The 72,089-nt window shown below is 40.4% G+C and overlaps 1 protein-coding gene across 1 annotated transcript; it reads right to left on the reverse strand.

Annotated features, from left to right (window-relative positions):
• Window positions 1-1,234: 1,234 nt before the first annotated feature.
• Window positions 1,235-26,150, reverse strand: OPRK1 (opioid receptor kappa 1). The gene is made up of 4 exons (XM_009455386.5): window positions 25,967-26,150; window positions 25,300-25,604; window positions 9,267-9,619; window positions 1,235-4,331 (listed from the first exon to the last, which is right to left on the reverse strand). The coding sequence occupies exons 2-4, from the start codon at window positions 25,554-25,556 to the stop codon at window positions 3,799-3,801; spliced, it is 1,143 nt and encodes a 380-aa protein (XP_009453661.3). The 5' UTR covers window positions 25,557-25,604; window positions 25,967-26,150; the 3' UTR covers window positions 1,235-3,798.
• Between the last annotated feature and the right edge of the window lie 45,939 nt (window positions 26,151-72,089).

Genomic DNA, 72,089 nt, shown 5'->3' on the forward strand with positions numbered 1-72,089 from the left:
TTAAAGACCACAGTTTAGATCCCCACAATTCACAGGTCTGGGAACTAAAGATCACAGTTTAGATCCCCACATATTTTGTTTTTATCCACTAATCACCCACAACATTGTCATGGATGGAAAGTTAGAGTAACCCTTATAGTTTTGAGAAACAGTTTCCATTGTTCTTGCTGAAGTGCAGCATCACTGAAGTAATTATAGAATAAATAATTTACCACAATAATTGACTGTTGTGATTTTTAGCAGGTACAGTTTTGATTTTATTGCAAGGCACACAATCGTATATACAATGCATAATTATCATCTTTTAAAGTATAAGATAAAAATAATATACATTATAGTAAAGAACATATGAGTATATTCTTGTTTCAGCAAAGAAAATTGCCTCAAGGAAGCTGGGTTATACCGTTTTTGGATGTGATTTTCGTATTTATACTGAATCATCCAAATAGCTCTTGGTTAGAAAATAAATCTCATTGATAGGACACACAACCTTTCACAGCTTTCACTTTACAATGTTCCAATTTAAAGTCAGCCAGTGTGCTCCCTGAATTTACGTGAGTCATCTTATTTCATCCCAGGACTAGATGAAACACCTATAAATTGTCTGACAATAGTTATACACATTTAAGAACTGTATTTCTTAGTAATATATCACAGAATAGAACCATTTTCTTAAGATTTTATGTGACTCTTTATTGATTTTTTTTCTCCAAGCTGTTTTTCCAAATGATGTATTATTTTTGGTATTAAGCCTAGAGTTTTGACTTAAACTCGAGGGATGCTCTTAGATTGGTAACTACTCTGAGACACTAAGAGCGTTTCCACTCTCCTCCCAGTTAGAGTGGGGGGTTTCCTCCTCAGTGCTGCCCCTGCATGGCTGGTTCATTTCTCTGTGCCTTCTCTGACCCCTCGTTAGGACCTGTCTTCCAGACCTTCTTACCAGGGTGGAAAGAATAGGGTTCATGTAGAGACTGGATCTGAAGGTTAAACACATGCAGTTCTGGTCTCAAAGAGACACAACAGACAGTGTCCTCCTTGTTGAGGTCAGAGAATAGGAACATCAAGAAATGAGAGATATCAGAGAGCCAGAGGGGTTTGGACAAATGCACTGCCTGGAACAATGAATAAATGGCAATGTGGTCCCTGCTTCACAGCAGGACATCAGGACATACAGAAAGCGTGTACACACTTTGACAAAGAAATACATTTGTGCAAGTGGTATTTTCCCTGCCACGTTGTTTACTTTATCATTCCTTTAAAGCAGTACCCTAAAATGATATTCCCTTCTTCACTCCTTTTTCAATGTTGGGGAGTCAATATTAACAAGAATCAAGAAGCTTGGACACCCCTTGTGGGCACATACAGCTACTATTCTCTCCTTGGGCTGCAGACTTACATATGAGGAGATGCAGGAAAATCAGGCAAACCAATAATGGCAATTAACGCTGTAAGAGCACGTGAAGTGCTAACTTAAAGGAAACAGGCCAGGCGTGGCCATTCACACCTGTAATCCCAGCACTTTGGGAGGCCGAGGCGGGTGAATATTCTGAGGTCAGGAGTTTGAGACCAGCCTGCATAACATGGTGAAACCCCGTCTCTACTAAAAATACAAAAATTAGCCAGGCTTGGCAGTGCACGCCTGTAATCCCAGCTACTTAGGAGGCAGAGGCAGGAGAATCGCTTGAACCCAGGAGGTGGAGGTTGCAGTGAGCCAAGACTGTGCTACTGCACTCCAGCCTGGGCAACAGAGCGAGACTCCGTCTCAAAAAAAAAAAAAAAGACGACAGAAAAAATTAAAAGGAACACACTACTGTGATTTCATCTCATAATCCTATCTCTGTTATACTTTGCACTGGAAAGGAATCTGACGAGAAAGTCTCTTGGGTTTTCCTGTTCCATAAAGAAGTTTTTATATTTCCTATTTCACCAGGGCTTGTTTCTGGAACTATCCTCTATATAGATATCCTTTCTGTACCATAGCCAAGATTTTTAACTATGGGATTAGTGTAAACCAGTATTTAAGCCATTCCTATTTACATTCAGTTATAAAAATACAAGGGCATATAGGAATCTCAATAAAACAAGAAATACTCAAAAGAGCACTTCATTTTCATTAGGAGAAATCACTTCCATTCTGCCATATGTCATCTGTGTTAGGTGCCATGATAATCTGGAGTAGAGGCAAACATGGTCAGAGTAACATTCTGAAGCCGTGTGTAAAACCTTCAATGCAAGGTTTTGTTTCCAAAAGGTGAGAGTACATACACCACTGAGAACTTGCATGGTGAACAGAACTTAACAGTTGTAATGATGTCTGTAGTTACATAGGGCTATATATTCAATTTTTCTATTAAATTCCAGAGGATGCAGCCCTAATAATATATAGGCTTGGAGTGTTATTTCTAAATTATCCCTTTTTTCTTCTCAGGCAAATTACAGAAAAAGCCATTACCTCTGAAATGGTAAGTTTCAGGGGGGAAAAGAGGGAATTTATATGTCATCTGGAAGTTTTAGCAAAATTACCCTAAATTTGCTGCTCCTGGCATTATCCTCAGCAGGTATGCCCTTCACAGAATGCCATGCAGGATGTGTCCTGGCACCAGGAGGGACATCATGTCCTCATTCAGCACACATTTAGGAACAATTCTACTTCCTGCTGAGAGCCACAAAATAGTACCTTGAGATCTACAGAAGCAAAACACCTTCCTCTCCGTGAATAGAGAGATCTGCGAATCGCTATATGTTCATAAAGAGATGTGGCAAATAAACTAGATCCTGCGAAGGCTACAACCTGGGAGCTAGTTAAAGCCTTTGTGATTCATTAACACATGAGTTGTGAGCACTGTTACAGGACTAAATGGTATTCAGGGAGTCTGAAAGAGATCATGCCATGACTAATTCCCAGCAAAATGTCTCAGCATCAACTTAGCAACTCAGGGGATATCATTAGTGTGCCCTCAGGAAATTGCCTGGCTGGGAGGCAAGCCTATTCCTTATTCACACAGGTACTATTATTTACAGAAGATACTATATATATATTTTCAGTGGTATTCACACCACTTTATGTTTCTTGACAATGGGACATGCTTTATTATAAGACTGTCTACCTGAATAGCATGCTAAGAAAAAAAACTGTAGTTTTTGAGAAATTAAACCATGTTAAAAAACAATCTTTTGAATGTTTAAATAATTTCATAAATAGCAAGATAATGTTCTGATATAAGTGAACATCAGATTCCTCAGATGTGGGTCCAAGCCATATGTAAGCTGTAATTCTTACCACACAGCCACATGAAATGCATGTCCACACAGCATACAGTGAGCTGGGCATGAACCCTGGAAATAGTTCCCATTCCGTTGGAGGTTGTTGCTGTCATTGTGAAACATCTGGATTGGATGCCCATTGAGCTCTGAAAGCCATGTTTTTTCTTTTCCTTTTTTCTTAAACCGAGCTTTTGAAACTACATTTCATAGGAAGGCCACAGCAGATGGGTGCTGAACCTTACCTAGCAAACCAGAAGGAAAAGACCTGTTCCCTTGTTCATCAGAGGAACTGAGGCTCTGCCTCGCTTCTGTGCCCTAGAGAAGAGGTGCATGTGTTGCGTGGACCTTTTGTCCTTGATGTTTCCACTGATCACGAATGTGGTCTGCATCTGATGACTTCAGACCATGAGATCTCTAAAAGTTTATTTTAAATTCTATCTTTTCATGTCAGACTGCAGTAGTGATCTGAGTTAAACCTAGATCATTGAACTCCTCTCTTCCTGAAGAACTGTACGAAGACATCTCCACGACTAGTCATACTGGTTTATTCATCCCATCGACGTCCCTCAGGTAAGCAGGATCCTGAACTGTATTTCGGACTCTGCTAGTGCTCTGCCGCTCCATCCTCATCTTCAGTGGAAAGCAGAAGTCCCGGAAACACCGCTTGAAGTTTTCATCAAGAAAGGCGTAGAGAATGGGATTCAGGCTACTGTTGGTATAGCCTAAGGCGATGCAGAAGTAATAGCTGGAGAGAGCAGCTGTGCTATGGGAGGTGCTCCCCAGAGCCTCCACCAGGATGAATATGTGAATGGGAGTCCAGCAGACGACGAAGACCGCCACCACCACCAGGACCAGTCTGGTGATCCTACGCAGGTTGCGATCTTTCTCTCGGGAGCCAGAAAGGAGCCGGACGCTCTGGAGACGCAGGATCATCAGGGTGTAGCAGACGATGATGATAAGGACAGGGATCACGAAGGCAAAGATGAAGACGCAGATCTTCATGAAGAGGTCCCACCAGGAGTAGTCATCATCTGGGAACTGCAAGGAGCACTCAATGACATCGACGTCTGGCGGAGGGCAATAAAAACCACAACACAGAAACCTGTTATTGTTATTACCGTGGCTGCAAAGTGTTTTAAATATGAATTTTAATACCTTTTATTGCAATGGTCCAATTATGGTAAGATGACATTACCTGAAGTAGATCACCAAATTACTAATGAATACTGTATTTTGTTAACCATCCTAATCTTTGTGCATGGAACAATGATGATAATCACTGTTTACTGGTAACATACACAATACTGTAGAATTAAGATTAGCTGACAATCTTGCTCATCTAGTTGCAGAAGTTGGTTTGACACTGATGGCTTGCAGAAGAGGTAAAGAGTTAATGTATACCATGAGTACTTATTTCTATTTCCATTCATTAACACTTCTCCCAGACCTAAGGCTCTGGCAATAAAAAAGCTAATGTCTATTTGTAATAAATGACTAAATATTTCAAATCTAGCCACTGAATTTAACAAAAGCCAACTTGTTTGAAAAACATTAACTGGTTTACAGGAAATCATTATGTGGGTCAACAAAAATTGATATGGAATTTGTTTAAATATGACTCAAGTATTGTCATTTAATGGAACCAATGACACTCATTGTGATTAAAGGCATTACTGAAACACAAGTAAAACCTTTGGAGGAGGTGGGGGAGAATCATCATCATCATCAAGGGAATTCTGAGTAAATCAGGCACATTTATTTTCATTTTTACCAACATTATTATGTAGCTCAGATAAAACAAATATTTGTATGTGATTACTTAGAAAATTGCTATATTTGCTCCGCTTCTCTTTGCTGGGTAGTATTCTCTTTGGAGTAGCCTTAATATTAGGAAGACCAGGGACTCAGGATGGACACCTTCTAAACTATTTTTGTGGGTGTCCCATGGGCTCACCTTTCCCCAAACACCAGCTAGCCCACATTTCCAACCCCTGCCCCTGAGAAGTCAGCAAGCACACAGCAGAGCTCTCTTTGCCCTGGTCCTTCCTCACAGACAAGGTAGTCATGAGCAACACCATGAGCATGATTACAGTAATGAAAATATTTTCTTCTGACATTGGAAAAATCTGCCTCAAAAATAGCACATGAATATTTTTTAAATAGCAAAACAGCTCTATTAATGTTTTCTAAAACATTTTAATGCAATCTTAATAGAATATCCAATCTTACTAGAATTTTAATTACATATACTTTAAAATAAAAAGGATATAATCATTTTTGACAATTAATAAAGACTATCTTAGAGAGCTTCATGTATCAGTGAAATACCAGATCAAACCTTGGAGTAGTAAATGAACACTTCCAGAGAAATTTGTCATTTTTGATTTTTTAAAAAAGTCATTGTCCAAAGTAATATTACTATGAAGACTATTAACTTTTGCTTTAGTGTTTATGGTAAATGATTTTTAAATCATTACTATTATAATAGAATATAAGATATCCATTAAGCAACTTTTGATGGGTGACACATGAAAAAAAAATCTGAGTTCAATATAAATATTCTGTTCTGGGTTTTGACTTGTTTGTTGAATCTGGTAGAAGAGTTTCCTTGGAGGTAGGGACCATGGTTTGGTTTGTTTTTTTCTGCTTAGCTTTTATTTTCAGCATTAGTTGTTTCCTGTGGCTGACCTCAGCTTATATGTCACTTCAGAGACGTTTAGATGGAGGTCTGTCTCTTAAATGGTCCTCTCCTCGGTAACTTACACTTTGTCTACATGTTATATTCACCCAATTTCCCAGACAGAAGCCTGTCTGATCTGTAATTGTGTGTTACCTTCCTAACATGTTTCTCTCCATCCAGAATGTGAACTGCCTTAGTGGAGAAACCCAGCCTGCCTTAATCAACACTGAATCCCTGGCAACTAGGGTAGTACCTGGAACATGTGGTGCCTAAACAGAACAAATTGTTAAATAAATGAACAAACAAATACATACCACATGAATAACAAACCCTCGAAAGTGTGTCCTAATTACAGTAGTTATTATGGAAAAGTCACCGGCTAAGCTAAGCTAAGCAGAAGCCGCACAGGGCTGCTGTTTAATTCGGATAGACCTTTAACTCCGAGGCTCAGCTTCCTCCCAAACAAACTGCCCTGCATGTAGTGGGAGATGGTAAGTATTAAACTGGGTAAAATAATTAACAACAGCTACTTTACAAGACTTTGGGAAACAAACGTCCCACTACAGAGTTGGAAATATCCTCCAGAAATGTCAATGAAGCTGAATTTGTAGCGTAAAGAGAGTGCTGAGGCAATCATCAAGAATCCCAGTGCACTTCACATTATGCTAAGGGGATCAAGCCAGGCACAGAAAGACAAATATCACATGTCCTCAAGCACCATATTTGGGAGGTTAAAAAAAAAACCTGAACTTACAGAGATAGAGAGTAGAACCTCTAGTGGTGACCAGAGGCTGGGAAGGGTTGTGGGGAGGGGGATATACAGGGGTTGGTTAATGCATACGAAATACACTTAGAAGAAAAAGGATCATGTTCAGTAGCACAAGAAGGTGACTACAGTTAACAATAATTTATTATATATTTCAAAATAACTAAAAGAGTGAAATTGGAATGTTCCTAACACAAACAAATGATAAATACTTGAGGTGATGAATATCCCAATTACCCTAATTTGATCATCACACATTGTATGCTTGTATCAAAATAGCACTGGTACCCCCTAAATATGTACACCTATTATGAATTCATAAAAACTAAGCATTTTTGAAAAAGAAATTCCTGTCCAAGCATGCCATTTTTATTAAATGTTCTGTTTCAGGAAGAAGGGGGCATTTTCAGGTTGAAGTATCCATACAACTGCCTCAGTTTAACAGGCAGATTTTGGTTTCTTTATATATTAATATCAGAGGGCTGTGGCTTCTGCTGGCTCCTGTTCCAGCATCTCATGGTTGTCATAATTATAGAGTTAGTTCTAATAGCTAAACTAAAGCTTTTCTTGTGTGTATTCATTTTGTTAAGAATAATTGTTTCTGCTTATAGCGATTATAATAATTCTTAGCTACTATAAAAAAGTAAGAGCAGACTATGAATCCTCACATAATACGCACACATATACTACAGTATGGAAAATATTAGAGTCAACATTTTACGTTCACAAAGTGAAAGTTTTGCCTCAGAAAAGTTTCTTGCACTTTATTTCTATTTGCTGTAGGCATGAAGAAACAAAATCCTATGTGTGATTAATCATATTTTGAAATGCAAATATGATAAAGTTGGGCATTTCTTAAAATTTACCTAGTAGTATAGCTTGACACCTGCTATGGCTATGCTAGAAATTCATTTTGTAGTTTCAGAGGGAAAAGATCAGCTTCATTAAAAAACAATGAATAAAGTCATTATACATTTGTTCAAATCCACAGGACACATAACCCGGAGAGTGAGCCCTCCTGTAAACTCCAGGCTCTGAGTGATAACGACGTGTCAGTGTGGGTTCAGCAGCTGTAATAAATGGACCACTCTGTAGGGGAGGATGTGCCTGTGTGGGGTAAATGGAGGTAAATGAGGTAAATGGAAGCGCCTCTCTGTGCTTTCTGGTCAGTTTTGCTGTGAACCTAAAACTGTAAACTGAAACCTAACTAGATTAAGTCTAAAAACAAACAAACCATGTATCATGCAAGACAAGCTATGATTTTAGTGCCTTGCCCTTTCACTATGACCTGGAAAATCCTCACTATATACACTCAGTTATCTGCTCTCACAGGTATTATGAACCCCCTAGTAAACTGGAGCATTTATATACCTGCTGGAGCATTAAACAGCATGAGTAGGCCCAGAGTGACTATTCTGCTCACCTCCCCATCATTAATTTCTAAGAGGAACAAAGATGCTTTCTATAGCTTTATATTTTGCTAGTAAAGCAAAACTCCTAGAACAGTACCTCTCACCTTGGCTGCAGGTCAGAGTCACCTGGAGAGAGCTCAAAAATCTTGACACCCAGGCTGTACCCCAGGTCAATTACACCAGACCCTTAAGGGGTGGGATGCAGGCAGCAGTGTTTTCTAAAGTACCCAGGTGATTCCAGTGTGCAGCCCAGAGTGAGAACTACTGTCCTAGAAATACAGGAAAAACATCAACAGGGGGCCGGGCGCAGTGGCTCACGCCTGTAATCCCAGCACTTTGGGAGGCCGAGGCGGGCAGATCACGAGGTCAAGAGATTGAGACCACCCTGGCCAACACGGTGAAACCCTGTCTCTACTAAAAATACAAAAATTAGCTGGGCATGGTGGTGTGTGCCTGTAGTCCCAGCTACTCGAGAGGCTGAGGTTGAACCCGGGAGGCAGAGGTTGCAGTGAGCCGATATCGCGCCACTGCACTCTAGCCTGGCAACAGAGCAAGACTCTCTCTCAAAAAAAAAAAAAAAAAAAAAAAAAATCAGTTGGCTGGTTTGCATGGGGTAAAACCTGATATGTCCAAAATCAAGTGGTTCTGCTCATCTGTAACTACCATCCGTTAACTTGATTTTGAATGGCCTACAGCCAAAGCTGTTAAAATAGTGATTTGGAGGTTATCCTTTAGGAATAAAAGAGGAAAGAACCAGCATATGTCACCAATAATTTATATCCCTTGTTAAAGAGAAAAAAAGGAATGAGAAGGTGTGTCCTGGACATGCCAGGTTGTACTTTAAAATTCCACATGCCTGTGGTTTCTTACCTCATCCTCACCCCCCCACTTTCTAGTAAACATTGCCAGAATGGGAGACAGGTCGGGCATCTCTCTTCTGGCAATGTCATTATTGCATTCTGTGTTTAGAGGTGGAAAGGGACACAAAATTGTTCTACTTCTCATCTTCCATGGATTTAGGCACTACATTTCCGTCGTCTTTTGGCATCGATTTCCACTAAATATGTGGCCTACTCACGCTCAAATTAAGTCTATGTAATTTGAAGCTACATTTTTATGAACAGAATGAAATGACTGCTCTTACCTTCCCTGACTTTGGTGCCTCCAAGGACTATTGCAGAGATGCCAACAGATGACGACAGCAGCCAGATGCAGATATTGATGATCTTTGCCTTCAAGGGTGTGCGGAAGTCCAAAGCCTTCACGGGGTGGCACACGGCAATGTAGCGGTCCACGCTCATCATGGTCAAGGTGAAGATGCTGGTGAACATGTTGTAGTAATCAATGGAAATTACTATCTTGCACAGCACATCCCCAAAAGGCCAGGAATTCATCAAGTAGACCGTACTCTGAAAGGGCATGGTTGTAGTAACTAAAGCATCTGCCAAAGCCAGGTTAAATATGTAAATGTTGGTTGCTGTCTTCATCTTTGTGTATCTAAAAGAAAAGAAACAATAGCATTTCCCTCCATTTTCAAGTCAAACCCATAAGGTGAATGTGTTTGTGATAGCCTTTGGATTACTGATTTTGCTTCTTCATTCAATTATTCTTATATTCATTGAGGGTCTAACATGTAAAAGGACTGTTCTAGACATTGATAGGAAAAATGGACAAAGATCTCCAACTTTATTGTTTATTCTAGTGCTTTGTTTAAAAAATTTAAATATAGGAAATACAGAAAATAGCAGAGATAGATGAATAGACATATAGATCTAGCATTGCATATAATACAGATCTTTATTTTGTGGCTGACAATTCATCTTAATCCTGCCCAGAGTCGCTTGGCTTTAAGCATTTTTCAAACACTATATTCATTTTCTTTGACTTGTTTAAAACATTTTTTTCCTCAGGGTTATTTTGAGAAATCAATCATTATAATTATGATGTATTTTGAAAATACAAAATGGTTTTCAATTTTGATATATGCTCAGTTGCAATGGCTGAAACACAATTAGGTTTGCTGATTTTTGTTCTCCAGTGCACCATTAATTTGTCATTTTAAATATATTATATAAATAAAGCAGATTGAATTCTGCTCTTACACATCATAGCACTAAGCATAGTATGGTACAGCAGAAAAGAAATAATTCTGTCTTTCTTTACTCCTTGAGATATTTTCTAAGCACGTAATATGCCTCATCTTCCAATTGAGAGAAGAGTAATTTTCAAGGTAGGTAAGAAAGATTGCTTCTATGCCTAAGTTATTCTTTACATTATAACATGATGTTTAGAACAACTTAATTTTCAACTAAGACTGAGTTAAGAGGGTTGTTTTGCTTAGAGAATGCTTCCTCAAATATCCATAGAGTATTAAATAAATGTTCCAAACCATACCATCAGATTTTCAAAGGCCAAGAGCTGAAATATGTTGGGAAAATCCATACGTTGATTACTTTCTACAGCCTCAGATTTGAAGACCTTGTCACAATTCAAGCGTGCCCCATTTGATACATGAATTTCCACATGAGAAACAACTCTGAACATTTCATGATAGAACAGAACAGCCCTTGCTCCTCTTGGAGGCAGTGTGGTCTCATGTGAACTCAGACAATCCTGAGTCTGAACTCAGAGAATGACTTATCTGATTTTCAGTTCCTGCTAAATAAGAATCATAAAACCTAACTCACAGTACATGAGACAAGGGCAGTAGATGGCCTGACGCACAGGTTCACACTCCAGCCTCAGTGTCCACTGCCTTCCCTCCCCACCTCCCATCTCTACTCATTAGGAAGTGGCTGTGTTTGGGGTCAGCTGGGAAGGCATTGTGAAGACGGGTACTAGAGTTGGTATCTGTTAGTTTCCATTTGGATGTTCTGCTTACTAAAGAGTGATTTAATCTGGAAAGCGAGGAGTTTATTTAAAAATGTGTTTTGCCTTTATACTTTTTATTCAGACATTATTAAATGACCTATAAGTTTTAGATAGTGACTAAACATGGATGGCCAAGTTCTCATAGCACAGGCTTTAGAAAAGCAGAGATAGCCAAGCAAGGACAGTTACTGAGAAGGAGCCACATGTTTCTAATGAGAAAGACTGAAATGCTATCTGTTCAGATATTTTCTTAAAAATATGGTTTTATGTTTGAAAAAAATGCATCTTACAAACCTAACTTCTACTCTTTCAACTCCTCCCACCCCAAAACCCCAGATACTAGCAAGGATTCCAGCAGGAATCTGACTCCTGCTCTTGTATTTTATGACTCTGATATTCCCCTCTTTCTTTATGAAGTCAGAGTGGCATTCTTTTTGCTATAAACTTAGGCAGACCTGGGTTCTAGTCCTTATTTTTCAAACTAATGAGTATATTTTAGAGGGTCCTTAACCACCCTGAGCTTCAGTTTCCCCAACTATAAAATGGAAACTATAATATTTATCTCATAGAGTTCCAGGGGTAATTAATGAATGCACCTGACCCAGACAGCATGTCTAATCTATGTCATGTTCCCCAACTCCCACCTCCCTTCTTATGTGAGTGGAAGCCACCAGTTACCACAGGAAGCAGAAAAGAATGTAGTTTCTAGGTAATATCCATGGTCATATTTACCCAGTTCAGCTTAAATATAAAAGGTGAGAATAAAAAGGAGCCCCAGGACCTGACACAAAGAACATGAATGGAATGATCCATAAATTACTGTAAAATGTAATGTGCATCTTTAAGTAGTCATACAATGTAGAGTGATAGCTTGATTTTAGTTTTTCAAAATATTTATAGCCAATAGATGTATGAAACTGTGTAAGACTTGAACATGTAAAGAATTCAAACTCCATCTGCAGATCTCAGAGAGATGAGTACAGGCAATAATCACACTGACCACATTTCCGAAGTGCCTGCGTCAGGACCTCTGCCATGCATTCCCCAAGCTTTGTCTCATTTCATCCTCACAGTCACTTCATGTGGTAGGTACTGGTATCCTTATTCTATAGATGAAGTGACTAAGAATCACAGGATTTTCTTTAAAATTCTCAAAGTGATATAACTATAGGCATAGCAGAAATTTAAACCCAGGGGTTTGATCCCAATTCGTCTATTCTTACATCTCCCCAGCACTTTGTAATTTGCAAAGTCCAGTATTTTGACTTCCACGTATCTTACTTGATTCTCAAAACTACTGCCCTTCTAGTTTACCTGAAAGACTTATGTCTTTTCCCTCATATAGCTGAAGAAATTTAGGCTCAGGTAAGTTAAGTGATTTGTTTGGTGTCAGCAGAGGCAGGACCTCAGTGGGAGGATCTGGATGGGGTGGCAAGGCAGGGCCCCCTTCCAGGTTTCTGGAAGACACATGCTTATAAACCTACAACACTAGAAGGGGAGAACTCATGAGTATAATTAAAAGTAATGAATAAACTCTGAATTCAATGAATATTTATAGATAGTTCCTCTGTGTACTACACTGGACTACTCTGTGAACGTGAATATAAAGCAAGGCTGTGACGCTCAGAGGCAGGCTGGTTGAGCCCCAGGGTATTGTTTGTATCTAACCGCAACAGAATTAGCCAGTCTTTTCATTCACTGTATGTCCACCACTGAAAAAACAAGCAAGCTTTCTCATTATGCTATGATATGAAATTATTTTCCATTTCACCCACACTGCTTTACAAAAATTCACAAGCATTTTAAGCAAAATGGCACCATCTGGGTGGGAAGTTCTGGCTTGTGTGGAGGAGCTGGAAGTGGGCTGGCAGCTCGTGGCTGCACTTTTGAGCATACACACCGCAGGAGCATATGGTATGAAAAGAGCAAAGTCCGTGGGCTGTCCTCGCTAAACTGACAACATAACAGACCTGAAAAAACAGTACGGTGCATGGAATGGGAAGCAAGGGGCAGGCCGGGAAAGAGGGCTTACCTGGGGAACTTGAGTTGTGAGCACCGGGAAGGCTATGGTGGCCAGGCAAAGGGCGGAGGGTGTTCCAGAGACTTAGAAATGCTCCCCAGTGACACTTTAACTCAAGACCATCCTAGCGTACTTCTCTTTACAGAGAAACGAGGGGTGGCTTCAAAATTGGCAGACACTGGTGCTTGCGTGATGGTGAGGGGAGCAAAGTTATCTGCTGAGATGTCAGGAACCAGTGTCACCAGGCAGGGTTTCTGGGAGGACGTGACACTCACCATGCTAGAAAGGTGGCACTTGAGAAGGAGGAGCTGACCCTGCAACACAGCACTCTCAGGACTTCCTGTCCTTTCCATGCACGGCAGACAATATGCAGGAGGTAGAGGAGGTAATTATTGGATTATTAGCATGCTTTGCTGTTGAGGTGCATTGCCTAGGTTTGTTTTCTGTTTTTTAAATTTCAATGATGCTTCTTTAATCAGGAACTCCTTTTCACCTTCATGACAATAGTATAATAAACCTTTAATCTTGATGACTGATTACCATATACCTTTCAAATCAACACACTTTCAGTTGCACTGATTTCAGTTATTCTGGGTCTTCTCTTGCACTTGTCCCCTATGGTGACGCATGCACCCTCTCTTCCCTCTCCAGTTATGTGCATGGCCCCTCCTCTGTCTTTACTCTTTCATTTCCCTACCCCATAAGTAGCAATATACTAGACTTTGAGGATGACTGAAAAACTCAATATACAGACCCTGGCTCTGAGGATCTTTTAAACTGAGAGCAGATTATAATGTGAACTATAGGAATACATGGAAGGGAAAGATTGCTGTGTACTGAGGAAATCAGGACATATTTTGAAGAGAAAATTTAGCAGGATCTTGAGCTTTGAGAAAGATCTGGACAGAGAGAGAAGCTTTCTGGCTAGTGTCTTATTCAGAGTCAATGAGGAAATGGATTTCCTGGTTCAGGGTTCCTGCTGAGGAGTCACAGGTGGCTGCCTGGGATGGGAACAGTAGTGTCAGGCCACAGAGGGCCCTGAACACCAGAAGGAAAAAAATCACTTTAACATTTATTGATGACATTATGTGACAGACACTGTCTGGGGAATTTCATGTTATCTGATAAAGTTGTCATGATGATTAAATGAGACATGCATAAAATTACTTAGCACCAGACTGGTACTTGATAATTGCTTAGGGAATGCCAGCCTGCATTGTCACATGACTGCTCCTGCTGTTGTTACTGTTATTATTCATTACCTACCACAGCCCTAATAAGCCATATCACAATCCCATAAGATACCACTGCCCCTACTTTCTTCTGAAGAGAAAAAGTTTGAGAAAACGTCTTAGAAATACTCTCAGTGTTTTTCAGTTCTTGGAATCTACATCTAATAAGTAAAGGAACTCAGGCTTGTCTTATTCCAAGCTTTCTTTAAAAATCAGGTATTTTATCGGAGAAATAAATACTGCCACTTCCTGCAGTTCAATGTTGAAAAGTATTCGGATGAGGACGGTCAAGTATGCATCATGAGGGTAGAAAACATTTAGCATGAGAAACAGGGCAAGGTCCAGGCAGAAATACTGTAATAATACATTAAATACTACCCCTCAATGGACAAAACAATGTCATGTACATTGTGGAATTTTTCCATAGGCCCATTTTTGGGGGTGGGGAAACTGAGTTAAAAGGGAGTAGGTGACTTGCCTGAAACCACAAACTAGTGAGACAATGGGAATTCAAACTTCAGCTCCAATATAATAAAAAAGAAAAAGGAAACAAAACAAAACAAAAGCCCTGGTGATTTTCTAAATAGATTCCTTTAATACAGCAAAAACCTAAAGGTCCATAGAATGCACCTGAACAAATGCTGCTTGGTGAAAACACAAGTGTGATCAAATGCCACGGACCCACAGGAAGCTGGTGGCTCTCTTACAACACTAGAGCTGCCCTTGGAGTCCAAAGAGGCCCAAGACACCAAACTCAGTAAGAGGAAAGCTCTGCAGCAGCAGGGAAAATGCAGTCCTTTTTCACAAATGATGGAAGATGAGCATGGTCGGAGATGAGTTTGGGAGCTCTTTTCTCTGTATTGCCAACAAGCATTTTCCTGGGCGTGTCTTCCAGATGCATGGCATTCTAGATTTTATGTGCAAAATGATCAGAAATGGTGGGGGAAATGGAGAGGGCTGGTCAAAGGATACAAAGCTTCAGTATAAGATGAATAAATTCAGGGGATCCAATTTACAGCAGGGGGCTAGCATCAACAATACTGTATTGCTTATCTTGAAATTTGCTGATTGAGTAGATCTTAGCTGTACTCACCCCCCAATACACACCATACATGCACAAAATGGTAACTGTGTGCGGTAATGGCTGTGTAATCTGTGGTAATCACAAATTAATGTATATCAAATTACCATGTTGTGCATGTTTAATATATGTAATTTTTATTTGTCAATTATGCCTCACCAAAGCGTGTGGGTGGGGGGAATAATGAACTCTGATGTCAAGTATGGCCTCTGGGTTATGATGTGTAAATGCAGGCTCATCAGTCCCACAAATGTCCCACTCTGGGGGAATGTGAGAATGGAGACTATGCATGTGTGGGGGCATGGGGTATATGGGAACTGTAACTTCCCTTCCATTTTTCTGTGAAGCTAAAACTGCTTTTTTAAAAGTCTGTTTAAAAAATAAAATTTAAATGAAGAATGATGACCGTGCTGACGTGACTTTTCAGTGGAACTTACTTAAAACCATAATGAGTGTTTCACTAAATTTTTCAGTTAGTTTCAGTTCACCTCAATGAAATTAACTGCTATATGCTCTTCTGGGTTATTTACTATTGAAATTGTAGGGTTTTTTTTTCTAAAGGGACAGTAGTTTATTAATTCTAGAAAAGAAAGGAGGGAGGCAGAGGCAGGAGGATGGCTTGACCGCCCCACTGCACCCCAGCCTGGGCCACAGAGAGAGACTCCATGTTTGTTTGTCTGCTTAAAAAGAAAGGTAAAAGGAAAGGAAAGAAAAAAGAAAAGGAAAGGGAAAGAGAAAGAAAGAAAAAAGAAAAGGAAAGGGAAAGAGAAAGAAAGGAAAAATGGAAGGAAAGGAAAATGGAAAGGAAAGATAAGGAAATTAAATTCACTGCTTCTCAAAGGATCTGATATCCTTTGATATCCCTCAGTCTGTAGTATTCTGAAGGAGTCATACTCACATAGGAGCCAGGCCCTTGCAGCTCTCCAGAATCACTCTCCTGCGTGCAAAGCGCAAAGGCATCAAGAGAACAGCAGGCACCCACGTGCGATCAGGACTCCAGACGCACAGCCCCGCGCAGGTGCAGGCTATCCATGCAGAGTGGCAGCAAGCAAGGAAGGAAGGGTAAGGGGGAGCGATGATTCCACGGGAACAGCCAGTGCCCCTGGGAGCTGCTAAGCTCCTCCTCTCAGTTGTCCCGGCTGTGGAATCATGCGCCTCTGGACCCCTAGAAGGAACGTTCTAGTGCATTCAGGGTTATGTGCAGGGTGAGCGCTTCTCACGCCCAACAGCACCTATAAGAAAATGGCACCTCGCTAATGACTGGCGTGCACTTTCCTAGGGCACAACTACCCGGATGCCTAGCGGTATATGGATACTTAAAATTAGTTTTCCTATTTTTATACAGAAAGCTGACCTAAGTCAAAGCAAGCCACAGAGCGTGGGCACATGGAGAGGAGGATGATGACCCTCTTGCGCTGCCCTCTCCCCATGGAGCCAGTCCTCCACTGGACAGGAAGCAACCCAGCCAGGCAGAGGGCGCTGAGAAGATTCAGGGCTAAGCAAACTGGGCTGTGATACTGGATTGATCATTTAGCAATTGCCTGCCCTTGGGCAGTTCATTAAACCTCTGTAGTTGATTTCCTCATCTGAAAACGAGCTCTAACAATCTTCATTTCATAGGTGTGTTGTGAATTTGAGTGAGCTCAACAGGAGCTCTGAAAATCAGTCCTGTCATAGCTGATCTCTGACTGCATGTAACTAACTCCAGCCATTCTTTTTTTATTTATTTTTTTAGACGGTGTCTGGCTCTGTCGCCCAGGCTGGAGTGCAGTGGCGCGATCTCGGCTCACTGCAAACTCCGCCTCCCGGGTTCACGCCATTCTCCTGCCTCAGCCTCCCGAGTAGCTGGGACTACAGGCGCCCGCCACTACGCCCGGCTAATTTTTTGTATTTTTAGTAGAGACGGGGTTTCACTGTGTTAGCCAGGATGGTCTCCATCTCCTGACCTCGTGATCCACCTGCCTCGGCCTCCCAAAGTGCTGGGATTACAGGCCTGAGCCACCGCGCCCGGCCACTCCAGCCATTCTTAATCCAAGGCTTCCCTGCCCGGCTTCACACCAGTCCCTTTGGGATCTCTCAATTCATCACATGGTTTTGTCGTCCTCCATTGAAATTCCAACCTGCTTGGCCAAAGGAGAAGGCAAGTGTTAAGCCATTTATAGTATTATCCCCACTCCTAAAATCTATTCTTCATATATAAGCCTTCCTTATCCAAGACATAAACCAGCACCCCCTCCAAAGAAAGGGAAAAAAAGGGACTGCTGCTGATCTTTCTGTTGAGGAATAAATCAATGTTATTCTGAAACTATCTCTTGTTAATATGATTCTAAGTATGTATTACTTGCACCACTGAAACCACATAAGCTAAACCTTCAAAAGGCAACTGTCCTGCAGCCATACAATTTGAGGTTTTTAGCTGAGCACAGAGACTCCTGGGGCCATGACAATTAAGTGCATCCAAGTTAATCAGGAATGAAGGGAGGTGCCAACTGCACAGCCACATGAAAATATTGCTGCTGATGAGATGCAGCTGAATGAGTCATGGAGAGGAGATATTCTGTACCAGTGAGAAGCAAATTCCTTCTGAAACTAACTCTGAGACAGGCATCAGAAAACACGTAAAGTCAACACAATCAAGAAATGATTTTGAAGGCTACAGTTTTTCCTGGAGTCTATTAAAGTTTAGGACCTCTATACCTGATCACCCAATTGGTTTCTCGCATTCTCACTTGCTCTCTTTCTCTCTCTCTCTGCAGTTGTATAGTCTCTGATCCCTGAGAAACAGTTCCACGAGACTTTGGCCTCCATCTGTGATCATACATCCCTCAGGGGAGAAAATAATTTGGCTAATCCACGTGAGCAGTTGCAATTCTCTCTTTCAAAAGGTTGTCAAATGTATACAAATTACTTTGAGAAATGAAAGATAGTCTCTTGAAAATAATTTCTGAAGTTATTTTTGCTACATTTGTATTAAAGAAAATGTTTAAAGACAGGATCAAGAAATTAAAGACAGTTTCAAGAAAAATTAGAACATACTATATTAACCAAAGCCTAAAATAAGACTGGTGTCCTGTAGGGAGCAGCCATTGGTGAATTATACAGGTACCATATTGTACCTTTGCTTTTTTTTAATGCCTTGTATGTGTGATTTGGTGATATTATCTAAGGTAGGCTATGTTGACACTTAGGAGAATGTGGAACATGTATGTACACACAACTACAGTGATTACAACACATACTTCAATGATGGAGAAGAAGAAACTTGGGAGAGAAGAGGCAGGCATTGTGCCAGACCCTCTGTCACCCCATTCCGTCCCACACTTCTCTAGTTCCAAGACAGCCACATAGTTCTGGTGAGGCTGAGACAAGTACAACCATGAGGCCCAGACTGGCCCGGGGGTGACTTGAATGAGTCAGTAAATGGCACATAACCTAAGATGATCCCAGCAGAGGAAGCCTGGAACTTCTGTTCAGTGGACTGGGGAAGAAACACTGTATCCTGCTATTTATAAGCAAGAAGAGGAGTATTTTTAGAAGGACCAAGCTCTACGCCTAGCAAGCTTGGGTGAGTTGGCTCCCTTTAGTGCAGAAATTTGAGTTCAGGAAATGTAACCATTTCCATAGTACTTTTGCAGTTTTGTTTTCTTCTACACCCCTTACAAAGTTCCCCCTTTGGGGAGGTTTCAATACTGCTGAGGCTGAACTGTAGGGAAGCAAAGGTCTCCCAGAGGAAGGTTCGTGAGAGATTGAACCCTACAGGTCTGTATTGTGATAGCAACAAATTAATTACAACTAATGAGAAAAGGAATAGGCTAAACTAAGACCAAGGATCAAAGAATTTTCTGATCCCTCCTATTTTTTCTTAACAAAATTTCCTTGTTTATCCTTATAATTAATTTACAGAAATAAATGAAAAGAGAACATATACATAATTGTCGTGAAAACTGAAGCTTGACAGAGTGTCCTCTTAAGGAGAACAGAAAGAGGATGGGCAGTGTTCTGAGCTGAACCGTGTCCTCTCAAAATTCCTATGTTGGAGTCCTAAACCCCAGTACTTCAGAATGTGACTGTACAGTCCTGCCTTGGTATCCCTGGGGGAGTGGTTCCAGGACGCCCCCGTCAGATCCAAAATCCATGGATGCTCCAGTCCCTGATATAAAATGAGATAGTGTTTGCATATAACTTACGCAGATCCTCCCTTATACTCTAAGTCATCTCAAGATTACTTATAATACCTACTACAATGTAAAGGTTATGTAAATAGTTGTTATACTCTATTGTTTATGGAATAATGACAAGAAAGAAAGTCTGTACATCTTCAGTGCAGGTGCAATTTAAAAAAACAACATTTTTCAGCCATGGTTGGTTGAATCCATGGATGCAGAATTCACAGATATGGAATGAGGGCTGACTGCATTTGGAGACAGGAGCTTTAAAGAGATAATTAAGGTAAATGAGGCCATATGGGTGGGCCCCAATCTGATATGACTGGTGTCCTCATAAGAAGAAGAGATTAAGACACAGATGTGTAGGGGAAAGGCTATGTGAAGTTACAGGGAGAAGGCAGCATCTACAGGCCGAGGAGAGAGGCCTCGGGCCTCAGGGGAAGCCCTGCAGACACCTTGATCTCAGGCTTCTGGCCTCCAGAACTGTGAGACAATCAACAACAGGGGTTGCTTAACCCACCCAGTCTGTGGTGCTTTGTTATGGCAGCCTCAGCAAACTAAGGGAGGCTCTAGAAACCTGAGGTGTCAGGGAGATCATCACACTGAGCCATTTAGAAGGAAGGAGGCCAGCTGAGTCTGCAGAAAGGAATGGATAACTGGGAGAGAGAGAGATAATTAGATTTAGGATTTGTCAGAATGTACCTGACAGTTATGGCCACACGAATGGATGAAACCATTGAAAGGGAGTGTGATGAGTCACCTTGGCCAGGCTACAGTCCCCAGGTTTTCAAACACTCATCTCGGTACTGCTGCAAAGGTGTTTTGTAGGAGTGATTTGAGTCCATAATCAGTTGACTTTAAGCAAGGGAGACCATCCTATGTAATCTGAAAATGGGGCCTGATCCAATCAGTGGGAACCTTAAAAGCAGAGCCAAAGATCCCTGAGGAAGAAGAAATTCTGCCTGGAGAGCAGCAGCTTGTCTCTCCTGACTTCCTATCTTAGCCAGTCCCACAGTCACCTATGCCATTTTTTTGTGAGAAATTTCTTAACATGGACATCCCCTACTGGTCCTGCTTCTTTGGCTGATCCTTGACTAATACAGAGAATATGCAAAGTGAGGACAGAAGAGAGCTGAGAAGGCTGGAGAATATGAGCATTTATGAAACCTCAGAGGAAGGGCAATCTGTGCAGGGGAGCAAGGAGAATGCCAGAGGATGTGGGGGAAGCCAAGGAGAGGGTGCTATTCGAGAAAGTGAGGACCTAAGGTCACCCAAGCATGCCAGACCCTCCACACAAGCCAAGTGAAAGTGGCCTAAAACGAGCATCTGAAACACACACCAGGGCTTTGGTGAAGGAGCATCAGGGGGAGCTCAAATGCTCAGGGCAGAGGACTGCGTGGAAGAAAAGGAAACAAAGAGTAGGGATTACTCCTCCAAGAAGCTTGCCTACCCATGACAGGCAGGAGGATGAAGGACATTAGCTAACGAAATGAGGAAAATGGAGGGTTGGTGGATAGTGGGTTGTTGATTGTTTGTAAGATGACAGATGCTTGGGTATGTTCATGTGCTGAAGAGCAGGTGAAGAGGGAGAGATTGCAGACACAGTAGAAAGGAGATAGCTTATATGGTAAAGACCCCAGGAGGCAATGAGCTTCAAAACCAAGGAGAAGGAATTAGCCTTGGATAGAAGGAAGGAGAATCTTCCTGTGAGAGAAAACAGAATGCAGGGAGGATGGCTGCCAAAGTGTGTATGTAGAGAAGCAGTGTTCCTGAGGGCTGCACTCCAGTGTCTTGGTGAAGTACTGGGTAAAAACACTCATGAAGAGAATATGATAAAGAGAGTAAAGAATATGACCATGAAGAGAATATGATCAGGTGGAGGGTTTGGGAATAAGGGTAGATTTGAATTCGTTTTTTAAAATGGGAAATGAAACAAGGAATTGGCTCTTTCTGGAAAACAGAAGAGGGACACAGAAAAACTTCTAGGGAGAATTAGGGTCAGATATACTTGAAGGTGGTGACTGTCTTGACAAAAATAAAATTGATTTTATCCAACAGCATCCAACTAGCTGGGTATAGGAATAAGGAAGGTAGGTTACTGGCTTGATCAAGGGTTAAGGCTTTGGTGGAAGACACTGGCAGAAGTACAAGAAGGCAGGACACTTGGGTGTGTTGTCAAGACAGAGCTTTAAGTGATAGCTCATGCAGTCTAGGATGGGGAAGAGAAAGAGACAATCTGGGAGAAAATGTAGAACCTCCTGGAAAGAAAGAATCCAAATGTTTGCAGGAGTGGTATGGTGGGAAATGAGGAGCAGAATGGATAAGAGCATAGGATCAATGGTCAGGCCACTGGCATCATTCTGGCCCCGTGAGTTACCCAGGTGTAACCTTAGTTTATTTCATCTTTCTGCGCTGTAGTTTCCTCATCTGTTAAGTGGGTATGGTAATGATATACCTATAGTTGTGAAGATTAAATAATTCACATGAAGAAGGTAGCTTTACCTGCTTGACACATAATAAGTGTTCATTAAATGTTAGTTATCTTCTTTAAGGGAGGAGAAAGTCGAACGTGTATGAAGTTGTGGTAAGAGTGGCAGAATGGATGTTTGTGATGTCAGAGGTAGGGCTGCCTCTGGCAGGGCAAAGGGGCGTGAGTGTCATGGCATTCATTAATTAATGAAAAATGAAGACTGCATGGGGGAGTCCTGCACAGGAGGAAGTCAGGAGACCACAGGATTAGAATCCTGATGGTCAGCCAAGTGTAGTGGCTCACACCTGTAATCCCAGCACTTTGGGAGGCCAAGGCCGGCAGATCACTTGAGATCAGGAGTTTGAGACCAGCCTGCACAACATGGTGCAACTCCATCTCTACCAAAAATACAAAAATTAGCATGGTGGTGCATCCCCGTAATCCTTGCTACTTGGGAGGCTGAGGTGAGAGAATCGCTTGAGCCTGGGAGGCAGAGGTTGCAATGAGCTGAGATCATGCCGCTGCACTCCAGCCTGGGCAATTGAGCCAGATTCTGTCTCAAAAAAAAAAAAAAAAAAAAGAATCCTGAGGGTCACACCCATATTCACACCCAACAACCACAAACCCCAAAGCCTGATGAGTGAGGGGGCTGGAGCACTGACATTTTAAGGTCTCCACAGTGAAAGTTAATGTGCCCTAATTATCAAGGGATTATGTCAGTTGGTACACACTAAATGATGAGAACTCTTGAAACTTTAAATCAGAAGATACGAGGCAGCATTCCAGGGGCCCAAGGTGGGAAAAGCTATTTGTAAGGCAGGCCTAAAAGTAGCCATATCTTTCTCCACAGCTCTTTCTCCCCAGGTCTGAGCTGAACAGTCTAGATCTGCACCTGCCCACACTCTGAGCATCTAAGTTCCATTTCTACTATGATTTTCTGTAAGATTGAACTATGCTAGGAGCCTTTCCCATGTAAAACATTTAAAATAGTATCCTCCATCTTTCAAGCACAGCTATTCAGTCTCTTCAGTAAGAAGGGCTATGGGGCCTCCACACCCTGGTTCTGCACTCAGGCCTGATGATCACAACTCAACCCGCTTCATGCCACCCTCTCTCTGATCTTCAATCTCTTCATTTCCTAAGATAAATAAACCCAAGTACATAAATTCTTCTTCAAAGGCTTTATTTTTCAATCCTTGAACCATCTATCATTATGAAATAATACTAAATACTCCTTTTCCTTCTTAGCTATAGACTTGAGTGAACTAGGTTCACTAGACATTAACCTTTTACTTGTAAAGACCTTAAAATGTATGTGCTCTAGCCATAAGTGAACTAGATAGATTTCAGTAGGTTGGCACTCCAGGATGGCAGCAGAACTCTTCGCTTTTCATTCATCATTAAACGTAACCTTTAAGTATTGGGGGGTGGGAGAATGGAGAATGATGTATGTGAACTAACCAACTTCTTTTATATTTTTAGCTGAACTTATCCCCTTATAACACACTTTAGTGTTGGATATATTTGGGAAATCTATCCATTAAAAATCCTAGCTAATCTACAGGATTTTTTTTCCTTCTTACACGTCAAATGTTCCCCATGGAGTTATATTTGCACATAACATCTAAATGTTATTTTAGGATGCTTCATTCTTTTTAATCCTAGTCTGCAAAAGGTTGTAGAGCAACTACAAAGCTCTTTTCAAACTGGAGACTTCAGGGGCTCATTCAAATAACAACAATATGTATCTGTTTTACTTGAGCACCTAAATATGATATGGGTAGAAACAGAGCTATTTTTTTTTCTTAGAGCTTTCTTTTGCTTAACAATGTTTCTATTACCCCACCACCAAATAAATAGCTTCTGTACCAAAGATCTCCTAAAATTTTTAATTAAAATTTAGAATACAGTTGTCTTTTCTTTTGTCTAATTGTCTCTTTAGTGGCGGCCAGCCCTGAGATTACTAATGACTTGGACAAACAATTTAATTTTAAAATATTCCTTCCTTCTATAACCTTTACTCATCATGGATAGAATTCCTGCGAAATGCAATAGGCAATTATGAAAACCAAGGGCACCAAGCTATAAACACTAGTTGTTGATGAAATGAGCTTTATAGTATGTGTTTGGAGACTTAAATGATGGTTTTTAATGTCAGAGCATACATAGGAATAAAAGACCTGACATTCTCAAGCAAAAAAATAAAAATAAAAATAAAGCAGTATTTTATTATGATAATTTTCCAAGAGAAAGATTTATGCTACCATTCATGATATGGTTGTTAAAGTTCGTAATAAATAAATGGCCTGTTTCAAAACTAAAATCAAGCTTAAAAAAAAATCAGCTATTCATCGTTTCAGAGTCCCTAGCCAGGGTGACTTGCATCCCACCCTTATTTCACAGAGACTTCTCAAAGGAACACAAGCTTCCTACTCCCTCTCACAGGTGTGTTGACAAAGCTCTAGTGCTCCCAGAAAAGGAAACAAATCTATCTTAAGAAAAGTGCAGAACAAAGTTAGGTTTTTCTTTTCTTGTTTTTCTTTCTTAAAGTCAGAATCACTTTGCTTACCAAAAAATTAGCATATATGTGGATATTGGGATACTTATTATTGGAAGTTGACCTAAAGAAATTTCCACACACACACACACACACACACAAATAAAACCTTCAATTTCTCATGATGGAAAAAAACAGCGAAGTAGTTTTTGAAAATCTCCACAGGCCATGTTTTAGAGGATAAATATTATTTACTGATATTCCTAACAAATGGGATGCCATTTGATACTAAAAAGGCTCATATATGCATATCAACAACGCTAGAGCATATATCGGTTTTGTTTCATAAGCCAAAACACCAGTCTGAGGAGTCCCAGGAAATTCGGAATTATCTTCAGTGCATTGGGTGGGCTTGAAATTTATCTTAAGAAATATTTGCAAAGGGCATAACAAAGTGCTCCAAACTGGCGCAGGCAAATGGATTAGTTCCTTTACCAGGAGCCCCTGACCCTGTTGTCAGCACCCTGGCACCTTGCCCTGCGCATAGAGTTTTCAGCAGAAACACTGGGCCCTAGGGTGGGGTCGGGGGGTTACTCTGAAATCTTCCAGACGCTCCTGGCCGCTCGGATTCGCCTGTGTGAACCTCTCAGCACTCCACCAAAAACTCCCAGAAAATCCTTCACCTCTTCTAGGAAGCCACCCTGTAGCATTTCCAGGATCCTTCACGGAACAGAGTCCCCACCACCTGGCTGGCTGCCCCCACTGCTGCTCCAGTGGCGGGGCCTGACCCTCACTCCCTGCCCCGCCCAGCCCCCAGCGCTGCGCTGTCCCCGCGCTCACCGGATGATCACGAACATGACCAGCGAGTTGCCCACCAAGCCCACGACGAACACTACGGAGTAGACCGCCGTGATGATGACCGGGATGGCCGGGGAGATGTGCGCGGGCTCCAGCTGCGCGTCCTCCGAGCCGGCGCTGCCGTTGCTGTCGGGCTCGGCCCAGCCGGGAAACCAGGCGCTGCTGTTGGGGGGCAGGCAGGCGCTCGGGGCGCAGGTAGGGCCCGGCTCCCCGCGGAAGATCTGGATCGGGGAGTCCATGGTGGGGCGATTGCAGCAGGAAGGCGAGGACAGGAGGCACCTGCGGGGCTGCGGGAGCGAGAGAACCGGCTGGACGCGGAGAGGCAAACTTTGCCCGCGCCCTGGCCAGCGGCGCTGGGGACCCGGAGCCTGCGGACTCCCACCCGGGCCGCAAGTCGCCGGGGGCAGGACAGGGAGAACGGACTTCTCGCTGCCTTTCCGGCCAGCAGGCGCGCCGCTGGGTGCCAGAGAGGGGCGAAGAGCGCTCGCTCCTTCTCCCCCAGCCCCTGAGGTGCCTCCCTCACCAATTCTAGGCACCGGCCCCTGGCGGAACTGTCCCCAGACTGCCTGAGTCCCCAGGGTCAAGCCCCCTTCCCACCTCCCAGCACGGAGCTCTACCTAGAACTGCACCTCGAAAGCCCAAAGCTTACCTATGGTTCCCAGAGACAGGCGAAGGCGAGGTTTTTTAGCGGGCGCCCTGGTAGGTGCTGAACCGCGCGAGTCCCGCTCAGCTCTTGGCGTCACCTGCTCTCGGACCCCGGCCCCGCTCTCCGCCCGAGGGCTGCTGTTCCGCCGAGCGCAGCCCCCGCCTCTCAGCGCGCGTCTCCCACTACTGGCGGCGGCTCTGCGGGGCGGGGCGGGGCGGGACGCAGCCGGGACGCGGCTGGGCGCTGGGGGCCTGCGGGCGGAGAGCTCCTCTGGTGCGCCCGCCCCAGGCCGGCAGGTCCCTGCCCCGCCCCGCCCGCCCGGAGTCAGCCCCCAGCTCCCCAGCCTCCCAGCCCCGCGTCCCCTCCAGCCCGGCAGGCTCGCCCGGCCCACTAACTGCCCGAGCGGCACGCCGCCTGGTCCCCGGCCATGCAGCCTTCCCCAAGACCTGAGACTGAGCCATTTAGATTTAGTAAAAAGGAGGAGCATGCCTATTTAGTGCAAGTATGCACCTGGATTTTCATATTGTGTCTAGAACTTCTTATCTGCATAGTTCGCAGTCAGGAACTACGCTTATTAGAATGGCCCATCCAAAGAAAGTAACAAAATGATCCAGTTAGAATAAGACCAGTTCATAAAATAATGACTTAAAAGACACATAAATAGAATATTTCCTTGCGTTCTCTTCCGTTCCGTCTGCTTTAACTGGGATGACAGGCTGCAGACAAACTGCACCTTACGGGTATTACGTGAATTGCTGATAGTATCTGAGAAGGGCAAAACACTCTCCTTACCCGGGCCTCAGTGGTGCTCCAGGGAGGTGACAGTGTCTCTGTTTTACATTAATCCCTGCAGCCATCACGTTCTCCTCACTTCTCCCTCACAGTAGGGCTGCCTCCATTATACGGCCGCGAATCTGAGCGTCCGTAAATAAACTGTCACCATCATTTCTTTGCAAAACTCTGCTAGTCCAAGGGTAGCTGTCAGATTCTGCTGAGTGAGAGACATTCTCTTCTCAGGCAAAGGGACCGGCAAGACACAAAGGGAGCAAGGGCTCAGCCCCTGAGGTGAAGGTTCTGAAAGGGAGTGGGGAAGTTCCCCTTCTCCACAGGGTACTGGAGACAGGCCTGGGGGAGACTGGGGGTTTAGGCACCTCAATTTCCCCAGTGGATTCACTGCCTCAGGCTGACAAACACAGGTCCCCACTGCATCCCACAGCTAATGTCCATGCCACACCTGGACACACTAATGACTGATACAGCCCTTCCCTCCATCAGCTGAGGGCAGAAGGGGGTTCCTGTGTCTTTCAAGACGCCATGACCCCAAAGTGGGATTTGACCACCAGCGTCTTGCCGCCTGGAGATGCACAACTCTTTTGAGCGTGTAATATGAAGAGCATAAGGAAATCTTCCCTTTGTTCAGCCAAATCCCTTCAACCCTTTCAAATAATTTTGAAAATTATTATCAAGTCTTAGAGTTCTTTTAAGTCTGATTGCAAACTGTCATTGAAGGATCACATCTCCTTCAGTAACACATCAGACCTGCTGAGACCTCCGCCTGTCTAAGGGTGCCCTCTTCATAAGGAAGATGGCAGACAGTCTTCCCCCACATGTCTGGGAGCTCCTTTCCTGCCACAGTGATCCCATGCTGCCCCCAAACAAACCCAGCAAATAGTTTACTTGAGACTAACAAAAACTGAGTGGTATCCGTGTTAAAAAGAAAGTAAAAATAGTATGTCAAAAGGAAATAAGTGGGAAGTTCAAAATTATCCATCTATCTTTTTATCTATTACCTATTTGTCTATTTATCTGTGATTCCATGCATCAAAGATACAATTGTGTTTGTGCTATACGTTTTTGAAGGTGCCCGTATTTTCTATCTAGGCTTCTTTTGTACTCGTTTACCACATTGGTTGTTTTCTTTGGTTAGTGCACAGGTGGCTCTCACAGCTGGCTCTCACAGCTGGTAATGTTAGATCTGGGTTCAAACACATATGGCTCTTGCCATATGCTTATTGAATAGAACTATTTCATATAAGGGGACAAATACAGAGCCACTTTTACCCTCCAAAGACAAAATACATTTAGGAAGGGGATATTCAGCAAAGATGAAAAAAGAAAGGAAAAGTTATTATTTGAAAAGATTTAGGTAAAATTGTAAACAGGTGAAAACCTTTAAAGAAGTTACCAAGTTGATACAATTTCAACAATTCAGACTCTTGAACTCCATTTCTCACATATATCATGAGTGCAGAGGGGTTTTCCTTCCATAACAAAAGCAGGGGTACAAGACCAGCCTGGGGTTTCTAAACTACAATAGGAGGTTCTCATTCTCATTATTGATTTAAAAAAAAGTCCTCTTCTAGTTGAGACAGTCTTTTGAAGGCAAAACAAGACTAATTATGATAAAAGTAGTTTTATTTCATTTGAGCACTCTTACCTTTCTTGTTTACCAAATTAATGGCCAAAATAAAGGGAAGACAAAATGAACAGAGCATTGAGAAGCCCTCAGGTGGCTCAAGTTGCCAGGGGAACCCACTCGAGTCTCTAAATCCAGGAAGTATGGCTGCTTCTGTGGAGTCATGCTCTTAGGAGTATGCAATTTTATCATAATATCAGATAAAAGCTCATAAAATAGAAAGGAAAAGTAAACTGCTAAAATGCTATATACTGTTACACACTGATATAAAGCACATGTGATTATACTTGGCCATTCTACTCAATGCAAACACTATGTTTATAACTAAGTACATGGAAAGCACTTTTAAAGATGAAAATGTGGAGATTTTTATTGGATAATGCTACAATGCCAAGGAGCATGCTGGGTAGTGGGTGGCTTTGACATTTTTGTTAGGTAGACTAGATAACCCACCAGTAAATTGCAATTAACTCCCTTTCTTGTGGCTCCAACAACAGATATTGTTGTGCAGCAATGAGTGCAGAGCCGGAGGGGGCAACTTCATTAGCTTAAGACCCCAGTGCAGCCAATGGAGTCTTGCTGAGCCAGGATGCAGCTGGCTTCAGCTCACTTCACTCAGCAGATATTGCAGAGTATCCCCAAGTGGCTGAAGAAAAGGCACCCTCTGGGGATACAACAATACCAACACAGAGACAATCTCTTCTCAAAGAGGATGTGAAGCTAGTGTGACAGATGGGATCTAAATTTTTTTTAATGTTAGGAATAATTAATAAATAATTAATAACAATTAAATTCATCCAACTCTGGCAAATGTTATGTGGAAAAGGTGTTTAATAAACAGCGATAGCCAGTGCAGCAAATTTGCATGAAATTTAAAAATAGCATCCCTTTCATAAGGCACTTTACTTAGATCTGTCAGCAAGTTGTTATAATAAATACCCAAATCAGTCTTGTCTTCGGTGTGAAGCATACTGTGAGATACTGCACACTTAGGTGCAGTGTAGTCTACACGTGTGTGCAGATCCCCTGAAGAAGACCTGGTGTCTGGGAACCCTGCTCAGTCAGAGAACATCAGGGAAGCCCTTCTTGAAATGGCATTGAAGCTGATATTTAAGGATCGCAGTTATGGCAGTTATCCAGGAGAGGGGGAAGAAAGAGCATTCCACAGCATATGTGAAGAATGTAGATGGTCAAGAGTGGGGCATTTCTGTGGCACCCTGACGAGGCTGAGGTGCTTGAGCCTGGTGATCAAGAGCAGTTAAGGTGCAGACCATGCTGAGCCTTGTCAAGAATGTCAAAGATTTTGGATTTCAGCCTAAGAGTAATAAAGAGCCAGTGAAGGCTCTCAGGCAGGAGAGTGGCATGCCCAGATTGGGGTCTTTGAAGTATCACTTGTCTTTAGTTTGGTGAACATACTGGAGGGAATGAGGAGGTGTGAGGAGCTCCAAATTGAATCGGAATCATGTGCTGTTCCAGCTAAAGGTGCCGCGCATCTGCATGTGACATAGACAACATGCAACCAGGACTTTTTCACGGCCATAGACTTAAACTTGGAACTGCTTATACTGAAATTCTTGACTGCATTAAATCCACAGGTTTGAAAAGTCAATGCCAGTCACATGTCAGACTCTAAGTTGGGGAGTGAGAGAAATTTTGGCAACACAAAGCAATGAATGGCACATCAGACGTATGGGCAGAATTATTTCAAAAGAAGTTGAGATTATCTCTGGTAGTAGAAGAAAGATGACACTAAGGTAGGGATCAGAATTTAAGCAAGAATTTTATCAAGAAGGAAAGGCAGGGAGGCACATGTGCAAAGGTGTGAGAGCCTGACACGTGGTGGTGTGGGGCTTGCAGTGTTACAGAAGGTGTGGGGGGAGGAAAGTGGTGCATCAGGACAGCCAGGGCGCAGACTCAGGGAAGAGCAGGTAGGCCCGGCTGTGCTGGGATCGTGAGCTGACCGTGTGGTGGAAGTGGCCCTGACTGACACAAGGAGGACACCTTTGGACAGAGAATAGTAGTAAAGCTCTCCTAACCATCTAGGTGAGAGATGAATCAACCCTAAAACAACACAATTGCTAAGCAGATTGGGGAGGATAGGGTAGTTTTGAGAACTGTGTAGGAAATTAAATTGACAAGAAATGGTCTGGATGAATATGGAAGTTAGGGAGGAGAAAGAGTTTAGAATTACTTTAGGATTATGCTTGGGTGACCAAGTGAATGACGGTGCCATTAACTGAAATAAGAAATACAGGAGGAATCACAGCAAGCTGTAGAAAGAACATAATGAGCTTGGGTTTGGAAGGCTGTGTTTGAGGCATCAGTGAGGCATTCATTTGTGTGCGTGGTCCAGGGCTGTCTAATGCTGGGCAGATTGTGTTGGAGAGACACAAGGCAGAGCCATGCAGGTGAATAAGGGCATGGAAAGTGAACATCACAAGAAAATCAAGCTGATGAGAAAATGCTGGAGAAAGCATGCGCTTTAATAGGGATCTATCAAAGAACACTGATGAAGAACAGGCATCAATGAAAAAGGAGGAACATAAGCAGAGAAACCAAGAGAAGAACGAATTTCAGGATGGAGAGGTGATCAACAGTGTCCACATGTCCAAGAACTTAAATAAGTTATTTGGCAAAGAGAATGTCACTGGAGACACCAGTACTATCTATAATTAAAATTATGTTTTATATTTGTGCAATAGAACAGAAATGAACAGACAATAAAACAGTGAAAGGGCAAAGACCCACTGGGCCTTAGAGTCTCTGCTGAAGGTACTCCTAACCTGGGGCAGAGGGTAGGGGTATGCCACATGGCTAGTGCGAAACATACCTGCCTTTCTTTCACTGCCCAGGGCCACTCCCCACTTTATATCACAACTGTGGGAACACAAAAAGCACCCCTTGCCGCTGGCCATGGGAGAATTTTGCTCTCTGGAATGGAGGTGCCCTCCCTCTGGTAGACAAGGTCTCAGGCTCTTGGCTTGTGTGATGTTACTCTCCCCTTTACTCATTGAAATTCAGTATGTTTCCACTGAGGTTAAAACACAGCCAACTCCACACACTATAGGTCATCACTAGCCTGGATTTTGACCAAAGGTCATCCTTATTGGTGACTGTAGGGAGAGAAGGCTCCTGCTGCAGTGGACAGCTGCTCCAGTGCTGCCAGGCCATGGGTCACACATGGCAAAGCCACTTTGTGTCTCAGCTGATCAGCCTCTATCTGCCTAGTTTGTAGGAAGTTGAGTTTTTCATAAGGTTCTCTGTAAAAGAATTTCCGAAATAACTTTTTCTAAATCCTTTTGCAGACAAATTAAATTAAGGCAATTTTTTTAAAGGAAAATTCACTCTTTATTCTCTGTAATGCCTGTATTATTTGAATTTTTACAAAACGATATATTACTTTTTTAAAATTTTATCATTATTATACTTTAAGTTTTAGGGTACATGTGCACAACGTGCAGGTTTGTTACATATGTATACATGTGCCATGTTGGTGTGCTGCACCCATTAACTCGTCATTTAGCATTAGGTATATATCCTAATGCTATCCCTCCCCCCTCCCCCCACCCCACAACAGTCCCCAGTGTGTGATGTTCCCCTTCCTGTGTCCATGTGTTCTCATTGTTCAATTCCCACCTATGAGTGAGAACATGCAGTGTTTGGTTTTTTGTCCTTGTGATAGTTTGCTGAGAATGATGGTTTCCAGCTTCATCCATGTCCCTACAAAGGACATGAACTCATCATTTTTTATGGCTGCATAGTATTCCATGGTGTATATGTGCCACATTTTCTTAATCCAGTCTATCATTGTTGGACATTTGGGTTGGTTCCAAGTCTTTGCTATTGTGAATAGTGCCACAATAAACCTACGTGTGCATGTGTCTTTATAGCAGCATGATTTATAATCCTTAAGGTAATTTTTTAAAAAATAAATAAATAATCCTTTTGCAAAGACATATTCAAGTTCCAAGGGATCTTTTCTTTTTCTCTCTCTGTTTGGTTTGTTTTCTGTCAAGTCCAGGAGGATCCTCTACCCCTACCCAAGCCTCTATCAATACCTCACATTAGTGGTTACTAAGACTGTTTCTGGGAATTATATTCTCTTTCCCAGTGTGGGGATGCTCCTCATCTACCTTAGAAGAAGCATGGTGGGAAGATCAGACCCCTCCAAGGATTATTTTCACAAACATTGCCTGAACTGACTCTCCCGCTCCGATATGATCCCCCTCAAGTGGGTCTGGAGGACAAGTGGATGCCTCTCTACTTCCATCATTCCCGCCTTCACTGTACTTGAAAATTCTGGTTTGGACTGTAGCTGTAGGCACTTTCCATTCTTCAACTTCTGAGAACTGAATCAAAAAACCATTTTAAAGGGCTTGAACACACTCTTTACATGAAAGTGTTGCTCATGGTTCAGATGACTGTCTTACAGTTTCAGTTTATGGATAAAGACATGAGTCTGCAGGGAGAGCAAGACGGCCAGGAGCTTTTCATCTTCAGGAATTACTATAATTACTGATGCACAATCCAGCAAGCAAGGACATTTAGGGCAGATGCACAAAAGCACTTCCCAGAGAGGGACTGGTTGACTGCTAGTTTGGAGAATAACTGGCTTCCGTGGGACTGAGGGACTCCTCAGTCCCTGAATGGCTGGATTTTGCCTTGCTCTTGAATGGGCCGGGAGAGGCTGTGCAGAATCTCCAGAGTGTAGCCTGGGCAACCAGCAGACATTACACTCTTCCTCCCCACTCACCTGGCTCCTTGGCATGAAAGAGCCCTGACAAGGCAGCCATGCTGTCAGCTTCTGCAGAGGGAAGACAAACCACCCTGGGATGGTGGGTCTTTATTACCAAACCCACAGTGCTCAGTCCCCCAGAATTTGGTCTGGTCATGCAAGTAGTCTGATCACCCTCAACCTTACCAAACCCACTGTCCTGTATGCAAAGAGAGAAAAGCATTTTTATTTAACAAATATTCATACTGATACTTTTACTCATATCTCCAATACAATTTCTGGCATCTACAAAGCATAAATTAATTGGATGAATTAAAAATGATGGCAGGCTGGGCGCAGTGGCTCTCGCCATGATCCCAGTGCTTTGAGAGACCAATGAGGGAGCATCTTTTGAGGCCAGCCCTGAACAACAAAAATATTTTTTAAAAAATCAAAAATTATTAAATAAAAATAAAAATTAGCCAGGAATGGTGCCCACCTGTAGTTCCAGCTTGAGCCCAGGAGTTCCAGGTTACAGTGTCACTACTCTCCAGACTTGGGGACATAGTGAGACCCAGTCTCAAAAAAAACAAAGGACAAATTATATGTTACATTTCACATTAAAGAAGCAAAGGAGAATGGATGGGCTCGGGACCAGAAAAAGTGCTGATAGAATATAAGCATGTGTTGGAAAGCTAGCATTACCTTGAGACAGTGGTTATATTTAATTTACCAACTTCGACAGCATTTTATTTTCTTTTTTCTTACATACATCTTGAAGTATAATTATGGCCAAAATGGTAGAACCCAAGTCTACAGAAAACTGGTTGGTGGATTTCTCTGGATCCCACATAGCATTGTGCATATTTATTAAGATCAATAAATTCACTGAGTTTAACAAAACTTAGGAGTTCATGACTCCGAAGGCAATTATACTTGCAATAAGCTTTGTATCTGAAGGCAGTGATTGCTCAAAATTTTACTTATTTTGCAATAAAGTTAACAATTATTCAGTTAGCACTCAGAGTCTAGAAACAAAAATCCTCTCAGTGGAGAAGCCTCAGTAGCTCATGACATCTAATAATATCACCTCTACTGACTCCTTTGTCTTATAAGAAAAAGATCTTCAGTTTCTAGCATTTCACAGCATGTGCCATTCAAATTAAAAGCTTTAGACTGCACTCAAAAAACATATTTAGAAAGAAGATCAAAGCATGGTTCTACAAACTACAAGAAAAGAAAAACAGAATAGAGAATGTTTGAATAATCTACCCTAAGAAAGAACGAGATAATTGCAAGCATGTTTCAGGTGATACAGAGGTGAATTCTATGTGATTTATTCCTGCCCCCCACTCACAGTTTAACACAATGTGAAAACAAGGACGTTCAAACAGCAGAGGGGGTAGGTGCTATAAAATATTACTCTTGGTAAAGAGATTAAAAATAAACAGAGATAGAACTGGCATAAACACTTTCAATGACACAGCAAAATTTGAATCCAGCTTTATTTAGAAGATATTGAAATTTTTTATATTTCAAAATCTAGGCAGCATATTAAGCCACCTCTGTGGTCATGGTAATAATAATATCATAAATTTGTTTGAGTCTTTGCTTTCATCAAGGCACTTCATATAAAAAATGCCTTATATTTGGTCATATCTTCCTTGTACTTTACGCAGAAAAAAACGGACTATCCCTATTTTATAATTAAGAAAACATGTTCCAAGAGTTTAAGCCCTATAACCATGATCACTTAATAAATGGAGGACTAGGAATAGAATCTTCCTCTTGAATTTCAACCCAGTGATTTTTTTCACCTTCCCAGGTTGCACAAAAATTTTAGTTTGAATGAAAGCAGAGATGAGTCATAACAGTAAAATTAAAATGTGAGAAGACTGTCAAGTGTTCTCTTTAACACTGAAGCATGAACTGTGGCTTCATTGTCTTCATTGTGCAAGAGCTACCTAATGTAATTTTAAACCAGAAACAAATGGTCACAACGGAAACAATTTTGAAAAACTGCATCAATATTAGTATGTTGAACTTCTCTATAAAAAGACTGTATTTGGACAACTAAAGCAAGTAGAAGAAAAGACTCATCGATTCCACAGTCAATGAAAAGAAAAATATCGAATAAGTGAATACTGAAAATATGTTTATTTGGGGAAAAATAATTGATATGAACAGGATTACATGAAACATGTGAAAGTAACATTTTGTTATATAGGATAATTTATCAAGCTTAGATGGTGAACAATAAAAAACATTATGTATAGGTCAAAACAAGCAAGATTTCCTTTTATTAGTTTCAAAAGATTGTTGGCCAGGTGTGATGGCTCACGCCTGTAATCCCAGCACTTTGGGAGGCCGAGGCAGGAGGATCACTTGAGATCAGGAGTTCGAGACCAGCCTGTCCAACTAAACCTTGTCTCTACTAAAAATACAAAAAATTATTCGTTCATGAGCACATGCCCCTGTAATTCCAGCAACCTGGGAGGGTGAGGCAGGAGAATCACTTGAATCCAGGAGGCAGAGATTACAGTGAGCCGAGATCATGCCACTGCACTCCAGCCTGGGTAATAGAGTGAGACTCTTGTCTCAAAAAAAAAAAAAAAAAAAAAGATTGTTAATTGTTTTGCTAATATGTTCACATGAACCAAAAGTCAAAACTATTTACAAAGATATTTGGAAGCTTTGTTCTCTCCTATTCTATCCTTTTCCTCCCATCCTACTCCTATCTCATATAAGCAAACTACTTTCTCAGTTTCTTTTACATGTGTTTTTGTGTTTCTTTACGCAAATGAAATAAAATTACATACTCTACTTTTTTACATAAAAGTATTAATTGTTCCCCACCATGTTTTTTTTTTTAATGTAGTTGTACATTCTGGAGATATTTCTAGACTGAGACACAGTTTTCTCAATTTAAAAAAAATTTTTTTTAACTTTTTCAGAGTATTCCACTGTGAGGCTATACCAGAGTTTATATAACCAGTCCTTCACAAATAGAAGCTTGGATTGTTTTCATCTCCTGCTATCACAAGCAATGCTGCAATTGTGTGTATACATCACTGGGCAGGAGTGCAGGTATACCTGTAATTCTCAGAGGGGGGTGATTTAATCAAAGCATAGTTAAAGTAAGTAGTGTGCTTTAGCATTTGGGAATCTTTTGTTCTGGTTGTTAAAAACAGACTCTACTAAAAATTAAATTATACAAATGTTAATTATATGTTATATTATAAAATACTATAAAATCATATTATTATGTTGTCTTAATAAATTACGTTATAAATAAAGGTATTAAACAAATAAATGAATCACTTCCTCACTATTTTACTATGCTTTAGTCTGTGCTCTGGAGATGTCTATTATATGGACGTGGCGGGTACTGTATAATGGTGTGCTGCGTTCGGTAACATCACATCGGTTGCTGACTCAGCCATGACAGGCAAGTATTGAAACCACAGAAGTTAGCAAATGCTATCAGTCAGGGTCTTGTTTTCTTTTTTTCTAAAGAGCCGGTGGTTAAACATTTACCTGCATACCACCCATTAGATATCTTTGAGCTATTCTTAACCTGTAGCAATTTAGTAGACTCCAACTTTATAAAAGGAAATTAAACATTTTTAATTGACATCTGATTCTCATTCTCCACACCATTCACTTCTCTTATTGAATCTCTCTACTTTTTAATGACCATATAGATTTTTGCATAGGTTCAATAAGAATCTGCTCTTCTTTTTACCAGAATGCAATTGGAAAAAAAAAAATCAGAAAAAAAATTGGAAAATCTTTTCTGGTGTTAATTTTGGCAAATTTTATCATCCTATAGTTTCTTCTTTCCTTATGATTACTTAATTTTTATATTTGAAATTTTTCCCCTTTTCAAACACGGTGTTTTATCTATTCTATCATTTCTCATTATTTTTTTAGAACCAGATTTGAATTTAGTCTATTGTATTTCTTTTTAAAAGCTTCATAATTTCTGCTTTTACCTTTACTAATTCCTTTCTTCCGTTTTTGTTCAGCTTAATCTATTCCTGTTCTTCCATCTTTTCCATTTGGAGGGTAATTTATTTCTTCCTTTTCCCAATAGTTAAAAGTATGTAAGGCTTGAATTTTCCTCTGAATTCTCACTTTATTTTATTTCAAAGGTCTTTAAACACAATATTTTCGTTATCTCGCTCTGAGGAAATTCTCTAATTTTGGTTTCTATTTCCTCTTTGATCCAAGAGTTGTTTAAGAGTTTTGTAAATGTAAATGTTCAAAAGGAGAAACTTTTCTGTTTTCTAATTGTTAAAATTTATTTCTACTCTTATGTGACTATGATCAAATTGTCTGAGTTTTTTTCTTTTCTCCTGTTTTGGAGTATATTGAAATTTACTTATGTGGCTCAATAGATGGGAAATGTGAATGTTCCATGAGCTTTTGAAAAAGAAGATATTTTCTCCAATTTAAGGATACAGAGTTTAGTAAATGTCAATTACATGTACTTATTAACCATGGTATTTTAGTCTTTTATATCCTTATTTATTTACTGTCAACTTGATGTATCATATAAGAAAGAGGTGATCTAAATTCCCTTACCACAGTTGTGTTTCTTGTGTCTTCTGTAATTTCTGTTTTATGAATGTTATTGCCATATTTTTTGATGCATTGCTATTCACAATTGTTATGTTTTCACTGCACATTTCACTTATAAATGCTAATTTAGTTCATTCTGTCCCACATCTCATCTTGTCTGGTATTAACATCTGGGAAGGATGGAGTTAAGCAACTATCCTGCAATCCATTTCTCTTCATTATAGGATTTGGGAGAAACTCCTTGGAAATAAAGGAGGCAGTTAGCTCAGTCTAATCACCTTGTAAACATACCTTAAAAGATGCTCTAGAAAATACGTTGAATAATTGAAATAGCTAAGAAAAGAGTCCTTATCTATTGAATGCTTTTAGCAGGATGTTCCTGTTCTAGGATTGTTTGTGGTAAATAACTTGAGAATCTTTGGACATACAAGCCATGTCTCCTGGAAAATATCACATAAGTTATGTAAATTATATAAATCTGAGATAAAATAAAGGCATTTCATAACCTAAATGCTCTTTGCCATGCATGAGCAAGGTAACCACAGACTCATTTAGAAATATCATCTTATGAGTTGGCCAGAGAGTATGTCCAGTGCAAGCAAAAGGGACCTGGTGAACATGTGAATGTCCTGGACACCTGGCTGCTATAGCTGTGTCACTTGGAAATTACTAATAAAGTTTGATATATAGTAGATTGTCTGGTTCGTGGAACTCTGATTTAACAACTCAGTCCTCAATCCTTTGTGTTAGGACAACATCACTACCTCTGCTTTCTTTTTCTTTGCCTTTTTCTAGTGTAATGTTTTATCATTTTTATCTGCAACTTTTCTGAATCCCTTTATTTAGGGAGTGTTCCTTATATATAGCACGGAGTTGAGATTTGCTTTTTAATTCAATTTGAAAATATTTTTGTATTTGTAGGTAAATTAAGCCCATTTGTATTCATTAATTTCACAGACATATTTTGACTTAATTCTCTCCTATTATTTTGCATTAAGTTTTCTGGGTTTTGCAAAGTTTTGGTTTTGTTTTGCAGCTTCTAATAATATAGGGTACTATTTTTTCTTGTTTTTGTATTTAGTTCCTCTGATATTTAGAATGGGTTCTGTTTATATTGGTCTGCTAGGATTGGCATAACAAAGTACCACAGACTGGGTGGCTTCACCAGCAAAAATTTATTTTCTTACAGTTCTGGAGGCTGGAAGTCCAAGATCAAAGTGCCAGCATAGGAGGGTTCTGGTGAGGCATCTCTCCTTTGTTCTTTGATGGCCACCTTCACGATGTGTCCTCACATGGCCTTATCTCCACGGATGTAAAAAAAGAGACAGAGGGCTCTGGTGGTTCTTCTTCTTCTTGTAAAAACACCAGTTCTATAAAATTAAAGCCCCATCCTTATGACTTCATTTAATTCAGTCACATTGAGGGTTAGGGCTTCAACATATAGATTTGTGTAGACACATTTTAGTCCATAACAATGCTTATAAAGGTGAAGTGCTTATCCTCATAATCACGATTACATAAACTCACCTTAATCGTCTGCTTCTGAAGAAAATACACAATAATTTCTCTGGTAAACTGAATAAGTGCCCCCCAAATATGTGCATGTCCTAACATCCAGAACCTGTGAATGTTACTGTATATGGAAAAGGGGACTTTGTAGCTATCAGTAATGTAAGGATCATGAGATGGTGAGATTAACCTGGGTTACCCAGGGGACCCAATGTAATCTCACAGGCCCTTGTAAAAGGCAGGCAAGAGTCAGATTCGAGTAGAAGGTGATCTGATGACACAGCAGAGATTGGAGTGATACACTCTGGAGATGGAGGAAGGGTCCATCTTGCCTTTTTCAGTTTCTAGTGACCACTTGTATTCCACCAGCCAAGGAACTCAAGTGGCTACTAGAAACTAAAAAAGGCAAGGAAATGAATTCTTCCCTCAGAATCCCCAGAAGGAAGCAGCCCAGCCAACTTCTTGACCTTAGCCTTGTGAAATTGATTTTGGACATCTGACCTGCAGAACTATAAGATAATAAATTTGTATAGTTTCTATTTCTTTTCTTTTCTTTTCTTTTTCTTTCTTTTTTTTTTTTTTTTTTTTTTTGACAGAGTCTCACTCTGTCACTCATGCTGGAGTGCAATGGCGTGATCTCAGCTCACTGCAACCTCCGCCTCTTGGGTTCAAGTGATTTTTCTGCCTCAGCCTCCTGAGTAGCTGGGATTACAGGCGCATGCCACCATGCCCGGCTAACTTTTGTATTTTTAGTAAAGATGTGGTTTCACCATGTTGGTCAGGCTGGTCTTGAACTCCTGACCTCGTGATCTGCCTGCCTTGGCCTCCCAAAGGGCTGGGATTACAGTCATGAGCCACCGCGCCTGGCCTAATTTATGTGGTTTTAAGTCGCTAAGTTTGTGGTAGTTGGTGGTAGTTTGTTAGAGCAACAATAGGATGTTAATACAATTCTCTCTATAAGTAAGATAAAAATTAGCATATTTCTTTTCTCCTTCCACTGCCAAGTTTTAGTCAATATATTTCTTAGTGTTCACCTTTGAACTGTGAAACATGTTTATGATTTAAATACTTGATTTTGCAACTTCATGTGATACTTTTGATTCCCAGACATTACAAATTAGGCAATTAGCAAAACTATGCCACTTCACACTTTTTTTGCTACCTTCTCTTTCATATACATATACTAGTATATGTATCATTTCCACATTTTCAAGGCATATACATTTCCATTATATTCTGTCACATTAATTTTCATATTTCTTTAATCTTAGTTTTACAGATAAATATTATCAATGCTCACTGCTATTACCTTTGCTCTGGCTTCCTTAGCCAATTTATGTTTTATTGAAGTTTTTCCTGTGTTATTTTTTTAAATGGCTCAGGAAACAGTATTTTCTGAGCTTTTATGTATTAAAACCTATTTTAAAACCTATCTAATTTGGCTAGATAAAAAATTATTTGCTCACACTTTCTTTCCTTAAAGATCTTGTAGGCATTGCTTCACTGTCATCTGGCTTTATATGATGCCATGGAGAAGTGAATTCAGCTTAACTGCATTTCCTCTTATAAAACTTGATCATTTTCTCAACTTTTCATAGATTTTAAAATTATCTTTTAAAGTCCAGTAAGTATACCTGAATATTTCTCAATATCGATCATGTTAGACCAATTTTTGTCATTTCAAATTGTAAAATTCTGCCTGTGTGGCAGAGACTCTCAGAGCTTTGAAGCATGAAATATGATCCTGATGTCACCCTACACCATGAGAACTTCCTGCAAGTAGGTACCACAGGAAAGTAAAAGTCACTGATGAATAATCAAAAAGAAAAACTAAAAGAAAATGTATACAAAACAAAAATTAGAGAAAAAGAATAGATAAAAAGAAAAACAAAATTGTATCTCACAAACACACACACACACACACACGACACAGCTCCACCTTGTACAAGAGCTCTTCCAGCAGGCTCAGCAGCTGAGTGGCATCTCCTGTCTCCCCCAGGTCCCTGGATAGAAGACCTAGTCCTACTGATTCAGCAGCCAGGAAACATCAACAGATTCTATTTTGTACAACTTCATCTTGTGGAAATCCTGTACCAGGAGGATGGGAGAAGCTGAGCAAGGCTCCTATTCCCCCACTGTCAACTCCCACTCCATAGGGAATACCTGAGCAGAGAAGATAAGGAAGAATGAAATTTGCTTTTCCTGCACAGCTCTATGTTGCTGAGAGCTGCTCTGGTTTTCTCAGCAACCAAGTGGTAGTCCCTTCCCCAGCTTTCTGGGGTGGAAGAACTATTTGGGGTAGCTTCAGCAGCCTGTGAACATTGGCAGATTCCAAGTTCCTCAAAGGTTGCCTGCAGGAAATTCTTACTGGGCAATGGCAGCACCAGTGGCAGCACTAACTCCTAACCTTTCCCCTTCCCCACTCCCCACACCCATGCAGCTCTAGCCCATAAGGAGGATCTAGATGGATTAGCTGGTGAAGAGTGAATCCTCATCCCCACTGCAGCCTACCTTCTGCTCCACAGTACAGAAGTTCTTCCTCGAGGAGGGTCAGACCAAGCCCCAAAGGTGAGCAATACCCTACCCTGCCATGGGGCCTGGCTGTATTTGGATCAGACAACGGAACAATTTATGTCCCAGGACAATGTAAAAATCAATAAAGCAATCAGTAGCAATTAGTGGAGGCTGCCAGTTGGGGGTGATACCACAGAGAAGAACAAAAGGTAAATGGGGAAATTAGTGGAAAAAAAAACAAAGAGAGCCCAACCAAAGCTACAGTCATGTCTGATGGTCAGGAAGATTATGTGCCTGCCCAACACTAACCTCTGAGAATGATCAGAGAGGGAATCTCTGAGCTCGAAGTCCTGAGTTAAACATAGGGCAAAAGTAGAATCCAAGCCACATATGGCTCCAACCATACTTGAATAATACACTGGAAATAAGAGCTCAGAGTTGCCAAGAGAACAAGCACTCAAACAGAGAATTTCTCAGCAAGGCAAAGCTTACTTCTGCAGAAGGGTGCTGCCTGCATCAGTCATGATCACAAGAGCACCCCAAACAAACCAAGGATTTTTATTGCTAACACAGCTTCTGTTTCTGTGTCCTTTCTCCATTGGCTGGAGTCAGACCACACAATCTAAACTATCCTGATTGGCTAATACCTGAACCTTTCCAAATGGGGTAAATGCACAGTTTGTGAAAAGAGGAGGAGAGGGAGAGACTGTTTGTTACTAAGGTGGGAAGGGTTGTCTACAGAACAAGTACAAAGTATGTCTGAGCATGTCAGGGCACGGCTAGTTACAAATTAATCTGAGAAACAAGAAAAAATGGAGAATGTGGGTTACAGGTCAGGACTAGTGGGAATAGTGGTTTACAGAGCAGTAACTGGGGGCGAGAACATACAAGGAAGTTGATACCGAAAACAAAGAACAAGGAAGTTTCACCTTTGAAGAGGAACTCACTGTACCTGACAATTTCCTCCCTTTGATTTTTATAATTCTTCTTCTTCAAATTTATCTAACATATTTTGGCTTTGTTGTTCTTCTTGATTTTCTAAAAGTAACAGCTTATATGAATAAGGCAGGGGAGAATGGAGAAGGTTTTAGTGAGAGCTGTTTCAGTAAGTTTTGGCACCAATCCACAGACACAGGGTATAATGTAGCATCCTACAAGAATGAGTACACCTATTACAATTGCAAGGGAGGTGAGGATTGAGATCATGAGTCCCTTCCATTTGCCAAACCCTTTTTCCATTAAACTAGTGAAGGGGTCATTTATTCCAGAATTCTCAGCTAAGTAATTCTTGGTGGCTAAGGTAGTAAGACCTTGTAGCGCCTTTGTTATGGTTCCATCAGGTGCAGTGTTATTAGGGATGCAAGTACAGCACTGGGTCCCAATCATGATACATACTCCACCTTTTTCAGCTAATATCATGTCAAGATGTCAAGGACTATCCTATTCTTCCAGGCCATTTGGCTGGTAGGGCCTAATTATTCAGTTATTCCTTTAATGGCATCTCTTGTGTAATTGAAAAATCACTGTTGATTACAGTAAATATAATTTATCCAATCTACATTCTTGTTTATAGTTGGTCACCAGCACAATGCAGATTCAAATCCTGTGGCTATTTGATTTTGGGCTTTAAATTCATTTGGCACCCCTCGTGGAACTCCAATGGCATCTACATAACCATGAAGGTCAAAAGACCCAGGAGGGGCACCTCTTTTTTTGTGATTTTTCTTCCTGTTTTGTTGATGAAATGCCAGGGTAAAAGGGATGGCCAATTGGACTACAGCGCAAGTGCTTCTCCATTTACTTTGACAGAGTACCCAACAGTGGTCCACCACAATACCACCACGCATCCCCTAGGGAATAAACAAGGGCAACTTGACTAGTAAGCTCTCGGAAAGGCTTGGCTTCACTGCATTCTTTTGGGTCTCTGAGGGACGTTAATCTTTCCCCCTGTGGTGAGAGACATGAGGTACAATTAACATCAAAAGCTGGAGGCCAGAGGGCCCTTGGGGCTGACCCACAGAGCCTTTAACTTCAGGGAATAGCAGTGAGAGATTCTTGCATGCCTCGTGGCCCCAGGCTGTGGGGTTTTGAAAGAGACTCACCATGCAGCTCATGCCTAGTCGGTCAGAAGACCGCCCAAGTGGGAAGGGGACTATCTGGGCCTCTGGCCTCCCTGCCACACAAGCATAACTGTCACTTTCGTTTAACCTGTGAACAGAATATTCAATCCGTTCCAGCCAGGCATTTGCATCATGGTATCCTGTTTCAATCGCTAAAGTTTGCTTTAAATCTTTAACTTCTACAATGTCTACTATAGTTTTATCAATGGGTATTGAAAGAACAGCTGTTTGATTGGAAGAAGTTTCAGAAGGAGGAGGAACGGAAGTGGGTGGAGGAGCAATGAAGCACATCTCAAAGGATCCTATAGGGTCTATTCCAGGAACATCAGCTCCTAGGCCATAGAAGCAACCTATAATGGGGTTAGTGTCAGTAGAGGTGGGGAAAGTAATAGAGATTTGCACATGGTTACATTGTTGGAGTTTACAATTAGAGGGAGTTGTCTCTTTGGTAAACTGGAAATAAGGCTTTAGGTTAGTGCAACCTCCTCCTGGAGAGGTCCAGCCTTGATACTTGGTGGTACAGACCACATCTCCCCAGCCAAAACAGAACTTCCAATAACTGCCTTGTGCTTGTTTGGTGCAAGAGTCACTCTTATAGGCAGTTCTATTTATCCTGGAAGGGCAAAGGTACTTTTCTAAAGAGGCTAGCTTCCTTTGGCTTTGGAGATCTCCACAGGGCATAACAAGACAAGATAATGGTTTGAGGGGAACTAGACCTAGTTATATTAATAATAAGATGTGAGGTAGCTGGGGAGAAGAGGAAAAGGAGGAAGAGACAAATTAAACTGTTCTTTTCAATGTTACTGTGGTTGGGGTGGGTCCTGAAGTAGATGGTGCTCTTTTGACCCAGGTGTGATGAGTCCAACCCTTTTCACTGGTCTGGACTGCTGTTTCAGTTGTTAGAAGCACTAAGTAAGGTCCTTCCCATGTAGGTTTGAGCTTTCCCTATTTCCAACTTCTGATAAGGACGTTATCTCCAGGCTGGTGGTGGTAAACCGGGAATTTGAGGGGTGGAGTCTGTGTCAGGAGACCTTGAATCCTCAGGGAGGAGAGGGTGGAAGGCAACCCTAATATATAATTCTTGAGAAGTTGGTCTTTTGTTTCAAAAGTAGGAAGGCCAGTAGTAGAGTTTAGGTAAGGCAACCCATAATGCATTTCATAAGGGGATAGGCCTATGTCTTTTCAAGGGTCAGTCTGGACTCTTAAAAAGGCAATAGAAATGCATTTTGTCCACGGTAGCTGGGTTTCTAAAATCAGTTTGGTTTAAATGGGTATAGAGGGTTTGATTCATTTTGTCTACTTTCCCTGATGACGGCTGATGCCATGGTGTAGGATATTCCCATTTTATTCCTAATGCTTGAGTTAACTTCTTAATAATGAGGGCAGTGAAGTGGTTCCCATTGTCTGAATCAATATTCTCTGTTAAACCAAACCTTGGTAGGATATGTTCTAACAGGGCTTTGACCACATTGTTAGCTGTTGCATTTGAAAAAGGGATAGCCTCTACCCAGAGGGTGAGATGATCTACTATGACTAGTAAATATTTAAGGTGGCCTACTGGGGATAGTTCTGTGTAGTCAACTTGGACACTTTGGAATGGCCACAACCCTGGGTTTCTTCCCCTGAATAGTCTTTAAGTTTTATTTATTGGTTTTTCTGCATACTATACAACTATCTGTGACTTGCCTAGCAAGAGTGTAGATTCCTATACATCCATAAACCCTAAGAACTGCATCACACATCACTTGAGGGTCCCAATGAGTTCCCTGATGAAGTTGTGATAGTATTTCTCTCATAAGAGGTTTAGACCACATTTCCCTTCTGTCTGGTAGTACCGACTTTCCCTCTAGGTTTTCCTTAGCTCCTAATTTTGTTAGTTTTTCTTGGTCTGCATAAGAGAAGATGGGGGTTGTTGTTGGAGGGGGAAGATGAAGGGTTAGATGGAAAATGGATGCAGCTTGGGAAGAGGCAGCTTGATTGGCTATTTGGTCAGCTAGATCATTTCCTTGACTTTCAAAAGAGGGGTTTTTTTGGTGTCCTCATGGTGGGACATGAACAATAGCTCTTTCTTCTGGCAGCTGGAGATTATGTAGCACTTGTATTAATAACTCTATGTGGACTAGGTTTTGAGCTTTACTGTTAATAAGGCCTCCTTCAGTCCATATTTTTCCAAAGGTATGGACTACTTCAAAGGCATAGTTGGAGTTAGTATAAATTGTTCCTTCCAGATTTTGTAGAAATTTTAAGGCTTGACTTAGGGCAAATAGCTCACACATTTGTGTGGACCAGTCATTTGGTAATTTTCCTGATTCTACTTCTGTGAGGGTGTTCCTGTCAACTATGGAGTACCCATTATGCCTTTTTCCTTCAATAAACTGGGAAGAGCCATCTATAGAAAGGTGACGCCCTGTATGGAAAGGCGTTTCACTTAGGTCTAGTCTAACTTTGGTTTGATAACTGATTAGATCTAAACATTTGTGCTCATGGGTCTCTGGGTTTGGATTCCCTGTTAAGAAGGCAGCAGGGTTAAGTGAATTGTTAGTGGTTAAGCTTAAATCATCCTTTTCTAATAAGATAGCCTCATACTTTAAAATCCTTGAGTCAGTAAGCCACCTTCCTGGCTTCTGATTAAGGATAGTTTTGAACAAAGTACACCAGATGGAGTATAACAAACAGAGGAGTAAGCTGCTCGTGAGTGGATTAAAAAGGTAAAGAAGTGGGTCCTACCTCTAAATTTATCAAGGGTTCTTGGTGGGACTTGAGATAAAAGAAACAGAGCCCCTGAGCTCCCTATTCCTCCTTAAAGGCCATAAGTGGATGACTTCTTTTTCTTTTTCCCATTCAGGACATTCTCTCTTGAAGTGACCTATTCTTCCACATTTGAAACATTTGTTTGCCCTTTTACTCTCCCTATTTTTAAGTTCCCTTGCTTTGCTTTTTCATACCCTTTATATGGCCTAGCGAGTAGAGCCTTAGTTCTTTACAGGGTTTGATGCCTTGGGTACTTTGTTTTAGAGCAGACAGTAAGATTTTTGCCTTTTGCTTTGCTTTTCTTCATCCCTTCTTACATACACTTTTTGGGCCTCCCTCTAAAGTTTCTCTATAGGCCAGTCTTTCTGGTTCTCAATTTTTTTTTTTTAATTTCTTCATGATATCTGGCTACCTAGTAACAAAATGGAGGTTTAACATCCCCTGCCTAAGGGGATCCTCTATGTCTAAGCCTGCATATTTTTTTCATCTTTTCCATGAGTTTGTTTAAAAACTTGGCCGGGCACAGTGGCTCACATCTGTAATCCCAGCACTTTGGGAGGCCAAGGCAGGCAGATCACAAGGTCAAGAGATCAAGACCAGTCTGGCCAAACACAGCCCACATGGTGAAACCCCTTCTCTACTAAATATACAAAAATTAGCTGGGTGTGGTGGCATGCACCTGTAATCCCAGCTACTCGGGAGGCTGAGGCAGGAGAATTTCTTGAACCTGGGAGGTGGAGGTTGCAGTGAGCCAAGATTGTGCCACTGCACTCCTGCCAGGTGACAGAGGGAGACTCTGTCTCAAAAAATAAATAAAATAAACAAATAAATAAATAAACAAACAAACTCCATGGACCCTTCGCCTTTTCCCTGCTTTATATTAAATGCTCAGGAAATATTTTGGGTTTGAGGTACTGTTTCCCAAATCCCTTTAATTATCAGTTCCCTAAGGTCCTTCATGTTTTCTCGGTGTTTCCCTGAGTCTGTGGGGCTCAACCTCTCTTACCAGAGATTTCTTGCACCCTTTCCCTGGAGGCTCAACCCCCCTACTACAGGTTTCTTTCGCTCCTTTTCTTTCACTTTGTCCATCTCTGGCCACTTCCCTGGGGGGAATTTAAGTCCCTCTTAGCTTGGGCATGTCAGTATAAACCTCACAACAGGAATCTGCCATAAGCCATATGAGATGACTATGGAACCACAGATAAGGATCACATTTGCTTCGCACTCAATTGTGTGTCTCACTCATGTACTTTCTATCTTCAAGATGTCCCGACCACCAAGGAATACTTCACTGCCCCCATGACTTTTCTTACTTTGGTCTGTGCACAGAGTTACCTGGTCAACCACAGTATCTGTAGGCCTTTCTTTTCACGTTGCTGAGAGCCCAGGTTTATTCATCACACTGGGTGGGTCTTGATCCCTCACTTCTGAGGCCGCTGCAACAAAGCAGCAGGATGCATCTCCTCACAAGAGGGGACCAACTGACCCTTTCTCTGAGGAGAATGAGATCCTGGACAAGCCCCAAATTGTTGGAAATAAGAGCTTGAAGTCACCAAGAGAACAAGCACTCAAACAGAGAATTTCTCAGCAAAGCAAAATTTACTTCTGCAGAAGGGTGCTGCCTGCATCAGTCATGATCACACAAGCACCCCAAACAAAGGAAAGAAGGGTTTTTATCTCTAACGCAGCTTCTGTTTCTGTGTCCTTTCCCCATTGGCTGGAGTCAGACCACACAATCTAAACTATCCCGATTGGCTAAGACCTAAACTTTTCCAACTGGGGTAAATGCACAATTTGCTAAGAGAGGAGGGGATGGAGAGACTGTTCATTACTAAGGTGGGAAGGGTTTTCTACAGAACAAGTACAAGGCATGTCTGGGCATGTCAGGGCATGGCTAGTTACAAATTAAGCTGAGAAACAAGAAAGAATGGAGAAGGTGGGTTACAGGTAAGGACTAGCAGGAATAGTTGTTTACAGAGCAGGTAACTGGGGGCGAGAAGGTACAATGAAGTTGAATCCGAAAACAAAGAACTAAGAAGTTTCACCTTTGCAGAGGAACTCACTGTACCTGACAATTTAATGTATGTTCTCAAACAAAAACAGAATTAAACTATGTGATAGCCATAAATGTTTAAACTTTCATCATAGAAACTAGAAAAAGTAGAGCAAACAAAACTCCAAACTAGTAGAAGGATGGAAACAATAAAGGTTAGAGCTGATATAAATGGAATAGGAATTCTAAAAACACTAGAGAAAGTCTACAAAACCAAAAGTTGGCTCTTTGAAAAGAAAAATTGACAAACTTTAGCCAAATGATGCCATCAATAAAGTGAAAAGAAAAGTCATCAAAATGGAGAAACTATCTGTAATTTATATATCTGATAAAAGATAAATCCAGAATATACAAAGAACAATTACAACTCAATAATCATTTTAAAAGTAACTCAGTTTTTAAATGGGCATAGGATCTAAATAGGCAGACCTCTGTAAAAGATATACAAGTGACCAATAAACACATGAAAACGTGCTCAACATCATTAGTCACTAGGGAAATGCATGTCAGAACCACAATGAGATCATACTCGACACCCACTACTATGGCTACAATAAAAAATATAGACCATAAAAGTGTTGGAAAAGATGTAGAGAAAGCATAACCCTCATACATTGCTGGTCCACTTGGAGCAACAGTTTTGGAGTTCTCAAAATAGTAAATGTAGAGTTGCCATATGATCCAGAAATTCCTGTCCTTGTTATATCCAAAAGAAATGAAAACCTGTATCTACACAAAAACCTATACACTAGTATTCTTAGCAGTATTATACATAATACCCAAGAGTGGAAGCAACCAAAATGTCCACCAACTACTAAGCAGATGAATAACATGTTGTATGTCCACACAGTGAAATATTATTCAGCCAAAAAAAAGAGAAAAGAATGTAGTACTAATGAAGACATGGTACCGCATGGATGAACCTTGAGAACATCATGGTAAGGGAAAGAAGCCCATTGCAAAAGACCACATATCACATGATTCCATGCACATGAAATGCCCAGAACAGGCAAATCTACAGAGGCAGTGAGGACATTCATGGTTGCCTAGGTCTGGGAGTGGGAGATAATGAATGACTATCAATGATACAGGATTTCCTTCTGGGGTGATAAAAATGTTTTAAAATTAGACTGTGGTGATAATTGCACAACTCAATAATATACTCAAAACATTGTATTTTTCACATTAGGTAGTTGAGTTTTATGTTATGTAAATTATAGCTCTATAAACGTGTCAAAAAAGAAAATTACCATAATGAAAGGAGACAGAATATCTCCAGTATCTCCCCGGGAAGAAGATAAAGGCCATATTTTCTTACTACAATTCTGCAGGTAATATGGTGGGCTAACAGTGCAGTTATCCCAATAGTTAGAGGAAGAAAGCCTCAAAAGAATGGAAGTTGTCTGTATGGGATAGCAAAAAAAACAAGGAACAAAGGGAGGCAGAACATCCCAAGTGTTAGCAGACAAATACCAGCTAATTCAGTACCCTGTGGATTTGGAATTATGTCCCTACGGCAGCTATGAGTGCATCAGACTGCCATAGCAGGAGCAGCCACACCCTTTGTGCTGATTTTATATGCACTCAGCAACCTTTTATTTGTATTTCACTTCCCCTTTATCCTTTTCTACAGGAAAAAAAGGCACTGATCACTCTAAGAAAGAAAATTACCACTGATGTTACAATTGAGTATCTTATTACACAAGAGTACATTTAATTTTCTTATTGAGCAGTGCCTTGTGAGCCTGATGATTATAAGTAGGTCGCTGAGACTGGGTCCCTGAGATTACGTTTCTGGACTCTTGAAGCTGAAGACCAGACTGTGGATCATAAACACAACTCCACTTCATGAAGTTTGTAGGAATCCAGCCGTATGATTGACACTTTTTAATTTTGATATTGCAATCAAACTGTAAGAGTTGTATTCCCTGACAATAGCTTTTAAGAAATAATTACCTGTATTAAGTAAGAGAAATAATTGGACGATTCTAAACACTGGGCCCTGCTAATGGCAAATATTTAGACCCAGGAATCAAGCAGCAGTTAAAGAATCTTTGCTTTAAGAAACCTTTTTCAAATGTGTCAAGATAACAGAAATTCAGGTCAACATAAGCATCAAAAGTACATTTAAATATAACTTTTTTGTGTGTCAGTCTAAATTTGCCCAATTATTTCTTTCAATTGCAGATCAGGTGGAGAAAATAATTATATTAGGTACCCATTAAAATGTACTTTACATCTCTGCTTTTACTGTAAAAGAAAAAGAAGTTTCAGAATATTGTTCTCTTTACATCCATATTCAATTTTCTAATATAAGCCATCTATCACAACAAGGCCAAATTTTATGATAGGTCCACAGTCCCATATACAAATCCTTGGGCCCTCATGTTTTTGAACCTAACATTTTTCAAATTTCAGAAAACTAATACAGTGCATACACCATGTTTTACATAATTTCTTCAGGGAGCTCTGAGGTGGCACTCTTGTAATCCAATATTAATGGTAATCAATGTATTGACTACTCTTGTAATCAATCATTAATATTGCACCAAACTGGGATAAAGACTCACGTTACTTCAGACCAGATTTTGCCTCCCTATAAATTTACTGAAATTTTCTGAGGAAAATAATTGATTTTCAGAGCTTTCTGCTTTTGGAATCATGATGATGTGTAATTTAAATGACTATGTCACATCAAGAAGAGAACTAATAAATTTGTCATGGGATGAAGGAAAGGAGAACAGATGTAATCCTTCAGGTCTAATAAGAAATTATATATAATTCTCTTACCTTCTCACCATCCCAATCCACCCTCATATTCATGCCAGAATCAAGCAGGATGACATACTTTAGAGATGTCATTTAGCTACATGGTATCATGAATTTAACATATTTAAAATACAAGTTAATCCTGGGATTAAATCTTTCTCTGTCTTCTTTATCTCCCCCAGGATTTTCTCAGTGGTGTGGATTGGGACCAGCCTCATGTGCGATCCAGAAGTAGAAAGGACTGGAAAAGAGATTCTGATGGACACAGAACTCCTGCTACATCATATAGATTGACAGAACATATAAATATAAATAATCATATTTTATTGTCTGATTTAAGCATTATATTTTATTGATAGGTGTGTTAGAAAACAAGATTTTATAAAGCTTTCCCAGATGGCAGAATTTAGAGAAAAATATTTCACATCAAAATTCAGGGACTTCCTCCATAAAAATAGCACTGTTTAGCTCTAAAGCGAAAGACTGCATTTCAGTTTGTTCATGACATACAGTGGGTGGACAGGTAAGAAACCAAGTCAGCAATTGCTTGATTTACATTTTTATAGCCATTATAAACAAGACTGGTTCAGATTTTGATCTGATGACTAAATTGATTTTTTTGCAAAGGGAAATATTTCATTACTCACACCAGAATTCAATTCTAAGAATTTTCTTGCATGTAATGTTTTCCAGTGTTTCAGTGCGACTTCCACTGTCTCTGACCCTGGAGAAAACTCTCGTGGTAAAGCACAGGGCTTCCTGCAGAAGGCTTGTCTGGAGACACTGGCACCAATACTCCTATGAAACACATTCAACGCCTACTTTAAAATTCAAATGACCAACATTCCTTTCAGCCGTATTTGCATATGATCCTGGCCTTTTTTTAATCTGGCAGGGATATTAATAAAAACTTAGTTTTGGAATAATTTTAGTTTCTCTCTTAAAAATGGAAAACTGCCCAAGTCTGTATTTGTTTGGGGAGAAGATAGAATGTCTTATACAGAATTCATTCCATATAACAGCTCTCAGAATAAAGCAAAAGAAGAAGTCATTTCAATATGGAACGTCATAGAAGTCATGGAAATCGATATCCAATATGCAGTAAGAAATGTAGTGATATACAGATCATAGGATGATATTGAACTCTCCCATCTTTCTTCATTCCTTTGTCTAGAATTGCTGACAAATCAACATTTTTATCATGCATATGCCAATATCTAGTTACAGATTAAATTTTTTGGATCTATGAGGACAAAAGTGAGTTGCTGTAACTTTAAAGTAGGGACATTAAGAAAGAAAAGAAAAGAAAAGAAAAGAACAAAAGAAGGGAAAGGAAGAAAGGAAGGAGGAAAGAAAGAAAAAGAAAAAAGAGAAAGAAAGAATGCAAGAAAGAAAGAAGGAAGGAAGGAAGGACAGCAAGCCTCGACATATTTGGATTATGCTTATACCAAAAATATTGCCATTTCTCAAAAAAAATTAAAACATTCCTTTTAGAATTCCATCCACAAATTTCTGTATATGAAGAAATGCTATGTTTTAGTATTTGGAAATGTCCAAAAGTCACTTTTAGGCTTGCATAGTGAGTCAAATTAATCAGATTGTGTTTTCGTGGTTTTTTTTTAGGATTTAAGTTTCTTTTATTGTTGTTTACCTTCAAACCAGTAACGAGGCTGTGTAACAGATATGGTTGTACATAGCCATCAGTTAAGAGGCTTCACCACCCCACTGGCTTGCCAGGTCCTCACAGGGGTGCCCCAATTAGGAGTCTTGGGTGGGCACAGGACATCACTAGGCATGAGCTTCATGGGTGGTTCATGAACTTGTCTTTGAAACATTAACTGGGCACTCCAGGCTCTACCTACAACCAGAGGAGGCAATTTTGAGTTGTGCTCATCAGACCTACAGAATGGTTGGCCCTGGCCAGACACACCTCTCTATCCTTTGAGTTTCTTGGAGGAAGGAGAACCATGTCTTGTATCTCTACATCTGCAGTGCCTAACACTGTAACAGGCCTATAGGAGGCCCCCGGGAAATATCTCTTGATCAATTGGATAGACTGACTTACTTTCAGTTCCACACCCTGGGGTGAGTGAACATTTCTCAGAGACGAAATGTTTGGTCGGATAGTCCTGAGGGGTTTCTTCTTTGTAACATTGCCAGTTCTCAACAATGTAGGGATGGAAGTCTGAGCTTTCTCACAGCTTCAGCAGGCCTGCAGAGAAGTGGGGAAGGAACATCTGTGTCCTCAACTGGGGCTACTCCCAGGGCAACAGAGCCGAATAGCAGGAGAGGGACGGTGACAGAAGGAGATGGGCAAGGGGGCTGCAGAAGCCTCATGTAGATTACATGAGAGATAATGAATGCACCAACCTTTATCCTTCTTTTCATATAACACTGAAATATCATCCAACTAAGTGAGGCTTATGGTCTACGGTATTGGTATAAGATTCACAGAAAATAATAAAAATAAGGATAATGTGACTTTTTTCACCAAGTTAAGCATATCCTTTTAAACAAATTACTTAATATAGGGATATGTATTTTTTAATTTCATATATTTGGGGGATATTTTATGGCATTATGGCATTTTCCTTTTTAATGTTTTTTTATTATTATGATACTTTAAGTTCTAGGGTACACGTGCACAACGTGCAGGTTTGTTACATATGTATACATGTGCCATGTTGGTGTGCTGCACCATTAACTGGTCATTTACATTAGGTATATCTCCTAATGCTATCCCTCCCCCCTCCCCCCATCCCACAACAGGCCCTGGTTAGTGATGTTCCCCATCCTGTGTCCAAGTGTTCTCATTGTCCAATTTCCACCTGTGAGTGAGAACATGCAGTGTTTGGTTTTCTGTCCTTGCGACAATTTGCTCAGAATGATGGTTTCCAAAAAGAAGACAAGCAGCCAACAGACACATGAAAAAATGCTCATCATCACTGGTCATCAGAGAAATGCAAATCTCACACCAGTTAGAACGGTGATCATTAAAAAGTCAGGAAACAACAGGTGCTGGAGAGGATGTGGAGAAACAGGAACACTTTACACTGTTGGTGGGACTGTAAACTAGTTCAACCATTGTGGAAGACAATGTGGCGATTCCTGAAGGATCTAGAACTAGAAATACCATTTGACCCAGCCTTCCCATTACTGGGTATATACCCAAAAGATTATAAATCATGCTGCTATAAAGACACATGCACACATATGTTTATTGCAGCACTATTCACAATAGCAAAGACTTGGAACCAATCCAAATGTCCATCAATGATAGACTAGATTAAGAAAATGTGGCATATATACACCATGGAATACTATGCAGCCATAAAAAAGGATGAGTTCATGTCCTTTATAGGGACTCAGATTGTGTTTTGGATGTGCTATGGTTTAAATGTGTCCCCTCCAAAATTTATTTGTGGTGGTATTAGGAGGTGGGGCCTTTTGGGAAGTAATTAAGCCATGTGGGCTCCACCTTGATGAATGGATTACTGTCTTATGAAAGGGCTGGAGGTAACTAACTTAGGACTTTTTCTCTAGCCCTTCTGCCTTCCCCCACCTGAAGACACAGCAATAAGGCACCATCTTAGAAGCAGAGAGATGGGACTTTTACCAGACACCAAACCTGCTGGTGCCTTGATCTTGAATTTCAAGCCTCCAGATCTATGAGAAATAAGTTTTTATTGTTTACAAATTACCCAGTCTGAGATATTTTGTTATAGTAGCACACATAGGCTAAGACAAAATGGTTCATAAGCATATTATGATGACATTTATAAAAGAGGAGTCCCAAAATGTTTTGAGCAATGACAAAATTTTGGAAATATGTGTGTGTATCAGTTGGAGTCCCATCAGGAAAACAGTAACCACTCTACATATCTTAAACAAAGGATATTTAATCCAGGGAGTTGGTTATGTAGCCAACGGAAGAGCTGAAGACACAAACAAGAGACCAAAATAGAACCAGAGAATAGCAGGAAGTTGTACCAGCTCTGGGACTGGAGGGTTGTGGGGGAAATGGAGTTCGCAGAGTCCAGGCAGAATCTTGGAACATGTGGCAAGAGATAAAACCACCGGAGTGATGGAGCAGTGTGGGAGGGAGGCACCAGTGTGAGCTCAGACCAGAGAGGGAAGGACTGGCCAAAGGACCTGGAGCCACAGTGAGGTGTAGATACTGCTGGAGATGCTGCTCAAAGTAAAGGCTGGGGAAGGAAAACTCTGGCGTCTTCACCTCTCTCACACCAAGCTTTTCCAAGACTACTGTTGGTTGAGCTCCTGGGAAACCACAAAGAGGTGAAATGTGGAACTGCACGTATGTATTCCTGGCAATACAGTGCAAGTGGAGGATGCAGATTATAGCTGAAAGCAAACCAGTAAGTGTTAGCTGCTAAAGTACACTTGAAAAGATTTATGTGGAGTTTGGTATTTCTCTATGTCTGTTCATTTGTTCCTCAGATAACTGAGCACATTCTGCATTCAGGCAAAATTTCAGGCTTTAGGAGGAAAAACACCATCTCCTGTTTCACAAAGCTTCCCTACTAATGAGGAAGACAGGCAAGAAACAAGAAAACACATAAATAAATAAACACAGAACTGTAAGACAAAACAAAGTGTGTGATTGGGCAAAGACCCCTTTGAGGTCTTCACATGTGAACTGAGGTTGGCCAGGCAAGCCGGACTGAGCTGCGGGGGAACTTGGCAGCCTGAGCATTCCAAGTAACAGAGCCACAGTGCCTCTGGAGCACCGCTGTGAGGGAGGAGAGAAGGGTGGGAGATGAGGCTGGAGGGCTAGATGGCGTAGGGCCTTGGAGGCCTCATTAAGGTATCCTGTCCTAAGGGTAAGGAGAGGCCCATAGAAAATTTAAATCAAGGAGTGGCATGATATAATTTTTTATTCCAAAAATATTATTCATACTGCTGTATTTGCATAATATTGTGGGGGCAGGGGGACAAAAGTGAATGCAGGCAGGCAAATTAAGACCTTTTAATTGCCCAGGAAAGATGATAGTGGTATGGACTATGGAGTCCTGAGAGAAACAGAGAGAAATAGATGAATTTGAATATTATTTAGAAGTTAACAAAGAACGTTTATGGAGTGAATGTAGGGGAATAAGAGAAAAGAAGAGATCAAAGGTAATTCCTAAATTTTTGTTTTAAATAACTGAGAAGATAAGTGATATAGTTTGAATGTTTGTCTCTTCTAAATCTCCTGTTGAGATGTAATCCCCAATGTTGGAGGTGGGGCTTGGTGGGAGGTGTTTCAGTCACAGGCGGATCCCTTATGGCTTGGTGCTGTTTTCACTATAGTGAGTGAGTTCTCTCATGATCTGGTCATTTGAGTGTTGGCACTTCCCCCCTCACCTCTCTCTTACTCCTGTTCTCACCATGTGATACACCTGTTTCCCCTTCTGCCATGATTTTAAGGTTCCTGAGGCCTCACCAGAAGCTGAGCAGATGCCATACCAGTGCCATACTTGTACAGCCTGCAGAACAGTAAGCCAATGAAACCTCTTTCCTTTATAAACTACCCAGTTTCAGGTATTTCTTTATAGCAATGCAAGAATGCCCTAATAAAATGGGGGTTCCATTTACTGAAATGGGGAGGATGGGATTTTCTAACTCTTCATTATTGAAATGTCACTGAGAGGCTGCTTTGGATATGTTAATGTATGAATTATTCCTCAACAGCCAAGTGAAAGAATTTCATGCCATTTCATTAATAGAATTATACTAATCAGTGGAAATAAAGCTAGATATATAAATAAATTTAGGCAGCACTAACATTTCAATGGTAACATAAAGCCATAGGATTAGGTAAGATCACCAAAAGAGAGGGTGTAGATAGACCTCATGTTCCCTTGGAAGAAGCATGATTGGCTTATTTAAAAAACAACATAAAAACCTCTTGTTTGAGGGATGCATGGGACACCTTTTGGAATAGATGCTTCTATATCTGAATTTCTTTCTATGGGTACTTTGAAGGGCACTAATTGAAGGGACTTTGGGCATTTGTCACATGGAAAATACACTAACAACTTGCCACTTAGATTCTTCTTCCTGTCATTTTCAGGACTTTTTGTCTTTCTCGGGACTTTCATTCGATTTGGAAAATTTTCAGCCATTATTTCTTCAAATTTGCTCTACCCTCATTTTCCTCCTTCTCCTTCTGGATGACACAGATGTTACTCCAGCGACACAGATATTACTCCAGTGACACAGACGTTACTCCAATGACACAGATGTTACTCTAGTGACATAGATGTTACTCCAGCAACACAGACATTACTCCAGCGACACAGACATTACTCCACAGATGTTACTCCAGTGACACAGACGTTATTCCAGTGACACAGATGTTACTCCAGTGACACAGACGTTACTCCAGTGACACAGACATTGCACTTTTTGACTACGTCCCACACCTCTTGCACACTCTGTCCTGTTTTTGCCCATTCTATTGTCTCTTTTCCTTCCTTTTAGATATATTTAGTATACCTATCTTCCTATTTACTTACGCTGTTTTCTACTGTGTCCAGTGCGCTGTTAAATCCATTCAGTGAGTTCTTATTTCAGACATTAATTTTTCAATTATAGAATGCTCATTGGATTCTTTTAATAGATTTTAATTCTTTGTTGAGATACTCCTTTTTTAAATCCATTTTTGTCCAGATTTTGCTCTGTTTTCTTTGACATATTAATGTCAGTCATACTAAAGTCTTGTCTTTTATGTCCAAAATCTGGGTCATCTTTGGTATCCTTCGACTGACAGATTTATCCTTTGACTACTGGTCACAGTTTCCTGCATATTTATATTTCTAGTAATTGAATGCTGGATATTATGGATGACACATCGTGGAAGCTGTGAAATACATTATCCTCCTTTAAAGAGGGTTCAACTTTGTTCTAACAGGCAGGTAAATTACTGACAGATCACCTATATCCTGTTAGGCTAAGGCAGCCTGAATGTGGTTTTGTGTTTATTCCTTAGTTATACCTTTAACTCTTACTGTGTGATCTTTTCACCTGAGAGTGGTCTTTCTGGGGTCTCAAGTGAAGGCCTGGGATAAATATCTCCCCCAAAGGTCTGGCCATGCTAAGCTGGAACTCTACTGTCTCCAAAATATACTACACAGCTAGAGTAACTAAAGCAGCATGGTACTGGCATAAAAACAGATACCTATACCAATGGAACAGAATAGAGAGCCCAGAAATAAACCCACACATTTACAGCCAACTCATTTTCAACAAAGGCACCAAGATCATATATTGGGAAAAAACAGAAAACTGGACATTAACATGCACAAGAATGAAATTAGACCTCTATCTCTCACCATATACAAAAATCAACTCAAAATGGATAAAAGGTTTAAACATAAGACCTGAAACTATGAATCTACTAGGAGAAAACATTGGGGAAACACTTCAGGACATTTGTCTGGGCAAAGATTTCTTGAGTAAGATCTCAAAAGCACAGGCAATCAAAGCAAAAATTGAAAAATGTAATGACACCAAGCTAAAAAGCTTCTGCACAGCCAAGAAAACCATCAACAAAGTAAAGAGGCAACCTACAAAATGGGAGAAAATATTTGCAAACTATTTATATGATAAGAGATTCATAACCAGAGTACATGAGAAACTAAAACAACTCAATAGCAAAAATCAAATAAACTTATTTTTTAAAAATACGCAAAAGATCTGAATAGATATTTCTCAAAAAGAGACATTCAAATGGCCAACAAGTATATGAAAAAATGCTCAATATCACAAATCATCAGGGAAGTTCAAATTAAAAGCACAATGAAACCCAGTTAAAATGGCTATTATAAAAAAAAAAAAAACAGAGAAAACAACACATTCTGGCAAGGATGTGGAGAAAGAGGAACCCTCATACACTGCTGGTGTAAATGTAAATTAGTGCAGCCACTGTGGAAAACATTATGGAGCTTCCTCAAAAAAACAAAATTAGAACTACCCTATGACCCAGTAATCCTACTGCTGGGTATATTTCCATAGGACAGAACATCAGTATATCAAAGAGATATCTGTATTCCCATGTTCATTGCAGCACTATTCACAACAGCCAAAATAGGGAATCAACCCAAGTGTCCACCAGTGAATAAATGGTTAAAGAAAATAGGGTAGGTATATATATACACACACAAAGAAATGTCATTCAACCACACACACAAAAAAAAAAACCAAAAAGCTTGTCATTGGCAGCAATGTGATGGACCTGAAGGACTTTATGTTAAGTGAAATAATGCAGGCACAGAAAGACAAACACTACATGTTCCCACTCATATGTGGGACCTGAAAAGCATTGATCTTATGGACATAGGAATAGACTGATTGTTGCCAGAGGCTATGAGGGGGAGGGATGAAGAGAGGTTGGTTGATAAGTACAAAAATACAATGAGATAAAAGGAATAAGATCTAGTGTTCAGTGGCACAATAGGACAACTATAGTTGACAATGATTTATTGTATATTTCAATATAGACAGAAGAGAACATTTGGAATGCTCCCAACACAAAGAAATGATAAATATTTGAGGTGATGAATATCCCAGATATGGACATTGATTATTACACATTCTATACTTGTATCAAAATATCACAAGTACCCCCAAAATATGTACAACTATAAGAATAGGTTAAGAGTTATATCCAATATGACATCCTGTCTTCTTGTTGTTGTGGTAAGTTCATTTCTATTTTTGTGACTATTGATCTATTTGAATTCATAAAAAGTAGAATAAAAAAGAGAAATACCTGCTCTCCAGGATCTCCACCTGGCTCTCAGCCCCAGCAGCTGCTTTTCGGTATACGCACACAGTGGAGTCACCCAGGCCCTGAGACATTCCCACTCACATGCTGAGCTCCCCTCTCTGTGGTGTGCCCTCCTTGTGACTTTGCCTCCCAAATCTCAGTCACCTTAGTACCTCGAACTCATCTCTGCCTCTTCTACCAGCAAGACCACTGCCTCCTCCCTGGGATCATTTTTCCCTCAGCAATGACCCAGAAATACGTCTACAAGATGCAAGTCTGGGTGAATTTGGGGCTAACCTTGTGTGTCTCTGTGTTTTCCGCATTGCAAGCCAGACTTGATTGTTTTCCAATGCCTGCAAACTGTTTTTCTAAATGTATTTTTCCAGATGTTACAGTTTTTTTTATGATAGGGTGGTAAGTATGATTTCCATCTACTTTCTCTGTGGCTAGCAATCTAGTTATGCTTTTATTATTGATTTCTAACCTAATTCAATTTTGATCTCAGAATGTGGTCTCTACACTATCAAATATTTGAAGTTTCCTGAAACATTTTTATGACCTAGTAGATAGTCAATTTTTATAAATAGTCCATGTGTGCTAGAAAATAATGTATATTTGTAATGTGTGGCCATTGGAGTCTACTAGTACCAACGATATTAAGCTCACTAATTGTATTGGTCACATCATACACATCATTATTAAATTTTTTTGCCTGTTTTGTATATCAGTTACCGAAAGGAGCATGTTGTTTCTGTTTCTCCTTGTGGTTCTGTTCATTGTCCCTTTATGTGTTTTCAGGTATTCTCAAATTTTGAATAATTTTAGGATTATTTTAGTTTCCTGTGTATTTGACTTTTACTAATTACTCTTCAGTAACTCCTTATCCCCATTGATACTTTGACTAAAAGCCTAGTCTGTCTTTTACTAATGAAGCAACACCAGCTTCTCTTTTTCATCCTTTTACTTTAAACATTTTTGTGAACTTGTATTTTAGGTGTAGGCCTTGCAAGAACAGGTTAAGAGTTAAATTTTGTTTTTATATCCAATATGACATTCTGTGTCTTCTTGTTGTTGTGGTAAGTTCATTTCTATTTTTGTGACTATTGACCTATTTGAATTTATCTATCATTTTATTGTTTTCTATATTTTCAGCTTTTCCTATATTCTCTTTTTTTCTCTCTTTCTTCTTTTAGACTGACTTGGTTTTTAACATTTCATCCCCCAACCTCTACTCTTTCAGAAATTATTCCCGGTTTTGTTGTTTACTTGGTGGTTATCCTTAGAATATTAACATGCTGTAAAAGTCAGGATGCTGGTAGGAAATTAATCGCTTATATGAGAACATTTTAATAAAGGGGGTATTCTCTGAGGCACAGTCAGGGTTTAGCTGGGTTTTATGAGGAACAGTAATCCATCATTGTCACACTTGGGTTTGAAAGGGCAAGGAAAGGAGAGTGGTTTCCAAACCCACAAAGGGTAGAGATAGCTGTGAGAGCTTTAAAAGAGGGTGTCTTGGGTCGGGCACGGTGGCTCACCCCTGTAATCCCAGCACTTTGGGAGGCCGAGGCGGGCGGATAAAGAGGTCAGGAGATTGAGACCATCCTGGCTAACATGGTGAAACCCCGTCTCTACTAAAAATACAAAAAATTAGCCTGGCATGGTGGCGGGCACCTGTAGTCCCAGCTACTCGGGAGGCTGAGGCAGGAGAATAGCTTGAGCCCGGGAGGCGGAGATTGCAGTGAGCCCAGATCACGCCACTGCACTCCAGCCTGGGCGACAGAGCGAGACTCTGTCTCAAAAAAAAAAAAAAAAAAAAAAAAAAAAAAAGAGGGTGTCTTACAGAAGCTGCCTTTGGAGAGCAACGCAGCCACCTGGGATGACCCAGCAGAGGGAGCCGGGGAGTACATCCCTCTCCCTCACTCCCCTCTCACCTCCAGTGCCTCCCAGGGCAAACCCACGGAACAGGCACAAGGGCCAGCCTTCCTGCGCAGAGCGGGACAGGCCTGAGAGGGTAACTGAAGAAGCCGAGCATACAAACATGTCTGAAGCTAAAGTAAATCCACCACTCCACTCTCTCCCGAATAAAACAGGAATCCTAGAGCACATCAGTCCAACCACTTCATGGTAAATTAGTATAATATTGTTGTGAGCCTTTTACTTGCATTTTAACCCTCAAACTTTGCATTGTTCCTTCTTTCTTTCACTCATTTATTGCTTTTTGCACCCTAAGCCAATATCTTTCTTTCTCATACTCCTTCAAGAGTTCTTTCAGTGAGGGCCTCGTGGTTGTGAATGCCTTCAATTTTTGTTTGTTTGAAAATGTCTCTATTTCGTCCTTATTTTGTAATGAAAGTTAGGCAGACCAAATAATTTGAAAGTGACAGTTATTTTCCCTGAGCCCTCTGCAGATATTATTACAGTTGTTTCTGGGTAACATTGTCTTTTAATGAAGTCAGCGCTGGTTTAATTGTTATTCCATTGTAGGCAGTCTGTCTTTTCTCTTCATCTGCTTTTAAGATCTTTGTCTTTTTTCTTTCAGCTGTTTAACTACAGTTATTTAGGTTTCTTTTAAAAATCTATCAGTTTTTATTTTAACTTCTCAGCCATGCTTTTCCTAAATATTCCCTCTTCTCCACTTTCCCTATTCTTTTGCTTCTGGAATGTTGATGAGTGTGTTTTAGACCACTCTTTCCTATTTGCTATCTCTCTTAACTTCTCTGACATATTTACCATTTTGTCATCTCTTAGTGCCATATCTAAGTACTTTCAAACTTCTTTTCAAGCTTACCAGTTCCCTCTAAGCTGTATCTAATCTGCTCTCTGAATCGTCTATTAACTTTATAATTTCATTGACTGTATTTTTCATTTCTAAATCTTATATTCTCTCATTTTAAAAATCAGACTTTTTGTGCTGTGGCTCCTGCCTGTAATCCCAGCACTTTGAGAGGCCAAGGTGAGCAGATCACCTGAGGTCGGGAGTTCGAGACCAGCCTGACCAACATGGAGAAAACCCATCTCTATTAAAAATACACAAAATTGGCCGGGCGTGGTGGCGCATGCCTGTAATCCCAGCTACTCAGGAGGCTGAGGCAAGGGAATCACTTGAACCCGGAAGGCGGAGGTTGCGGAGAGCCGAGATCGTGCCATTGCATCCAAGCCTGGGCAACAAGAGCAAAACTCCGTCACAAAAAAAAAAAAAAAAAAGAAAGAAAGAAAGAAAGAAAAAAGAAAATCAGACTGTTCTTATTTGATATCTTGTTTGTTGCTAACATTTTTGTTTCATCCTTCATTGTATTAAAGATTTTATAAGTGGCTTTATTTTAAGGTCCTGTGTTTTATATTACAGCATCTGTGTTCCTCAGAGTCTTCCTCTGCCATTGCTGGATCCCCTGCAGATGTTTTGTCATTTTGATTGTGAGGGCATGCCCTGCAGAATTTAGTAGAGGATAATCCTAAACAAGGCTGAATTGAGAGCATTTTCACCCTGTATTTTTTTTCCTAGGGAATCCAGGACACTATCATTCTGGGGATATTTTAATTTAATCATTGACTTATAATTTTCTGGATCACGAAGGCAACATAATTAAAATTCCAAGCAAATATAAGGGTATTTTCAAGGCTACACATTCTCCAGAGAGGAAAGAAAAAGTGTTTTTCAATCCAGAGCTACGGGCAAGACAGGCAAGTCATTTTGTCAGATCCTTTTGCCAGAGGGAAGATTTCTTCTGGCTTGAAGCACTGTCCTGCCCTCTACTCTGAGCACTGCTGCTTCCTGGAGGTGGCAGCCCTGCAGCAGCTCACTGGGAAGCTGGGCTGGCTGAATGGGCAGGGTGATAAGTCAGCTACTCAGCTTAGGCACTCGACTAATGACCCCCTCAGGGCTGCATGGCCCCCACCTCCTCAGCCTTGCAACCCTAGGCTCCCCTCTCCCTGGCAATGTTCCATGCTTGCTGTTGTGCTCTGCCATGGCCCCTGTACACATCCTCACCTGCTGGCTTCCTCTGTGACCCACTGTCACCTGCATCCATTAGTTTATAAACTTCTGAAGACTCCTGTTGTGTTGCTGAGCAATGCTTTGTATTTACTCTCTACAAACAAGCATTGTTTCTATTATTTCATTTAGAGAGAGAAGACCAGTTTATACTCAGTTCACCCTCTTGCAATGGAAATAACATTTTACATAACTGATATATTATGTTTAGTATATTTTGCTTTAAAAGTCTAGAAAGTAAGTAATGTAGTTAGTCATGATTTGGAGTAAAGATGGGAAAATGTAATACAGGAGGAAATGAAGTCTTGGGTGGGAAGAACACTGAACTGCAGCCATAAAACCTGGGTTCTGCTCCTTGTTCAATCATGAAAGCACAGTTGCCATTGTCAAGGTGATTTATTCTATCTTGGCATCAGTTCATTCAACTGTCAATAAGGTGGATTTTGTTAGATGCTCTCTAATGTGCCATCTTTTTCTAAAATTCTATAAATTTTAGCTACTTGAAAAATTTATGTATGTACACTACCTACTTCCCTGAGAATGTTGAGTAAGAGAGAACACTAACTACCAAACTCATTATAAAGACCAGTATAAAGATCTTAATATCTCCTACTACATCTCTTTTGATTTAAAAAGAGGAAAAAAGTTAAAGTTCTTAGATCATATTTCAACATAATTCTAAAGATTTTTATCCAGCTTGCTCAAGTATGACAGATCATTCCTGGTGATAACATAGGCAGCAAAATGCAGCTGGATGTAAAGCCAATGAATAAGGATTCCCAGTTATGAGTTTGCCAAATAAGCAAGAAAGACTGCAAGTCTTCTGTCAGGTAGTTACTAAGCATGAAAAAGGCAAAGCTGCCATGATTTACTCGCTATCTGTTACCAACTCACGACTGCTTTGCTTGGGTTCCTTCTCTGGTAACCAATGGCCATCAGGTGTAGCCTGAGAGCACTTCACCTCAGCTATACCATGTAACTCTCTTCTTCTGCCCTAATCACTTAATACTGTTATTGGGGGGTGGTCCTGCAGGAGCCTGCTCAGATGTTCTGAGACAAACAGAAATCCATAAGAGTAAGGGTGTTAACCCTTGTCCACTGGGGAATGAAACCCATCCATTTTCCATGTCTCAGATGGACGTTTCTGCATATTCTACAAAGTCTTTTGGAGGGCTCTCAGCAGGAGCTCCCCTAGTCTACAGCAGTCCTGCTCAATTATGAGCTAGTGAGTGCCCCTTATGTTGACTTCCTCCTCCTCTCCCTTTTATTCTTCCCAGTCCCGCCACCAATCTTTTTCTTTGTGATCACTTTCCAAAATAGTCTACCTTTGCTGGGATGCTCCATTCAGTCCTGCTTTGAGCTGAAGGCACTCATTTCCACAGACATCGGAAATATTGCTTGTGGTGAGAACGGCTCTGAGAACTGCTGTTGACTGAAGGAGCTGCATTACTCAAGGCTATGCTGCTATCCTGGGGCCAGTTACTACTCCGTGACTGGTCGGTATTGGAGTGCAAAGACCTAGCCCTTCGACTTAGGCTGGACAACTCTGCAAGGCCGCCTAAGAATCAGCATTCACCATGGGTCAGTGGACACCTCTATGGCTGTCACATCACAACCCAACTTCTCCATTTGTTTAAATCCACTTCACCCACTCCCTTAGCTGTGCTGTTACTCAAAGCACACTAACTGACAAAACTGCTCAGCAAATTTCTGTCGTAGGGCCTGGTTTCAAGGCGCCTAAGACACAACCCTTGTCTTGGGCTTGTTGTTTTGAGTTTCTTTTGGTGAGGAATGGCAATGCAAACTAAGACAGTTGGAGTGTGTGTGTGTGTGTGTGTGTGTGTGTGTGTGTGTATGAGAGAGAGAGAGAGACAAAATTTAGGGGTTTTGATGATCACTTCCTTACAGCAGGAATTTCTTAAGTTTATAACTACAATATTTTGGGCATAGGAAGCAATCATAGCAAAAGAGAGAGTCATTACTTTTTAGGATGGAATTCAGGCCTAATAACTAAAGCATACCAATTAGTTATTGAGTAGGTAAAGAGCCATAGAAAATACATGCATGTCAGTACAGTATGTAGTTTTTTTCCTATCTCACTGAAAAACCATAATTTATGTATCCTTATTTTAGGACATTACAGACAATAAAGTTGCAAATTTATCTTTTTTTCTTTAATCTTTCCAAGGCAGTGAAGATCTATAACTAATATTCACCTTCCTCCTTCTGCATATTCCTCAAATTTCTTGGCACTTTTGCATTTTAGCTGCTCTCAACTCTGTAGTTCCAGTTGCCAATTAAGTATTTGTCATAATTTAAAATTAACAGGTAATATATAACATTTTCAAAATTACTAATAAATGGATATGGATTTAAATTCAAGTCTAAGGCTGATTCCTGCAGGGCCATTTATTTTTGGCATTTAATACCACCTGCCTATGCAGGAAATTAAGTAATGTTCTTTCCTTAACTGTAATTTTTTTTCTTTTAATGATGGTAATTGCAGAGAAGAAATAAATCACAAAGAAAATAAAAACAGAACTATATATATAACTATTTGTGGTTATACTGCCTTTTCTAACAAGGCATAATGAAATTGAAGATCAAGCAATAATGTAATTATTTATGGACAATCAATCTAGAGCACTCAGACTCCCAAGACAATGCATTTCTCTTGAATGGCAATACATTTAAACTGTGTAATTCACAACTTCTAATACTAATTTTATTTTGCCTACATTAATCTGGTTGGTGTTAAAGGAAAATAAGTAAATGCTTTGGCTTTTATATTTTTGCAGTCTTTTATATTTCATGTAGAGCATCAATACCACATTTTGTAATTACAAAGATTATATCATTTAAATAATGCTTCTAAAAAAAACAAAAATTGGCAAGCAGGACCTAATTAAACTAAAGAGATTCTGCACAGCAAAAGAAACTATCAAGAGAATCAGAATAAACAGATAACCTATAGAGCGGGAGAAAATATTCTCAAACTATGTGTCCAACTAATGTCTAATATCCTAATTTATGAAGAACCTAAACAATTGAACAAAAAAAAACCCATTCAAAAATGGGCAAGAGACATAAACATTTCTCAAAAGAAGACATACAAACAGCCAACAAACATGAAAAAGTGCTCCTCATCACTAATCATCAGAGAAATGCAAATCAACGCCACAATGAGCTACCATCTCACACCAGTCGGAATGGCTATTACTAAAAAGTCAAAAAATAACAGATGCTGGTGAGGCTGTGGAGAAAAGGAAATGCTTATACACTGCTGCTGGGAATGTAAATTAATTCAGCTACTGTGGAAAGCAGTTTGGAGATTTCTCAAAGAATTGAAAACAGAATGATCATTTGACCCAGCAACCCCATTACTGGGTATATACCCAAAAGAAAACAACTCATTCCACCAAAAAGACACATGCACCCATACGTTTATTTCAGCACTATTCACCATAGCAAAAATATGGAATCAACATAAATTGACATAGGAAGAGAAAACCAAATGTCACATATTCTCACTTATAAGTGGGAGCCAAGCATTGGGTACTCATGGACATAAAGGTGGCAACAATAGACACTGGAGACTACTAGAGTGAGGGGTAGGGAGGGAAGGGGAAAAGGGTTGAAAAACTAACTGTTGGGCACTCTGCTTAGTACCTGGGTGATGGGATCATTCATACCTGAAACCTCAGGATCACACAATATACTCATGTAACAAACCTACATGTGCACCCACTAAATCTAAAATAAAAGTTGAAAAAGATAAATAAATAAATAAATATAAATAAAACTTCTGAGATTTAAAGCCCCGTTGTTAACTGCTTGAATTTTTTGAGGATACAAAAATACATGGAACTTGTTGACAAGCAAACACCTTGTTTGTCACTTTGTTTCTCTATTGTATAGAGGTGATCGCTCTTGTTAAATGCAAATAAAACAGGTCAAGGCCACACCCAGGTGATGTTCCAAGGTAAATGTATATTACATCTTCCCATGTGCTCCTCTCTCATTGATCAATGTCTCTTGCTGTCCCTCTAGCCCAGGGCAGCCAGAAGCATCCTAGAGCTCTGAAGCAGTCCCTATTTATTCCATCCCCTTCCTTTCTTTCTTCCCCAGTTCATCTATCTTGCTTTCCAAACACTCAGTCAAGGATTATCTCAAAGGTAGCATGAAGGTCCAGTCTATATGACATAACTTAATGGACACATGTTTCCAAATATGGATTCATCTTAATAAAGAGCTCCATTAGGGCTCTATTCTTTTCATTTGTGTAGGTGTTACAGGACCACCAGATTCATATGCCCACTGCACAGTAGCAGACCAATACACAGGGACAGCAGGGTTTGCAGCAGAGAAAGAGTTTAATGATCACAGGGCAGCTGAGAAAATGGGAGCCTTAAATCCATCTTCCCAGGAGTTCTGGGTTGGGTTTTTAAGGAGATCATGAAGGGTGAGGGGCTGGAAAATTAGAGTAATTGATTGGTTAATGTAAGTGGGGGATAAAATAATCAGGATATGGAAACTGCCCTCTTTGGTGTCAGCTCTTTGTGGGATCCTTTACCAGCGATGCAAGTAGTTCCATGACTACACAGGACCTGAAAGAATATCTCAAAGGGAAAACTTAACATTTCATAATGTTAAAGTTGTTATCTATAGAGCATTTAAGGGGAACTAGAACCTTATAACAGGGTCTGTGTGATTCTGGGGCAATAGGTACCAAACAACTATGAGGAAGGGGTCAGAGAGCAGCTGACCTCATGATGAATGCTGATGTGCTGTACACTTGGCTTATGTTTGTTTTTTCCCTCCCTTATTCCATGATTAATTTTATAAAGTTTACAGGGGCAGTTTCATAGGTATATCAGACTTGAAGGGTCCCTCATTAAAAATTCATGACCTCTGAGGTAGTAAAAACAGCTAAAATCATCATTAGCACCTAGAGAGTACTTTTCACTGAGCAAGGCCACAGATACCTGTGCAAAGAGGAAAGCAGCAGGATCTCTGAAGCCAATCTCTGAGATAATCTCACCAGTCTAGTGTGCAAATGTGTGGATGGTGCATGGTAGGGACTCAATAGACAGTGAATGGAATTGTGGGTTGACAATACAAAGTGGCAAGTGTTGAATTCATGTTTCACCTCATTCTCAGCTTTCTATGAGGCTTTGTTCTTAGGGCACTGTTAGAGGGCCAGAAAGTCAATCTCATAAACAAATGCAACTTAATATAAGGTGTTAATAAAGAATTTCCAAAAATACTCCTCCAATACACCATACACACATACACACACACACACACACGCATGCACACCAACCCCCATCATGTCCTCATGGTCTCATGTAAATACATCTGTTACCGCCTTTCTCCACACCATGTAATCACCAACTGGACCTACTTCTCCTTCAACTTGGCCACATGTCTCAAATTCAAGTGCTTACTAGGTCCTGGCAAACGACATGATTGTCCAGACCAGGTGGAGGCAGGTGAGGACTGCATCTTCTAAAGCAGCAACACTGCCCAGCTGCCAGCTGCCAGCTGCCATGTGTAATGTGGGCCTGATGTACTGTATATTCTAACTTTTTTAAGTTGAGAAAGATATATTAGCCTAATGTAAAATTAATGGGTAACCAATTCAGCTCTGCATCAGCTAATATATTGTTCATCTTTGCCCAAATTGGACCACAGGTTGCCAATATTACAGTCTCTGAAGTAGAACATGATTCTCTGAAAATGTATCTAGGTCTTGTTCTTTCTTCTATCTTTAGCGCTTAGCCTAGTATCTCACGAGTAGTAAGAGCTGGGTCTGTGGAAGAGCTAAGTATGCACACAGTGCTATCCATTCCCAGGAGAGTCCAACGCTTAGAAATATCCCTGGGGCCCAGGGAAATGATTATCTGCAGTTAGTCTTTTCTCCTCTAAGAAGAAAATTTCTTTTTATAGATGCTCCCCTTACCACAATACATCAAAAATAGAAAAGAAGACATAAAAATCATTCAAGGCAATATTATCAAAGACCATAAAGTAAAATATTTTCTTAAAGTAACAAATCCTTGATATTTTCTTATGTCAGGTTTGACTAGAAAAACAAAATCAGCTAAAACATGTCTAGACAGTGCCAAGTTCTCCCTCAACTTGCTCTTCTGACCACAAATGATACTTTGGGTGCTTTTATGCATAAACTCTCGCCTACATTAATGTTTGCAGTGCTCTGTGTTTATAAAATTGCTGCCCAGGAAATTATGAGCAAGAAAAATTTGAAAGTGTCCTGAAGAGAGTGAAGAATCACTTGATTTTATGAACTTGCTCTTTGTTGACAGAGTAAAATAACACTTAAAGTATCATTCAACCTACTCTACCAAAGTGCAGTACAGATTTAAGGAAATTGCATTTAATTCAGACAAAAAGAAGAGCTTAACACAAATGATTCAAAACTTGATGATCTATTTGGTTCAAATTCATTATCTACTATTAGTTTTTTACTTGTTCAGACAGTCTAAGTTTAATCTTACTTTCAACTAATGTTGGTTTCATCTGTTAAAAGAAAGAAGAAAGAAGGAAAGAGAAAGAAAAGAAAGAAAGAAAGAGAGAGAGAGAGAAAGAAAGAAAGAAAGAGAGAAAGAAAGAAAGAAAGAAAGAAAGAAAGAAAGAAAGAAAGAAAGAAAGAAAGGAAAAGAAGAGAAAAGAAAAGAGAGAAAACAGGTCAAAATACCTCTGACTTGCTGGTCATTGCATCACATTACCTGGGTCTAGGGTATATACTACACAATGAGCTTCATGAGCCCCATGAAGCCCTTGAAACTGTGGGCAAAATACTCTCTCTGTTTTCTTTTTGGGAAGGGAGTTCAGATCTTTTATTAAATTGTCAAAGAGACTAAGAAAATATTAATAATCATGGAGATACATGATCTCCCAGTTCTCTTCCAATACTGAAATTTCTGTGACTATTTCAGAAATTTATGCAGGTGAGTGAGATCATGAAAATAAGTAAAAACTGTGTAAATACCTTATTGGAATAACAAATTAGTCAACTTAATAATTAGCCAATGGCTTGTATGTATTAATCCTGTATCCTTTGAGATTGTTTACTATTGTTACAAAATGCAAAACCAAACCTCAATATACAAAAAGTTTAACAAATCAATAATAAATGAATGAAATACTCAACAGAAAAAAATTGAGCAAATGGCACCCCCTCTTTCCAAGCACCAACCTGATGTGATATATATATAAACATAAATATATCAACTTTAATGAGCTATATCTAATTATCTGTTTCTATATAACAAACCACCCTGAAACTAAGTGGCTCAATACAATCAATAATTGTTTATTATAATGCATCATGAGTCTGTGAATTGGCTAGAGGTTAGTGGAAACCATTTGGGCTTACACATCTGCAGGCTGGCTAGGGATTCTACTCTTAGTTGAGAATGGCTAGGACAATACAGCCTAGGCAGCTCAGCTCCATGCTTCTCCTCAGACCATTGGGCAAATACAGGTGTGTCATGCTCATGGTGATGGCAGATGAGCCAGAAGAAGCAAAAACTTTGAAGGTCTCTTAAGGTCTAGGTTGGAATAACTTCACCATCACCTCTGCCTCATACTGTTGCTCAAGGCAAGTCATGTGGCTGAGGGTTGAAGAAATACACCCTGCATCTTTAATGCAAAGAACTGAAAGTTATGGAAAAAAGCATAAATACAGAGTTCTCTATACTGAGGCTATTAATTAAGTTTATCACATGGGCCAAACTTCTGAAGAGTCCAAACAGGAAGCAGGTTTATTTTTCTCCAGGCATTGCCTTAAAATATGTTCTATTGAGACTCCCTTCTCCTATGCCTTGACCATACCTCGAATTTTAGCTCATTTGCATTGAAACAGTCTATCTGAGTAATGACTCCTCACTTTCAGGCAAGAATATGTTCAGG

The sequence above is a fragment of the Pan troglodytes genome, chromosome 7 (assembly GCF_028858775.2).
Source record: "Pan troglodytes isolate AG18354 chromosome 7, NHGRI_mPanTro3-v2.0_pri, whole genome shotgun sequence".
In the NCBI taxonomy this organism is placed as follows: domain Eukaryota; kingdom Metazoa; phylum Chordata; class Mammalia; order Primates; family Hominidae; genus Pan; species Pan troglodytes.

Excerpts from the sequence above, each read along its gene's own strand:
- OPRK1 (XM_009455386.5), bottom strand. The coding sequence starts at position 25,556 with ATGGACTCCCCGATCCAGATCTTCCGCGGGGAGCCGGGCCCTACCTGC. Across the intron at positions 9,620-25,299 it reads GTCATGTTCGTGATCATCCG|ATACACAAAGATGAAGACAG; the intron begins GTGAGCGCGGGG and ends CTTTTCTTTTAG. Across the intron at positions 4,332-9,266 it reads AGGCACCAAAGTCAGGGAAG|ACGTCGATGTCATTGAGTGC; the intron begins GTAAGAGCAGTC and ends GCCCTCCGCCAG.